The 72,089-nt window shown below is 39.7% G+C and overlaps 1 protein-coding gene and 1 long non-coding RNA gene across 2 annotated transcripts; both read right to left on the reverse strand.

Moving 5' to 3' along the window:
• Positions 1 to 4,412: 4,412 nt before the first annotated feature.
• emilin3b (elastin microfibril interfacer 3b) lies at positions 4,413 to 31,565 on the reverse strand. Its single transcript, XM_082145080.1, has 5 exons — positions 31,006 to 31,565; positions 17,509 to 17,631; positions 15,825 to 16,084; positions 8,729 to 9,261; positions 4,413 to 6,336 (listed from the first exon to the last, which is right to left on the reverse strand). Exons 1-5 carry the CDS (start codon positions 31,164 to 31,166, stop codon positions 5,053 to 5,055), a joined length of 2,361 nt encoding a protein of 786 aa, XP_082001206.1. The 5' UTR covers positions 31,167 to 31,565; the 3' UTR covers positions 4,413 to 5,052.
• A 32,720-nt stretch (positions 31,566 to 64,285) lies between these two features.
• Positions 64,286 to 66,954, reverse strand: LOC309481058. The gene is made up of 4 exons (XR_014199886.1): positions 66,526 to 66,954; positions 65,985 to 66,041; positions 65,420 to 65,492; positions 64,286 to 65,341 (listed from the first exon to the last, which is right to left on the reverse strand). It is a non-coding gene; the product is annotated as an uncharacterized lncRNA (long non-coding RNA).
• Between the last annotated feature and the right edge of the window lie 5,135 nt (positions 66,955 to 72,089).

Consider the following 72,089-nt stretch of genomic DNA (forward strand, 5'->3'; position numbering starts at 1 on the left):
TCTATCTATACAATCCCACACGAAATCTGAGGTCTGGTGATAAGAGACTTCTCTCTGTCTTCAGATCATGATTAAAGCACAGAGGAGATCGAGCCTTTGCCATTACTGGCCCTACATTGTGGAACAGCCTTCCGGCGTATATCAGATTGGCACAGTCCTAAACTGTTTTAAATCGTCTCTTACAGTTTTTTTGGATTGCTTACACACTAAAATTAAAAGTAGTACACTATTAGCAAAACCTTACACTCAAGAAGCAAAACATCAGCCCATATTTGCACAACTATAAGCACATTGTCAACCTCACACTTGTTGCAAAACTCTACACACAGTGATTTGCAAAACACTAAACACACTTAACATACATTACACACAAAAATCTATCATGAAGTCACTTCCTTGCAATACCAAAGCACTGACTGTCAAATTACCGCACCGTCCAACCAATTGGTTCAACACAGTCATCAGGTGTGCAAACACTTGTTTGCTTAATTGTAGACACACCAATCAGGTGTATAAGCACTATAAAAAAGCAGCAGGTGAGTTCATCTGTCTTCAAGCACAATGGAAAGAGTCAGAGAAAGAGTAAGACGAGGAGGAGAATGAGGAGGAGGAGGAGGAGGAGGAGGAGGAGGAGGAGGAGGAGGAGGAGGAGGAGGAGGAGGAGGACGGGGAGGAAGGGGAGGAAGGGGAGGAAGGGGAGGAAGAGGAATCAACAGAGGAGGAATCAACAGAGGAAGAGGAAGAGATGGAGGCCATGCTGGAGGTAGAGGAAGAGGAAGAAGAAGACAAGAAGGTGCTCAAAGAGGACCGAATCTGACAAATGAGATCTGCGCAACACTGGTTGACCACGTTGTCAACCACGGCCTGACGCTGAGGGAGGCTGGACTGCGAGTACAGCCAAATCTAAGCCGATACACAGTGGCAACTGGCAAGTATGATCAGAACATTTCGACTGGAAAATAGGTATTGTAAAAATATCATCATATCAAAAACATCTGCACGGTTTCAGTAACTGCTTACAGTACTGTATTCTATGCACTATCAGCACTTCTGTTACCTTTTCCTGTGAAATTACTGTACTATTGTATACTGGGTTTTTTTTCTACATAGGATTGAGGGTCAGGAACGACAAGGGGGAAGGCCTCCTATGTTCACAGAACAGCAAGAGAGGGAGATAGTAAACATGGTTTTGGCCAACAATGCTATAACACTCAATCAGCTCCAAGCTAACATTGTCAATAACCACGCCAGTTTCAACGATATCCATCAGGTCTCAACATCAACACTGGCACGCATCCTAAAAAAAAAACATATTCAAATGAAGCAAATTTATCGAGTGCCTTTCAAGCGCAATTCTGAAAGGGTGAAACGACTGCGGCATGATTATGCAGAGGTATGTATTCACTTTAGCAGTGTGATCTTGCATACTGTCTCATAATCTTTTACTGTACTGTAATATGTATACTAGATCTACACTGAACTACACAATTTTGCCTGACACTGTTCTTCAGAGAGTTTTACGAATGGATGGAGAAGAGATCCAGCATGAGTTCATTTACGTAGATGAGGCTGGGTTCCACCTGACGAGAACACGAAGGAGGGGAAGAAACATCATTGGCCACAGGGCTATAGTCAATGTCCCAGGGCAACGTCAAGTCAAGTTTATTTGTATATCGCTTTTCACAATACAGATTGTATCAAAGCAGCTTCACAGTATTAAATTAAAATAATACAACAAAGTTTGTTTCAAGAGGAATTTATTGATTGATAAAATTAAATTAAATATCCCCAAAATATCCCCAACGTGGGGGTAATATAACACTCTGTGCAGCCATTACACAGAATGGGGTCCTCCACCGCCATGCCCATATGGGCCCTTACAACACAGCACTCATACTTACATTCTTGGACCAATTGCACAACATAACAGCAGCAAATCAAATCGATCATATGCAATACATTGTTGTCTGGGACAATGTGTCTTTCCACCGCTCTGCTCTGGTTCAGAACTGGTTTCACCATCCTATATCTTCCACCATACTCTCCATTCCTCAACCCTATAGAAGAGTTTTTCTCTGCATGGCGGTGGAAGGTATATGATCTCCGTCTCCAGGCTGAGGTACCCCTCATCCAAGCCATGGAGGAGGCCTGTGACCAGATGGAGGTAGCAGCAATGCAAGGATGGATTCGTCATTCAAGACGTTTCTTTCCAAGGTGTCTTGCTAATGACAACATTGCCTGCGATGTTGATGAAATTCTCTGGCGAGATCCAGCTAGGCAAAGAGACAATGTCTAGTTTTATTTTATTTTATTTTACAGTAAACGTACAGTACAATGCGTAAAGTGACATTTTGTTACAGTATTATGAATCTCCATGTCAACATTTTGGGCGTGTTGAGAAATAAATTAGTTTCTTCAGTCTGCAACATTGGTCTTGTGTAGTGTTTGGTGAATTTACATTATATTTGTACTTTGTTGATGGTAGCCTACTCTAATCATAGGGAAGTAGAAGTGCTAAAAGTCTTTTAGGTTTATCACAGCAGAGTGTAACTCGTGCAAACAGAGTATAGTAATGTGAAACGTGTGTGTTTCATATGGTAACAAAGTGTGGTTTTTAACAGAAGTGTATAGTTTTTACAAGAGTGTTTAATTATGCAAAGGATCTGTAGTGTTTTGCTAATTGGGTGTGTGGCTGTGCTAATTGTGTGTAGTGTTTTGAAAACACGGGCCCTATTTTGAAAATTGTGCTTAAGCAATCCAAAAAAACTGTAAAACCTTTTTTTTTTTTTTTGGCTTTCAATTCACTGTGAGCTTCTGTCATGAATGTGTGGTTTGCCCTGTGTTTCTTCGTTGTTTGTGTTATTCTGTTTTCTGTTTTTAAATGTGCTATATAAAGAAAACAAACTTGAAACTTGAACTTGAGGCTCAAAAAGGAGCCTACAACCCAGTCCACTGCCTCCACGGAGAGCTCCCAGAGCGAAGGCTTCAGCATAACGACCCTAACTACACTCGACACTAAGGACTGCTTACCACGGAGGCTCACAAAAGAGCCTGACAACTCGATACTGCTATCCAAGCACTGCTCTTGGGAGCAGAGGCCTTAGCAGGATGACTCTCTAGAGCGAGAGGAGGCCTAACAACAACGGGAGCTACCAGCTAAGTCAAGCTACAACCATTGTAAACCTGTAATATGATCTGAGACTCCAGCGACAAACCTGCGACCACTCAGAAACATATGTCTTTGTAGGATCTCAAATCTTCAGAGACTCCCGAAGGTGCCTTACTACAAATAAGGGTTCGCAAACTGGGGTGAAAAACTCTCTTTCTTTCAGGTTCTCGAGATTGAAGGAGCTCATCCCAGGGACTGGAAGACCCTGCTTCAAGACCCGACTCAGGGGGAGGGTTCAGCTCTTCAGTCGAACCACAGGAACAACGTCCTCTCTAGACTTCAACACTCACGAAGGTGCCTACAACTAGGAAGGGTTTGCAAACTAAGGGGCGAATAAACGCTTCTTGTCGGGTTCCAGAGATTGCCACCACGAGCACTGCTATTGTTGGTGTGTACTACAGGAGCCCATTTATTCTCTGGTCGCACCGGTACTGTCATCACGTTATTGTCGCGTTTAGACACGTGCTTCAGACACCGGTCACGCTGGAGGCGTTTCCCAAAACATCGTAGGACGCAGTGCAAGTTCCCATTCAAAACTCACATTCATCCAGGCCAGGGTTAGGTGCTCAATAAAAGTAGAGCTTTTAATGTCAGAAAAGTCCACTTATTTGTTTTTTTTTGTGTCCTTTTATCCAACACACACACACACACACACACTGCTATGACCTTGTTATAATAGTGGGTGTTTTTACAGAGCAGCTCAGGGACAGATTGTATCTGTCTCTGAGGCCAAAACACTACAATGCCCTCATGAAAAATATAAAAAGTGTGTTTGTCTGCATTCATGTTATCAGTCTTCCTCACAATGCAATGAGTATGAATGTTTAAACCTGAAGATATTATCGCATGGTTATCATGAAATGTAGAAAAAAAAAACAATAGTATGAGTCAAACAGATGCTTGTGTCTGTATTAGCATATACATAATGTTCACCCAGTATAAAAGAAAATGGGTTGGAAAATGGATCATATATGGATTCGAATATGAAATATTTGTGTATAGCATAACATTTGATCATTAATAGGATAAACATAAAATATTTCTCTGGAATAGATACTTCAGTCTGATGACTGTTGAACAGTATTGACCACTTTCCATACATGCAAACAATTTAACCTACATAACCGGTGCTAGTTTCATGTCTCGCACAACACTGTGTTCTTATATAATAAAATCATTTAATAATTTAAATAACTAAACAACAATATTTTGTGTCCAGTTATTTGGTAATCCACCACGTATTCAGCATATGAATGTCCATTCAGCTTGTCATGATGTCAAACTGGGTTTATTTTGTAAAAGTGAAAGTTTGATTAGTTTGTTCTTGATGACACTGGGTGGTCATTACTGGAACTTCCACAAATGATCCATCAAAATCAGAATAATCAGAATAAAAAGGAAATAGTTGAAAAAATGTTTTTCTTCAGTTCACACAACTCGTTTTTATTAATGAAAAATTATAATCTCTTAGAAAACATTTCAATAATGCGAAATATATTTTTTAAACAACCTATTTCACACTCATCAAACTTTTATATATATAAAAAAATGTGTAGCTTCGTAGTGTTATGATACAGTAATTAAATCAGGAGATGACTTGGATGCTGAGATGAGAAGGTAGTGAACAGTACTTGCCATTAGAAACCCGTAGCAGCTTAGTAGTGTCATAACATTCGCTTTCATGAGTTTTGCATGTTTGTTACTTCATTTAACAAATCGTCAAATATGTTTAATAATGCAGTCACACTTTCCTCATATAAGTTAACAAAACTCGGTATAAAGGCTTAAAACAAATAATAGGAGACAACATGCCCTGTTGAGGGAACACAAATATTGCAAGTTTGTACAACCTCAGGCCTTGTGGTTTCTCTGTAGAGGAAGGATTACTGACCGTCACCCCTTGCGGGGTCCGTTTTGCTCACGCAGTCTTTAAGACCGTCCTTCAGTTGGACCAGCTGCTCAGAATGGCTTTCTAGTGTCCCACTGACCTGCTCCAGGAAGCTGTCCGAATGTCTTTCCAGCTCACTGCGGATTCTCTCAAGGTCATCGGCCAACTCACTTAGGCTGCCACACTGTCCTTCAACCTGGGTGATTCGGCTGTCCACCCCCATCACCTCCCGTTGCATTCCCAGCGTTGTGGAGCGACAACCCTGCAGTTCCCCGGCTAACCTCCGTCGCAAGCTCTGGAGTTCCCCCTTCAACTGGATCAGCCTCCGCTCCCCGGACCCAAGCATGGACGCCTGCCGCTCCACCAGATCCGAGATGCCCTGCACCTGAGTGACCAAACGGCTTTCTCGTTCCTCCCATGTGGAGTTCACCTTGCCGACTTCTCGAGCAAACAGACTGACTGAATCCCGTAGACCCTTCAAGGTACGATTGACGGAGTTGACATTGATCTTCAGGAGTGTGATTTCCCCTTGAATAGAGCCCTCTTTGTCCTCCTGGGACAGCTGTGTTAGGAGACCCAGTAGGGTGCTGTTGAGATGGTCCAGTTTGCTTGAATGCACATCCAGGCGGTCCATGATCTTGTTTTCTATTTCCTTGCAGTCTTCTACCTCCGTCTGGATGAGGGCCGTGTCCGGGCTAGAGGCAGGGGAGCACGCAGAAGTGCAGAGGAGCTCGAGGACGGACATCTGCTTCTGCATCCCATCCAGGTCAGCCTCCAGCCTCCTCCGGACACTGTCGATCTCCGTCTCCAGTGCGGGCACCACTTGCCCCTCTAGCAGCGCCGGTGCCGTGGCGTTGCTCAACTCCTCCACCGCTACGAACAGACGTCGCTCCAATGTCTTCAGCTTATCGTCTAACAAAGTCTTAAACCCATCCAGGGAGCTGAACCCATCTTGGTGTCCATGTTCAGAGGCATTAATCCTGCCCTCCAGGTCCACCATCCGGCTCTCCAGTAGAGCCTCGATGTGGAGTGTCTGGTCAGCCATGTCCACTTGTAGCTGCCTTTGGGACTCGGTCAGGCCCGTAACTGAGTCCTCCAACTGGAACATCCTCTGGGTCAGGCTGTTCACCTCGCCGCAGCAGCTCTCGGTCACCGTCAGACCCAGGATCTGTGCCTGCAGCTCACCCAGCTCTTTCCTCAAGCCCGTCTCTCGGCCATCCAGGGAGACTTGGATCTGTTCTTGACCTGTTAAGTGCTCGTCATGACACTGCTGCTTAACCTAAGGACAGGACACAGGAAAACGTACTTTTAAACAGAATACATTTAGTGTCATAGCTGATTATGATTATATTCAGTTTAATTTGAATGCTAAAAAAGTTCTTTATACTCGTACCGCCAGTTTCACAGACAAAGCTGAAGACTAGTCCCAGACTAAAATGCATGTTTGAGCTGTTTTAACTGAAAGAAACTTGCACTGATGTATCTTAAAATATATCAGTGCCATTGTTTTGTCTCAAGATGCACAACAGTGTTTTTTTTTTCTAAGACACGTTTATAAAAGCTACTTAAATGCACTTAAAAAGGCCTAATCCTGAATTAATCTAAGCCCTGTCTGTGAAACCAGGCCTTAGATTAATGAATCCTAGTCTGTATTTATATATTAATACCAAGGATATATATATCGGGCTCGATACTGCGCTTGTGTACTCGTACTCATACTCGTACTCATTAAAATGCTCCAATACCAACAACCACACAGCGTGTACAGTACAGTGCTTGTGACAAAGAAACACTGACAACGGAGCAAACAGAGAGCAGAATGGATAAATCAGAGAAGGCTATATTAAGTAAATGTATCAAATTACAGTTTTTCTCAATTGCTGAAACACAATTTCTGAAACCTTGCTCCATTTTCTGAAAACATTAAACACAAAACCTCATCTTCAATAACTATTTACAAAACCTCTGACTCCTCTTGCAAAATGAAACTTTCACCTCAAAACAGTTTTACCTGTGTTCAAAAGCAAACACTGCTCTCAAATCATAGACAAAGTGATCAAAATGAAATACACTATCAAGCAGTCAGTAAACAATACACCAAAAAATAGAAAACACATTGTTCAAAACATATAGTTCTCGAAAGATATGGACTGCTATTCTGTTTGTAGACTTACCCGTGACACCTTACTGTACCATCACAAAGTTCATTTGTGACATACTGTATGACTGCACTTGATAAAAGGAATTAAATAAAAAAATTATAAAAAAAAAAAAAACATATAGTTATCAGGCAGAAGTAAATTTTTTATCTCAAAACAAATTTCATATTTTTCCGTCATTGTCTTTTGGCCGTTTTCGTTTATACTTCTGCATCGTGCAATTACACATGCAGACCACTAGTAGGCAGTGTCCACAGGCATGTTGATGGTGTAACACACGGTCTCTAGGCAAAAGCCGAAGAAGAATAAGCTTGTTGTGTACGTTGTCGTAGAAGCAGCAGGAGTGATGGAGGCAAATGAACAGCGACTTTTGTTGTGTTGTACAGGTGGACATATCTTCGGACTTCCTCCGCGCTCCTCAACTTGGTCCATCTTTGTTTTCACTGTAGTTATGTCGCAAGCAGAAATGCTTATGAGGCGTATGATGTGACGCTATCGCTGATTTTTTTTTTACCTGAGCGGGAGGGGTTCTAGCAGACTCCAAATTTTTGGAGAGGTGCATGTCAGGGTACGCTGAAGGGTATAGTGTGCTACACACAGCCTACGACATGGCTACCCCGTAGGTCTGACACAGAAGTATAAATCAGCCTTTCCTGCACTGAATTCTCTTTCACGCCTGAACTGACGAATTCACACAAAATTAAGTAAAAACGCCAGTCTTGGCGAGTATCCTAGTAAACATAGCTGGTAATGTCTTAAAGTCCCCTTGTAGTCAATAATTTTAGCCCTTAAAACTCATTTTGATCACCATCAAAATCACCATCATAAAATTATCACCAAAATGACATATTTAAATGTTGTTGTTTTTCTTGAAAAAAATGTATTCATGCCTTAAATTAGCTTGAATGTAACTCGACACCCTTGCCTCATTTAGTATACCTGGTTCTATGAATATGCAAATGAGCCCCGCCTCCACTCACTCAGCTCAGAGATCCACTCGTTGACGATCACACGTTGATCTGATTGGTTACAATGTGTGTGACGTCAGAAACACCAGCGATTTCAAACCGACTTATGAATTTACACATGGTTTGTCTTAAAACATATTAAAAACACCACATAGACATATAAACAACATTAAAAGCTTGATTTTCACCACAGGGGGACTCGTGTGAATGTAACAGCTGAGAAATTACCCTGTTTAAACAGTACTGCATGAGTCATACTGAGAGAGTGTGAGTTTGCTACTGCGTAATAGATGCATGATTCAATGCATGATTGAATATTGCTTGGATTTGATCATATAGTGTCTCTAAAGAGTAGTAATTCTTAATTTAGTTTTCAGTACCTGCTTGCAATGCTGCACTTTGACACAGAATTTATGTATGAAACATTAGTTGCAAAAATTAAACTAGTGGCAATTTCTGGTTCATGCCGACTTGAATTAGAACCAACAAAACAAATGTCAGCAGTCCAACTTATTCTTGGTGAAAAATTGAGTGATCAACTCACCTGACCAATTCTCTCATCACAGTGACTCTCCAGACCCGTCAGTCTCCTCTCAAGGCCATCGAGGACATCGGCCCTCACTCCGGCCAGTCTGGAGTCCAGGAGCTCCTCTAGACGCCGCTGATCCCCAGGGATGGGTCTCCCAGTGGCAGTGTCTATCAGCCGCTTTAACTGGCCATCGTGTCCCATCACCATTCCACGGATCTCGTCCAGCATCTCGCTCTTGACCTTCAGCTCATCTCTGACCTCCATCACATTTCCCACCAACTCTCCAAAACCAGGGAGGTTCGCCTCGCCATCTAAACCGTTTGGCGTGCCCTCGGGGATCAGCCCGAAGCCCACAGAGGTGTCCAGCAGCCGGGGGGCGCCACCGAGCAAAGAGCTCAGCATCTTCCTGGTGTCCTCGCGCAGAGAGACGCGCAGACGCTCCTCCATGCCAGACACCAGGCCGTTCAACGTGTCCAGATCTTGAGAGAGTTTGCGAAGGTTTTCTTCAATGCGGTCCAAGCGTTCACCAGAGACTCCCGCTTTTGGACCTTGGAAGAAGTGAGAAACTTTTACACCTTTACAATCTACATTTACGAAATTAGAAAAGCGTAGATCAGGGTTTCCGGTTAGTGGAACAACTTTAAGAAATCCATTGGATTACATTGAAAATGCTAAAAATATATATTATGCTATGCACAAACATAGCTAAACCTAACTCAGAGATTAGGCTCTAAATGAGTTCAGTGATTCAGGTCAAAAATGATTGTTAAAACACAACCAACACTATCAGATCACTTCTTCTCTTTGTTCATCTGGCTGTTATAACTGAATTACAGCAGCCAAACTAAATCTAAAGTAAAAATGTAAGGTTCAAGAGCCCAACTAAAGCAAACACTAATCACCATAATGGTGACTTAAAATGTGTGCTTTTCTGCTTGTTAAAGGTAGGGTAGGTAATCCTGTTCAGAAACACTTTTTTTAATACTGGGTGAAATGGTCCTTCCATCCTGATAGTAGTCAATACATTATGTGTTTAGAAAAAGGAATGAAAAAAATCAGACCTCTGTAGCAGCTGCAGGACAGTAAAAACTCTGACCAATCACTGCCATTCGGTGCGAATGTAAAGAACCAATCAGATGCCTTCATGTCTCGTGCCCGCCCCGAGCCCCACTGCGCGCGCTGCCCGGCGTGCACTCATCACATGTCACCGTTCCCGGAAATATTCAGCTCAAAGCACCTGCATTATGAGGCGCCGGACTGGACAAAAGAGAAGCGAACTGCGCGAGCGAGCGACAATGCTCGAGAGAGACCGAAAGTGCGCGAGAGAGACCGAGTGTGTCTGCGCGCGCGAGCGAAAGTGCGCGAGAGAGACCGAGTGTGTCTGCGCGCGCGAGCGAAAGTGCGCGAGAGAGACCGAGTATTGTCTGCGCGCGAGAGAGACCGAGTAGTGTCTGCGCGCGAGAGAGACCGAGTGTGTCCGAGCATTAGTTTAGTAGGCTAATTGGTACAAAGTAATATATAATTATTATATAAGAGGCATGGACGTTAGATTAATGGACAGCAATAATCAGTAGGCTGCCTACTACACACGTCTTGCTTTGAACTATTTAATAAATATAAATTATTCGAGCAAAAACTTTCATATACGATTTAATAAGATTGAATTCAGGCAGTAATAGTAAGATTTCATAACCTATATAGTTAATGAACACTGTACCACAACCAGGTTTTACGTTTCTTAAGCGTCAAATAACAATGACTGAATGTTATTCACCGAGATCGAGATCAGTACCACGAGAGCTGTGGAGAGGATAATGGCATCTAGCTGTGGCGGTTCTAGGGGGGCCAGTGCTCCCTGTCACCAAGCTTGGCCCCCCCTCTGGCCCCCCTATATTTGGAATCGTAAAATCACACCAAACAACTGCGCATTTATTCAGTTGCGGCGCCTTCATCTACACTGCAGCACGGCGTATATTCACATCAAATGTTAACGCAGAGGAACGGGACACTGCAGTTCACAAAAGTTCATTATTTGCATGTGCTTTAAAGCCTTGCCGGTTAAACATGTCATTCGCTGCTGATGCGCTGTTCAAACATGCGCTTTACTGAGCGCGTACACTCGACGCGCACATGCACTAAAAGCCTGTTACTGGACTAAGTTATCTTTTGAGTCTTATATTGCGCTAATACTGTCCAATACAGACAATGTTTACATAAACAAAGTTGGTTATGTCTAAAGTGAAAGCAAACAGAGAAAATTAATTAAAATCTGCTTGTCATATGCGTGTATATTAGACGCGTCGCGTGCAGTTCTTAAAGAGACAGTAGCCCTAATAATAAACATGCTGCCGCTTGTCCTTAAAGAGATAGTTCACCCAAAACCAAACAGTTGCTGGTCCCCATTGACTTCCATACATAGTAGGAAAAAAAAATACTATGTAAGTCACAGGGGTACATCAACTGTTGTGGTTACTCACATTCTTTCAAATAACGTTTATTTTCAACAGAAGAAAGAAACTTATTCAGGTTTAAAACAACTTAAGAGAGTAAATATGACTTTTGGGGGGGGAGAACTATCCCTTTAATGTTAATAAAACAACAAAACACACAGAGGAAATCATTCACTGCTCTTGACTGAGAACTTTAAGTCTGTTGTGTTTTATTTTCATATTTGTTCATTTAATTACTTTCTCATACTGTTAAATACACCTATAGCTGAAAAAATAAAGCAGTTTATTTCATTTGTAGGCCTATATTAAGTTGTGTATGTGTAATATGTATCTCTGTTCTTAATTTTTAATAACAAAGAAAATAATGACAAAGATTTTTATCTTCGCCTTTGGCCTAAATGTCTGCCATTCTTTTTTATTTTATATTTTGCTACCTATAAGGCTTTGTTTTTAAAATAGGGAAATTAGTTTGGCTGTAATGCTCAGTCACTTGCAAAATAGTAAAACCAACATGAAAAAAGAATTGTGATAAAATCGTGATTTTCCTGAAAAAAAAAAAATTTGTGATATGATATTATTGCCATATCGCCCACCCCAGGTGTAAAAAAGTGCCTAGATGTGCTTAGATGCTAAAAATGTGTTATTATTGATCATTATATCACACTACAATTAAACATAATGAAACATTCATTTGAATTGAAATTGTTTTATTAGCTTAGCTAATATAATTTATTAGCTTTTTCTAGAGATTTTCATGGTGAAAAATGACTTGAAATAATACTGAAAATAGGTTAAGATGAATGTTAAAGGTGTGCCCCCTAAAAGCACAAGTGGCCCCTGCCTAGCCCCCCCAGTTACTGTGGTCTAGAACCGCCACTGGCATCTAGATGGTATATCTGCAAAGACTCCCTTTGATAAGAATGCAGCAAAACATCTAATTGGTCTGATATGTAGCTACAGGAAATAAAGTGTTTTTTTCTTTCTTTTTCTGAGATGTTATCATCTTTAACAAAATGTTTGACATTATTTGACAAGCATACACACATGCACACAAAATACACCAGTGTACATAAACACTATGATTATGATCAGTTAAGTTTGAATTGTATTTTTTAAACATATGTATTTAAGCACGAAAAAGTAAATTATGAGTTAGAATATCAACAGGTGATACAGTACGTGAGCAAAGGCACTAAGTTTCAGGTAAAATGGGCCAAATATAAAAAAATAGAACAACACAGGTAATTTCGGCTGAAATCATTTTATTTTTAACAGTAAATTAACACTGCTATCTTAAGTCTGATAAAGCAAATGTATTTCATTACGCTAAATAGAAAGTTTAACGAATATTTTATTAAAAAATACAATCAAACTTAACTGATCATAATCATAGTGTTTATGTACACTGGTGTATTTTGTGTGCATGTGTGTATGCTTGTCAAATAATGTCAAACATTTTGTTAAAGATGATAACATCTCAGAAAAAGAAAGAAAAAAACACTTTATTTCCTGTAGCTACATATCAGACCAATTAGATGTTTTGCTGCATTCTTATCAAAGGGAGTCTTTGCAGATATACCATCTAGATGCCATTATCCTCTCCACAGCTCTCGTGGTACTGATCTCGATCTCGGTGAATAACATTCAGTCATTGTTATTTGACGCTTAAGAAACGTAAAACCTGGTTGTGGTACAGTGTTCATTAACTATATAGGTTATGAAATCTTACCATTACTGCCTGAATTCAATCTTATTAAGTCGTATATGAAAGTTTTTGCTCGAATAATTTATATTTATTAAATAGTTCAAAGCAAGACGTGTGTAGTAGGCAGCCTACTGATTATTGCTGTCCATTAATCTAACGTCCATGCCTCTTATATAATAATTATATATTACTTTGTACCAATTAGCCTACTAAACTAATGCTCGGACACACTCGGTCTCTCTCGCGCGCAGACACTACTCGGTCTCTCTCGCGCACTTTCGCTCGCGCGCGCAGACATACTCGGTCTCTCTCGCGCACTTTCGCTCGCGCGCGCAGACACACTCGAGCCGTTTCTCAATGTCAAGGAAGGATCCTCGGAAGCCAGAATTTCGAGGATGCTACGTCATCGACATCCGTCGAAGGACTGTTCCAATGTCGAGGATCCTCGGAATTTCAACCAAGGACTGAGTCCTTCGTTCGAAAAATACCCATATACAGGAAAGGATGCATATGTGTAGCCTTCGCGCTCTCAAATCACCCACAATCCTATGCGCGCAGCTTTGATATCTTTTTCAAAAAAATTCTAAATGTCGGACGTTAACGGAGTCGGAGCGTTAACGGCGCAATATGCTTTCAAATGTAAGTATATTTATGTTACCAAACATTTGTTTTAAAAAAAAATGCATCCATTATGTTATGGGTCAAATTGATCCGCACTGTTTAAACACACTTGACAGTCAAATAATCAATTTGATTAAAAAGGAGTTTATTGATTTAAAAACGATTATATTGCCTGAGTGAACAGAACTGCGTCCATAGCAACGCTCTGTTTTTCATTTTCACTGACGCACTGACGTGCACTTGCTAGCCTGTTCCAGAGCCGTTGAAAAACGTGTTCTCTCCGAATGCTAAAGAGGAGCCTCGCCTCTGAAGGAAGTGACTTGGAAGGACCAGTCCTGCCAAGGAAGTATCCTTGACATTGAGAAACACCTTTGGTCTCTCTCGCGCACTTTCGGTCTCTCTCGAGCATTGTCGCTCGCTCGCGCAGTTCGCTTCTCTTTTGTCCAGTCCGGCGCCTCATACTGCATATGCAGTCAGCGAAGGCAAACAAGGCAAAAACTACTTCCTCGGACCCTGCCCGCGCTCTTGAACGACCTCCTCTGCTTCGCCCTCAACCCCGGACCTGTCCTCGAACCGATGATGCGGTACTTGTCTCCGGACTCGGAGTGTACGTTAGTCTTCATTAGAGTCAACAATGTTTTCATCATGGAAACTCTTACATGCAAAACACCGTATATGTTATGAATCTTACACGAAATTCATCTTCATCACAGTGTAACTGATGGTAATGGAAAAACGTGTATCAGTGCAACCTGTTTTTAGTTTTGCCTTAGGCCGGTGACACACTGGATGCGTGGCGTAAGCGTCTCAGCTGCGTGGCGTGTCCGTTTTTATTTCGGCTCCCATGTTAACAGGTTAGAGCTTGCACACTGCGTGCGTGACACGGCGTCTCAGGGCGGCTCGAGCCGCTCGGAAAACGCGTGCATGCTAGAAATAGAACCGACGCCTATTTTTCATGCGACACGCAAGCGTCTTGGAAGCGTTTCCAAGCAAAATTGAATAGGAAAAGATGTTTATATGACATTTTGACACGAATACATATTAATAAATGTCATTTTGATGTTTGAAAGTGTCTAGGGTTTGACATAAATGCAAATTTAAATGCAATTTTAAAAAATATTATCGATTTTCAAATACTGCACCTGTCAATACAGAACGAAATATTCTATAGTCTATATTGCCGTCAACACTGCCGACGTTGTCTCTGCTGCTATATATTTATGTTTAACATGAAGTATAGGCCTTCCACAACTCTCTCCCCATGTGTCAAATATATCACCAATATGTCACCTAGCAGCAGCAGCGCCGCGTCAGACACGCTTCTGGTGTGCAAAGACATGGAAAACGCGACGCAGCCGCCACGCAGCTGACACGCAACAGAAACGCCACGCTCACGCCACGCTCACGCCACGCATCCAGTGTGTCACCGGCCTTATAAATATAGCTCGTTACCGAATCAAACTTTACCATTATCGATATGCTAGCTTGATAGTGAGTACTAAAAGAAATCTTATTTGTTTATATTCATAGTGATAAAGTTAGGTATTTTATTACATGTGATTCTGACATGATGTCACTGTATGTACTGCGCTCCTTCCTCTCCACTCGTCTCAGGTAATAAATGCGTCTTGTTCCAGCCTGAGCGTTTGGCGTCGCGCGTTCATGTGTTTTGGGGGCGTGGCTTTGGAAGGAGCTCAGAAGGGAGGGGGTGGAGTGAATGGAAATAATCGGCTGTGTTTATTGCATATTAAAAGGTCTACAGTCACTCGATTTTTATATTTTCTTTTTCAGAGTACTTACATTTTAATTATGTATTGGTATATAAAGACAGTTTAAACAAATTTGGAATGTTTTTTTTTTTAGAAAAATGATTACCTACCCTACCTTTAACATCAGGTGTCTTCAATAATGCTCAATCAACACTCAATCACTTAATTATCTCATTAACTTTAACACTGCTTCAGTGTTACTTATAACACTTTGAGTGTGGATTATATAAACACTGAGCAGTGTTAATTTAACACTGAGGATTTTGCTGTGTACTTGCATGTCATGTGACGATTAACGGACGTCAGAGAGCCATTAAAAATGCGAGAGTGTTGTCAAATTATTGAAACATTAACTTCAAATCTACTCCAAATAAATATAAAAAAATTTAAATAAAAAAAAAGGGAAACCCTTGCTTGTTTGGCTTTAAAACAATAATGTACAGTACCATTGTAAACATAATAACTTTGTAATGATCTATTTATTACCATTACTTTCCCCAAATATTAACGCAAGTGTCACATTAATAATCAAACTGCTAATGGTGAGATGTGTAACTTGCATTTACCATAGCTTGGTATGAACCCACTAGGGATGGGTTTGTTGTCGGGGTGTCCTCCAGGAAAGGGGGTCTTAGGATGACCCCTGGGGTAACCCTTGACCCCGGGCCGAGGGAATGAGCCCTTGAAGGGTGGCATCATGGCATCCGGGTCAGAGGTCGACCCGTCAAAGCAGCTCTCTCCAGAGAAACCGGGGCAACAACGCCACTCCAGTTCAGTGATGGTTTTATGACCGATTTTGTACTGTGGTTTGAAGAGTGTCCGATACCTGTGCGGAAAAACACACTGAGTGTCACAAACAGGATGAGCTTCACACCGTTTGCCTTGTGTAAAACGAGATCAGCTTCAGGGCTTTTATTCACTGACATTCAGGCATGACATAATGATGCACTGAAAATATATATATATTTATTTTGGACCAAATTAAAACCAACTCGAATTTGTTACTGTCCCATTTTGAGTTTGGTCATGCTTAGAGTTTGCTTTTGATATCATTTTCTGTTCTGTTCATCTCTGTTAGGTTGGTCTTCTTGTTCTGTTTATTAGTCCCGTCATCCTCTGTTCCCCTAGCCTCCGAGGTTACAAATGGTTTGATTAAGTTTTCAAAGGTGTTTCACTTTCTTTGATTGGTTTGTTCTGTCTATTTAAGCCCTGTGTGTCTCTATACGTCGTGTTCATTTGGTTGTTCTGTTCCTGTTCTTGAGTGTTACGTGAAGATTTGAGTTTGTTTCTGAATAAAAACTGCATCTCTGCTGTAACCAAGCTGTGACAGTCACAGCCAAACTGATTGGGAAAATAAAGATGTTTTATTAATATTTAATCAAAATTTAATATTTGTTTGAGTAAAAGACATAAATATAATTTTGAGAAAAAACACTAAAGACAAAAAGATTAATAGAAAGTAAAAAGATTATTTATTGTTAAAGACCATACCATACAGTACTTAATATATTGTTCATATAATCTTATATATTTTATGTTACTTAAATGTAGGTCAAAATGTTACTTAATGTGGGTCAATATCATTATCTTTTGGCTTTTTACAACTTAATGTCACCATAAACAAAAGCTAAATGAATATGAAAGTAAAATATTCACATGGGATAAAACTAAAAACATTTTGTTAGTTAATGTTTAATTTAGTTTACCTACAATAAATTAAGACAACTTCAAAAGACCTTAATGTTTATTGTGATTTAAAAAAAAAATAGGAATCATATTTTCTGTTATGTACTAACAAAAGCAAGAAAGGAAAAAAATGTATACAACTCAGTAAATCAGCACTATTAAAAAAATAATAATAATCCTCTTAACTGTTTCTATGTTGTTTCTGTGGCAAGCTGAACAAAATAGGTTTAAACTGAAAAACATGATTTTCACTTAAAGTAATATAGAAAAGCACTTTTCACTTTTTTTCAGTGTATTCCAGTTTAAAAACACGCAACATGACACAGTTTCACTAGACTTTGAACAGTATTCTGAGTGGCCACTAGAGGGCAACTCAAGGACACAATGAAAAGTGTTCAACATCTTCAAACACCACCAAAACATTTAACATTCAAATAAACATGTTTGAGACCATCTTTCTCCTGCTGTTTTGACAAATAAACACCCATTTGAAACTATATTTTGGTCTAACACTAAAATCCCTCTACATTTTATTCCATTCAAGATTCTTAGTGCAAGACTTACATGAGCACAGGACATTTCTGTCCCCATATGCACTTGGTAGTGTACTCTGGCTTGACATATGTGGCCACTCCATCCTGCATCACACAGGTGACGTTCTTCTGGACCACGTAAGCACAGAAATTCCTGTCGAGAGGAAAGAGACATTTACAATGAAGAAGTCTGAAAAGCAAGGCTTTTTATATTATTAGCAGGGCTAAGCTTCATGATGGAAACTCATTTATTTGTTCAAGTATAAGTAGTTGTGTGCCCTGAGTGTGAACATGATGGTTATTACATTTACATTAATGCATTTGGCAGACACTTTTATCCAAAGCGACTTACATTGCATTTCAAAGTACACATTTTACATTCTTATCAGTTCTTACATTCTTCATTATCACACATCATACTGATGCATTATCAGTTCTTACATTCTTATCAGTTATTGAAGATCTAGTCTTGTGAAACATTGTTGATGTAGGCTGAATTGCTGGAATCATATGTTTTTGAGTCATTTATATCAATAAAAAAAAATAATAATAAAAAAAAAAGTTATTGAAGATCTAGACTAAATGTGGGCATGCATTTACTCATCTCACTTGAACAACAACAACAACAACAAAAAGATTCAGAATTCCTCAAAATGCAAAAAACAATGAAATGCAAACACACAATATTATGTAAAGCTGCAATAATTAAATATACTAAATTATTCTTTATGTATTTAATCTCGCTTTATTAAGCACTGTCTTTGCTGCTGACCTTCAATGATCCAATTCAACAATAATTATAAGCAAAAAATATATATATATATTAAAAATGTTCTGCTTTTATCGCTGAAGTAATAATGTTGAACTTTCTCCTCCAGAATGGCAGCAGACTATGGAAGCTTGTTTCCGCCACAGAATAAAACATTTTAAAAGATAATTGCGACTTTTTATCTCACAATTGCGAGTTTACATCTCACAATTCTGACTTTATTTCTCAGAATTGCGAGATATAAAGTCAGAATTGCATGAAATAAAGTCGCAATTACGTGTTATAAAGTCAGAATTGCGAGATATAAAGTCAGAATTGCATGAAATAAAGTCGCAATTGCGTGTTATAAAGTCAGAATTGCGAGATATATAAAGTCAGAATTGCGTGTTATAAAGTCAGAATTCTGACATTTTTTTTCGCAATTGCGACTTTATATCACGCAATTCTGACTTTATAACACGCAATTGCGAGTTTATATCTCGCAATTCTGACTTTATATCTCGCAATTCTGACTTTATATCTCACAATTCTGACTTTTTTCCTCAGAATTCTGACTTTATATGTCGCAATTGCGACTTTATTTCTCAGAATTGCGACTTTATATCCCACAATTCTGTCTTTATATCTCGCAATTGCGACTTTATTTCTCAGATTTGCGACTTTATTTCTCACAATTCTGACTTCATATCTCGCAATTCTGAGAAAAAATGTCACAATTCTGACTTGATATATCGCAATTGTGAGAAAAAAAGTCAGAATTGTGAGATAAAAAGATATCGCAATTATTATTATTTATTTATTATTCAGTGGCGGAAACAAGCTTCCATAGCAGACCTATCTTTCACCCAGCGCAATTGACTTTGTACACCGACGCATGTATCATTCTTATTTTGCACCCGACACACAGCAGACTTTTCCCTCCACAGACGCACGTCGGTAAATTAGGAAATGAACTTGCGCTCCCGGGGGCGGTTCAGCGCAAAGACGAGGCGTGTTCTGGCGCAAACGTTCCCTGGTACTATTTTGCAGTTTCAGAAAACAATTCCGCCACTGACCAGGAAAAACCTAGTCTAAAGTCAGTGGCGTGTTATTCAGATGATATTTTAAGGGCGCATGCTTGGCCATAATGCAGCGTGTGCACAATGTGCATAGCCTACACTTTGTTTCTCTCATCTACACAGATGCAGCAGTTGCCATTTTTTCAAATCATACATTATTACAAGGAAAAATATTCCACACGAGGGAAATCATTGTGGTGTCCATGAAGATGTGAACAAATTTATGTTACGGCCCTGACGAGAACGTCGGTCTCCTCGGCTGTGAAGCTCTCCTGGCGTGCGCCTGGCAAATCCGCCGTTATAATAGCAAGCCGCCATGGAACAAGCGCGCCTGCTCTTAAAGGGAATGTGAGATGTCGCTCTGATTGGTTTATTTCACGTTACGCCCAAACCACACCTATGAATAATGAAGCTACTTCAGACCAACCCATTTTAGATTTGCGCCGAGATCCGCCCACAAAGTTACTTCCGTTTCAGATCGTTAAAATAGGGCCCTTGGTGTGAAAGGGCCTTTACATTTGCCAAAAATATAACTTTTTTGTTGTTATTATTGTTAAAAAACAAACAAACAAGCCCAGCCCTGGTCAGAAAAAGTAACGCAAAAGTAACTCAAGCCATTGCTTTCCATGCTAAGTAACAATTACAAGGCAATTGGTTACGTGTTTAGGCAATATTGTAATGCATTACTTTTAAAGGGAACTTTCCCCAACACTGGTGCTTCTCAATTTTGGTAGGTTATTGGGTATTACATGCATGCATAACAAAATTGCATATTGTGAAAATTGTAAATACTCCATACTGCAAAAATAACAGTAATATACTGATCAGGTCAATATATTACAAAATTCTGAGATTTATTTTGTATATCATTAAATGTCATCATATATGTATTCCAAAATATGTAAATTATTTATATTACATCAGTCTGATTTTATAGTGCCCGGCGTTTAACTTGCTCTCAGCTTACTAAAACATAGTATGAATAGTATAGAAATATGCTATTTTGTCAAACCCAAAGTCATGTTTACTAACCGCATTAGGAGCCACATTATACAGTAATAACACAGTTCAACAGCTGATGAAATCTGATTTATGACTGTCTAGTGCTATCAGCTATTGAACAAACAGTTTTGATGAAGTGATACACAAGGCACACAAGGAAACCCACATTTGGCCATTCATTTGCACGGCCAACATGTGTCTTCACACACATATTGCTCACAGAAACGAGAGTGTCTGACTGGAGAGCAGTCATGCATTGCTGTACTAGGGCTGGCGTCTTCCAGTGAGCCTGGAGCAAACCTCTGAGTCCTGCTGTTCAACAGCGGTTCTGCTTGAGAGATCTGACCTGGGATAGAGCTTCAGTCATTCACAGTGTGTAAGAGAGTTCAGGTGTAGAGAGATCCCTGACATTAATGACTCTAATTACAACAGTCAACTGACCTGAGAACTGGGTAGAAGTCTGGTGTGTCTTCACATTTCTGTCTTAAAACAGCTTGGAGATTATTAAACAATAGTGTGTAAATACATACATCATTGAAACCCATCACTGCATTGCACAATTGCATTTAACTGAAAACAGCATTTTTTTAGGTAAACAAATTGTTAATGTTAATATCTGATTGTTCGCAAAGATCCGCCCCCTTTAGTTACTGTTGCTATGTCTGACAAGCCACGGCGCTCTCACGCCACACATGTTCTCACGCAGTGAACAGTACATCGCGGAGGAGAGAGGACACTGACAACACGCCGACAGACAGACCAGACCAGGTTACTTTTGATATGAAACAAAGTCTCAACTTTCAAATTTGGTCATTTTTTAAAGAAATTTAAACAATAAATACCATTTTGTGGCTCTTTAATGTGTCGTGACAGATCTCTGTAGAGCCTCAGTTAAAGCTGCTCATGAACCGATCATTTCTTCCTTCTAGTTCATTTATAGCATCAAATAAACATGAATGAACATCAGAAGGAATGTTGTTTTAACCGTGGAAAGACGTCAGTACACTCCATTTTTCAAGTTCAAATCCTCCAACGTTAATCTACTAACTCTCCTGACTGCTTTGTCGGACAAAAATGGCGGATTATAATTGGTCAGATCGCCTGTCAATCAAACTCCCTGCGAAGGGTCAATTGTATAATTCATGTAACAGCCACTTCTGCTAAACCCTTTAATCTGTAACATTTACTTAATTTTATGGATTCATCATCAACATATTCAAGTCTAATTTTATTAAATTACGAAGTGACTAAAATGACTAAGTCATATTAAAGTAATTTGGCCTTAATAAGATGCAGCATTTTGACTAAGCGAGCCAGACATGAAAAGTTAATGCAAGAAATTACTCACTATGCCAAACATGCGTGTCTGAAGTTGTGTTGTGTGAGTTATAGTGAGAGCATTTCTCACTTACAGCGACAACTGGATGACCCCTGTGACTTGTCTCTTTCATTTAGGAGGCATTAAACAGATCTGTGCAAACACATGCAAATGAAGGGAATGGGAATAACTGCATCAACATTTTCTGACTGTGGGTAACGAAAAACAGACTTCAGTATTCAGCATTTGCTTGTCAGGTGAGTGCACACTTGGAAGAAAAATAACAACCTCTGTAGTCAAGCAAAATGAGTCCAGGTGTTCAAATGCTCCACATGTATACACATAACTCAGTCCAACCATATCTACATGAGCTGATTCAATCAATATCAAATTATGTCGACAGGAAGAACAGGAGAGACATGACACAGATACAGTATGCATGCAAGTTGCAAGCATTGCTTAAGTTTCTGTCAACTGAAGGAAAAAAGGCTCTTTACATTATTTACATTATCGTATTCCATGCATTTGCATTTGTTCATATGGAACAAAGTATCTAGTGAAGCTGCTTGAATTACAGTACTGTGACTTGTGAAAGGACAAATTAACACATTGTCAGACATGTAAAGTGATCTAAGAGCCTCCTGTGATGTATTAAACAGAGCCTATGATCTGTGTGTTGCATATGAAAGATGAATATTAGCTCTGCAGGCTGATCTCCCAAACCACAAAGACCACACAGCACGAGGAAAACGTGTGTTCATCTGTCAGAGGAATGGAGTAAAGAGGCTATCGGAGAGATGTCTCAGCTGGTGTGTCTTCTGTGTGTGCTGGATTCATCTCAGGGTAAAATGCAGTGATGAATCGATAACAGTGTGAAGGGGCCTAGTACATACACCTGAGGTACACCCCATGAAGAAAGAGGTGCAAAACTTGTTTTAGCCTCAGACAGACGATCTTTTCTGACCATCTGATGCAAATAGCAAAGAAAGCTGGAGAGCACACCAAACTGACCGACTTCAATACAATATTGACACAACAATCAGTTTCCAATAAAGCTCAGGATGGACACGTTCGACTCCTTGCTGATAGGCGAATTTTGCTTCCATGAGAAATCATGATTTACGGTTATTAAAAACGATATGTTGCTGTTACCTACAGATCCACTGCCAATATTTATTTCAGTGTACTATTGGAAGTCTATAAATGTTTATGCAATTTCTTCTGAACAATCATTCCCAAAGCCCAATGTGTTTTTTTTTTTTATTGTTTTTTTTACCCACCAGCCTATTCTTTATTATTCATTTGATTTCATATTTCCCACCCATAAACAGCACCGAATACTAAATAGTAATAAAAAAGAACTATTGGTAACTGTACATGCCAGTCATTTGTCTCTTCCTGTCTAAATGGGAAGTTCTTGGCCTGACATTATGGACCAGACTTCATGCAGCTGGGCTACATGTGACTAAAACAGCAGAGCCACACAAATTATTTTAGACCATCATCTAGCTCAGGAGTTAGCTGTGGATTTTCATAATCTAAATATAAATGGCCAGCATTGTTTAAAATGACCCCTAGTCACCCTTGAGTAATACACAGGCATGTCAAAAGCTTTTAATGGCACTTAAAGCTTAGTTGTGAGATGGAGTTGTGCCAGAATTTTCCTCTTGTTCTCCATATAAATATCTCCCTCCATTTTTTCATTGTTCTCTCTATCTCATCCACTCTCTCACTCACACTAATGGAAGCAGTCTTTCATCGGTCGCTGGGTTCAGTCATTGGTCATGCCTTAAAGAGTCGCTGTGGAAGGGATGGGGCCACTGACAGTATAAATATGCAGATACGGTGCATGCAAGCTTTTTAGGATCCATTAACTCAAGAAAAGAGTTGCTGCGACACGCTGAACAATGGGATACATTTAGTATGGAGATTCTGTATCCAGCCTCCAGAATAGCTTGAGTTCTGAGAAGTAATAAAAATGGCCCTTTAGTCTTGCTAATTTGACCTGCTCTCATGCACAGCATTCAAAGACACATGCAGAAATAGATGTCAAACTAAGCTGAGTTATTTTCAACTTAATCACTATGGACCGCATCTGTGGCAAGGTGTCAATTACCATGCATAACTGAACAAGAAATTTGTTCAGTTGTATTCATTTATGTATGTGAACACCTTTGTCTATGGCACCTAAAAATCTGTCCTTCCAAAACATTTATTTTTGGGATGTCCACTTCAATGTTAAGGTTCCTTTATAATGATATTACTATAACATGTTTCTCATTCAATTAAACAGTTTTTATATGTGTACACGTTCACAATGAAAATTATTGTTCATGTTAACAGATGTGCCACAAATGTAGTCCATAGACATTAGATAGAAAATAAAGCAGAATCACACCGCCTCATTTCATCAATATTGTGGAAACAGAAATGTATAATTCAGTTAATACTGAAACATATCGATTAATTAATTATTTGATCATTAAATACTTAATAATGTGTGTATTTAAGTGTCACATAAATAACATGCTAACACTGTATGACACTGGGTTGCTGTCTATGTAGTGTTCAAGATCACTTATGAGGCTTTATTTCAAGTTTGAATGTTGTCTTAGAATCTCACATTTTGTTTTGAAATGGAACGACAGTCCCTGACTTCTTGAGAAGTGCATTTATATACAGATACTGTTCTTCATGTGTGTTCCTCAGGAGGTAACAGACCTTTACCGAAGGGGGCGATATAGTTACACTCAAATGCCTCTGCCATTAAACCAGATGTTTATTAGCTATAGCTAGCTAGCTATAAATGTGTCGAGGACTTTTTTAGTATGCCTCAAAAATATATCAAAAGATATCTGTAACGTGTATGCTCTGTTTTGTTCTAGTTTCATTGTGTTTTGGTTCTGTTTTCTGTTTCCTGTTTGCCCAACATGACATCATGACTTTGCGTAAACATACACGCCACTTTCAAGTCAAGTGGCGTGTTATTTATACGCATTTTGAGCTATCCGCGTGTATGTCCACGCCGAAACGAACCGTCATCTTCCGCGTGTATGTCTACGCCGTTAAACGTCAGAGTGATTCCGCGTGTATGTGTACACCGTTAAATGTCCGAGCGAAACTGAGCAAAATGTATATCTACATCTGGGGAGCAATATTTTTTTTCCTAGGATGGTAGGGGAACACTCATAAATGGTATTAACCCCAGTGACGGGTAGGTTTAGGGACGCGGTTGGGGTAGGTCATATATATTTATATATACAGTAATGTAACGTTAAGTCACCGGCGTTGATAAACACGCTGAAAATCGATTATGCGTGTTGATAACACGCCAAAAATGGAAATACGAATTGGCGTGTCATACATACGCCATTTCATGAGATCAGTCTGGTTTGCCTGTGTTCCTGTCATTGTAGTTGACCTGTGTGCCACCAGAGCCCGTCTACGGAGAGCCTGTCCACTCCCTATTAAGCCCTATTGTACCGAATTTTGGTTTTAGTACCACCAGAGTTCCACTGGGGGCGCTCGCCATGAGTGCAAAATGAATGGGAGTCAATGGGGCTAGACGGCTAAATTTGTCTCTTTCACCCGATTGCCGTTGAGAAATCTCAGATGTGATTGTAGATTTTGCAAGTTCAACATGGGTTTTAGGTCGAAAGTTGAATGAACGAGTACTTATGTCGTTTTGATTTCTTACAGGTTGAGTTGTTGTTGCCCATAACACGCTAGCATTCTGCTAATGACGTCAGCATTCTGACGTCATTGACATTTTGAAAGACTTTTTTAAATCAAATAAGTGACTCTAAAAAATCTAACACCCAGCAATGTGTAATTTCTTTGCATCTCCTTTCGAATACAACATTCAAATTACTAGACAAAAAATTATATCCTGAGAAAAGTGGATTTTGAGGGGTATACCGCCATTGACCTCCATTCATTCTGCTCTCGTCCTGTGAGCGCCCTCATATGGAATCAGAGTGGAACTGCAACCAGTTCAGAAGCCGGAAGTGTAGTGAGAGTGAAACTTCTCGCCATATTAGACATTCTCTGGTGCCACTTTGTTCCATTAGTTATTGATTACATGCACCTGTAGTTCATTTAGCTTCCTCATTACCACTCCGTGTGTATGTAAGCTCTTATGCCGTGCACATTAGCTGCGTTTCCACTGTCGGGCCAGTGTGAGCCGGGGCTTTAAACGGGCCGGGCGGGACTAATAGCCCCGGACCTGGAGCACCGAGCCCAAAACACACTGCGTTTCCACTGTCGGGCCAGAAGCTCTACAGCGCTTCACTAAAACACACCCGTAACACGCCTCTCTGGAACAACGTCACACAAACTAATCATTTCACCAACAAATGGAAGTTAAAAAAATTATTTAAAAAAATAGAAGTTTTATCAGAAAACTAATCAGAAAGAAATCACTGGAAACTAGCGTGATCGCAAAACAAACATGATAAAAGCAACCGTTTGCTGGCATTTTTGTTGTTTACTTGAATATTTAAAGTATTAATAATCAATAGTTAATAAACCAATAATCGATGTTTTACCACAGGTTTACAATAAAAAGTGATACACTGATCATAATGAATTAACTGAATCATTTCTACAAATATGCCACCAAAAATACGACCTGAGGAGCTTTAGCAGTCTCTCCCGGTAGGCTATATAGTTAGCCTATATTTTCAGTCAGAGAAACAGAGGAAGCTCCCGCAAAAAAAAGTTGCTTTATTTTATGATGGTCCGGTATAAAGAGACGAGACGTAGGCTAAAACGCTCTCCGTCCACACTACCATTTTCAGGCGTTTTCTAAATGTTTCTCATCCACACTGAAACGTTGGAAAACGCTAAATTCACCTAACAGCGCATGTGTAAACCCTCGTACCCTCATCAAAGCTCACTGGGATGATTCAGACAGAACAAGACATAATCAAGTTCTCACGCAATTCTTCTGACAGGATCATTTTATTTAGCAAAATATCTCAGCATTCACTGATGCGTCCAGGTTGCATTTTGCTGGACTGATATGAAAGAGTGCAAAGTAACATATTATAGCAACTGTGTGAAAGTGAATAGCACATAACAGGCACAATACTGGTATAAACATGAATTACTATTGGTACAATATACGTCACATGACTAAACATACGTCATCGTTTTCAAATACCTCTGTTTTCACAGTTCACACTGCAACGTGAAAACAGCATTTTCAGATGTATCCACTTTGGAGACCGTTTTCAAAAAGCTTCATTTCCGTTATTAAAAACGCAGTGTCAGTGTGGACGGAAGACCAAAAAGGAGAGAAAAAGATGCGTTTTCAAACAAAAACGTATTAGTGTGGACAAGGCCAAATTGCAAAATTGGCATGCCAAGTTGGCCTCTTTTCCCTAGCCATGACCGCGTCCATATTCTTTTACACAAGGGTTGTCAAAGCAAAGAGCATTCCCCTTTTTTGTCCAATACTGTATGGAATATCTTCACTGGGCTCATCACAATGCATTCTGGGATTGCCTTGTCTGTGAAGAATACATGAGATGCTGCCTTAGGCCCCGATCACACATAACACATTTTTCAGGTTCGAAAACAGAACGAGCAGTGCGCTGCGTTTTTTATGTTGCTAGGCAACCACTGAAACAGCTATCCTGTCAGTCAAGTACACGTCAAATCAGCCTTTTATTAACTTTATTTACTTTCTGTTAACATTGTGGTAGTTACGGTTCGTGAAGTCGTTAAGCTCCTGGTAACCCGCGAGAGCACCACAAGTTTATCCTCCATCATCGCACTCTCCGGGCGTTCAAGCAACTGTAGCTTTCATCACTAAAACGGAAGGCCCGCCTCTCCATTCATTCGACTGGACAGTGGAAAAAAACGCCATGACGTCGGGCGATTTTTCCGCTTGGAGTTTCTTTTTTTTACCTGCAAAAACGCAAGGCGCAGCAGGCGCATAACCAGCGCGCAGAACGCTGACTGCCATAGGAAACCAATTGAAAAAAGGCGCCTCTCACTGCAAAAAACGCGTCAGGTGTGATCAAGGCCTTAGAAAAAAGAAGCTATCTTAGAAGGCAGTATCATCGTGCTGTCATTAATTGTCAGATTTTGAATCGGGAGCATGGCAAGGAAGCCTTAAAATGCTGTCTACATGGGCATCTCTCTGGAAACAGAGATAGACAGGAGATATACAGGCTGTTGTGATTTACCCGAGGGACCAAGATGAACATGTTCAGATACACATATGGTTTGTATGGTATTAGATAGTGCTCAGAACATGGGTCATTGAGGACAGATACAACATCACTGCCAGCATTTGCGATCTGCATTTGATACCACTGGCATTTCAGAATTCCTAGATGCCAACAGGTCTTTGATGGGAATTTTCTCAACATGCCAACTGCTTATCTTTCGGTCGGATTCAGATAGCTCCAGAGCTGCTTTTGGAACAAAACGTCATTGATTTTAAGACATTTATAATAACTTCAGACCAGTGCTTAATTTGAGCCGGATCCTGTTGTCCCGGATCCAAAATGTCAGATTTTGGATTTAAACGATCCGGCATTAACAAGTGCATCACATGGTGACAGTGTGTGTGTGTTGCAATATGTTTTGGCCCTCAACATATATATTTTAACCAATGTGTATATATCTGACAAATTATTATATAAAAAAAGTTAATATCGCCAAAATGTCAAAAAGATAGTCAAGCATATTTTAATTTTCAAAGTAGCTATATATGTGACAGAATAATACACTAGGCAGTAGTTAGCGCCGTAAAGAAACTCTTAAAAATATTGAAATATGCTCTTATTTAGTTGTGCTATCACTTTTTCGTGACGTCACTGAAAGTTCTGGGAAAACTGAAGTCGAATGGTCAGTATCAGTCACAGCGCTTTTTATTTGCTGTTTTTGATCGGGCAACTATTAATTTACAAATTAAGTATTGCGACAGTATACATCAATGCCTGGTTTCACAAACAGGGTTTAGATTAAGTCAGGATTAGGTCTTAGTTCAATTAGGACATTTAAGTAGCTTTTATAAACATTCCTTGGAAGAAAACATGGTGTGTCTTGACACCAAACAATGGCATTGATATATTTCAAGGTACGTCAGTGCAAGCTGCTTTCAGTTAAAACAGCTCAGGCATGCTTTTTAATCTGGGACTAGGCTTAAACCAGGTCTGTGAAACCAGAGGTATGTGTGCTATATCTTTAGGGATCCTTCCAAATATCTGGTGACACAAAACAATTTCAGAAGCTATGACTGAAACATTAAAGACCCACTCCGATGAAAATCATGTTTTTCTATGTGTTAACATGTTCTTGTGGTATTTTTCTGATGTTAGAGGACATATCTTGAGAAAAATAAGCTCAAAGTTGTATTTCTGAGTATTTCTGCATTCAAATGGCTGTGAATCAGTAGCAGACGCTAAAATGCCGGCTAAAATAGACTGGAGTTGTGACGTAGTAACTCCACTGGGCGGGGCCACAAGCTCATACTCCCCTCCGCCCCGCCCGCTCAGGTTCTGAGGAGTAGAGAAGACGATGGCGGATCAATACCTATGTGCGGTAGCGGGTTGCAATGCTAAGAGGAGAGATATTGGTATTAGCTTTCATGCTTTACCAAAACATGTTGCTGTGAGAGATGAATGGATTACGTTCCAGGGTTCCAGACTGCGACCATTTTTTGAGAATGTGCGAGTTAAAATTTTATGTGGTCGCATTTGTGCGAGTGCATGTCATGTACTACTCAGTTAAATTCACGCATGAATTTTCCTGCATTGAACTTGTTTTAGCGCCCGCCAAAGTGAATTTTTGTCCCGCCAAAGTCTTATTTGATCGGTGAGTAATGTAGATGAACTGCTGCGCTTGTTTAAATGAAAGAACGAGCAGAGAGAGAGACCCGGACGCGCGCGCGCTTACTCTCTGTCTTCGGAGCCAGGCGAAAATGTAAACAAGACCTCACTGTCTCCAAACTAAGCGCTGTCTTGCTCTCTCTCCCTCGCACATATTAATCAAAATAAATCGACACGGCGGTAAAAGGTCGGAAGACCAAAGTTTCATGTGGAGCATTCTGAGATTTTTTTTTTCTTTTTCTGAATTGCCGCTGGGTGTGAATTGTGCTAAATAAGTTGCCTTATCTTCTCTGAAAAGCGTTCCGGACATTCAGCTGACATAAAACAACACTTTAATTAAACGAAAAATACTATCCAGTGATGAAATGTTTTCTGTGTTGACAGAAAGAAGGAAAGACAGAAAGAGGCTGTTGCTGCCTATGTATCTCGCTTCAGCCAACGGCTCCGCCCACAACGCAGAGGCGAATTGCTAATGAGCTACTGCCGCTCTGCTGAAGCGAAGTCCCAGAAAACGGCACAGGTTTTGTGATTTTTGCTAAAAACGGCATAATCATCATTTAAAGACCACTGAGAATGTTTAAAAATAGCTCAAAATATGATCGGAGTGGGACTTTAAGAAAACCTTGACATTGGATTCATCATTAATGTTGGCAGATGCTGATGAGATATATAGTCATCCATTGTCGAGATATAACATTTTGGTCAAACTATATATTAGATGGCCTTAACTATAGTACTTAACCATTTGATACAATTAACTTATGCACATACTGTACATGTTAGTGCATTGCAATACATTTAAAGGACTTTAATTACATTTAATTGCACCATTAACTTTACTCCTAACTGTAATAACCCTCACACTAAAACTAATCATACATTTACTCCAAAACCTAACCAAAACTCGAACTCATTGGCAATAATGTGGGAATTTTCCAGAACAATGCATAGTATTGTATGTATCCATTGTCATGTATGTATTTATTGTTAGTACACAGTGAGGCCACACTACATTAGGCCACCTATTATAAAGTGTGACCACTTTTTGTTGTTGTTGATGTTGTTAAAATTGATACGATCATAAAAAGCAAATGTTCATTGTAAGTCCTGTCCTGTGTCATTTTAGAAAAGTTTGCATCCTATTTTAATCACTTTTTTCAGTTCACTAATAGTCCTGAGGTGAGACAAATGATTTTCTCTAACTACAAACATTACATGTAGTCTCTCAATGAATTTGAGCTCCTAAAACTACATGTGCAATTAAAAGAATCAGAAAAATGTTGCAGATGAAGCATATGAAACTGCAGGACGCTGCTGTCACTGCTTGACGTTTTATTACTTGTGCACATACACATCCATTACACACTCACCGCCTATGGTCTAATGCTTGATACATTGGGCTTCTGTTCTGTACACACACACACACACACACACACACACACACACACACACACACACACACACACACACACACACACACACACACACACACACACACATACTCATACACAAACATCTAACTTTACTGTTTACTTACTTATGGTGACCCATTGGTTTTCCAGGGTTGTGTTGCGGTACGCTCCCAGACTTGTGTAGATTGTATCTGTATGGACTTCCATAGAGATTTCCTTTGGCATCCACTGAAGTCAGTAGCAACGTGACCAACAGAAGACCCCCATACATGAATATCCCCCTCATCTTCAAGCAGCAGAGCAAAGGCTGACAAAAACACTTGCAGAAAAAGCCATAAAGTGGAGGAAGACGGAGAAAGTGTGTCGAAAGCAGAAGCTGGGGAGGGCTGCAGAGTCCGGAGGTTGTGAAGTGTTGCTTGTTTTCCTTGCTGAGTCCCACAAGGTTTCTCTGGAGCACTGACTTCAGTTACTGGCGGGCAAGCAGTGCTGCAATTGAAACATCTGCTGTTCTGGCACCATCCTGCCCACTTCAGTGCTCACACACACCAGAGAGAGAGAGAGAGAGAGAGAAGAGCAGTAGCAGAATCCTAAAGCAGGAGTCGCTACGAGCGCTCGGATGCCTCAGCCAACAGTGGGCCGGTGAGCTCGACCCTGCAGCTGCAGCTCTGATGGGGCATTTGCATATCCCTCCCCAAACTCCTGCCTGAAATGAGACCCAGCAGGCGACAGCAGGGGTGAACCCGTTCACTTTATGTTTCTCTCAAAACAGAAACCCATCGGACCGCTCAAAAACAAGAGGCAGTCTCGCTGGTCGTTTATGTCAGTGCAGCTTTAATCTTTGGCTCACGTGTAAAAGCACACTGGGATTAGGAATATTTTTGTTGGGTTCCTCTGTGTCAAATCTACCCCCCCCCCCCCCCTCCCCCCCCCCCTCCCCCTTCATTGACCTCAGCCCATAACCTTCTCACGTGCCTGCAGCTATAAATCTCCAACATTTCTTTTGCTCTGTGATTTTCCTCAATTTCTGCAGAAAAATGTGAGCAGGCTCCTTGTGGGATAAGAGAATAGGGACGACACTTTTAGACCATGCGCCGGGAGCACCGACCATTTTTCCCGTCGTTAAACTAGCGAAAGTGGATTTCAGCATAAACATGCATGTGTATGCCAGTTATAAATCATACACCATTAGACCAGGATCAGTTATTAAGAGAGGAAATAGAGATGATTTGATTTCTTGTTGTTTTAAAACAGAAAAAAGACCAAACTAAAAAGCCAGAACTGGTTTGGTGAGTATAACTGTGTGACAGATTCAAGAGGACAGGATTTGGACCTGATCTCCTCCGATCAATCAGCGACCAATCGACTGCTGATGCAGTTTTAGGTCATTGTAGGGCATGACAGATAATTTAAGACAGTGTGTGACCGGATCAGGAGCAATTCCTCACCCAATAACAGCTGCTCAGTGTCTACTAAACCCAGAGGAAAAGCACTTCTCTCGTAGGTGTCAAGAGATCACATTTACAATGTCATGTTTGCTTTTCATTCACACATAATTATCTAAAGCAAAGAGCGCCAAGCAGTCTTATTTGCAGAAAGCTTCTTGCAAGAATGCACCAATGCAAAGAGACCAAATGCATTCACACATACTGATGACAAACTTGATGTGAAAAGTTGAGTTCATAATCAATCAGAAAACAACAAAACTAATTGTATTCAGAAAGTTGAAGGAAGATAGGGACTTGAGATGATATACACTGCCCGAAAAAATAAATAAATGCTGTTTGGATTTAAATAGGCAAATGCTTAAGAGTCTATGACTGGATCATTATTGCAGTGGTTATTATGTTTCTATCATGTTATATGTTTGGCAACGGTTCTTCTTATCCTAACTGATGGAGTGTGTAGCTTTTCAATTCTTAAACAACCATATATGAAGACACATCAGGGCCATATTCTACACTGTAAAAACATGTTACTGCTATTTACTTTAAAAAAAGTACAAACCTGTACACATAATATTTTTTAGTAGATAAGTCTTGATTTCTTTCATGGAATACCTAAATAAATCATGTAAAACCCCCTAAATTACTAAATGACAATGAACTCAATATTTTTAATGAACTATGGTTTTTTAGTTTAAGTTGACACTCAAAAATATGTAAAGAGTAATAACCCGTTTATATTTGACTTTGAGTTATACTGCATAGTTAAAAGACTGATGCTGCTATCACAGCACAGAATCAAACGTGTCACTGCTCTGGCATTATAGCAATGTATTTGCTCAATGAACAACGCAACATGCTTCAGATTATCATTACATGCAGATATTCACTACCTAACCAAGCCCTACTCTTCTGCACAATGGTAACCATCAAAACTTCAACAAAATAGAAACTCTTTCACATGTCAAACATAACTGAACATTTAAACATTAACAGATGTTTCCCTTTACTCAAAAACACATAAAATAACACTTAATTTCAATATTTCCTCTCCATTTCCAGCCATGTGCAAAACATGCTGGGAACTAACAACGGTTTCTCTAAATAAAATCGCATAACTGAACTAATTCTCTTAAAATAAATAGGTAGCCTTTTTTTCTTCCTTAATTTTATTAGCTTAATCGGTTCCTCAATTCAAGCATCAAAATTGTTTGTTTTCTTTAAAAAAAAAAAGTAGGAAAATGTATGTCTTGATTTTAATAGTGAAATGTTCTCAATATTTTCTATACAACACTGAACCACAATTTTTTTTTTTTATGAAATATACACAATATTTTATTATTTATCACCTTTTTTTTATTTTTATGAAAATTACAAGACCCATGAATAATTTTTTTACAGTGCAGGATGACAATACAAAATCTTTATTAAGATTTTAATATAATTGTAAACTATTCTACATTTTCATTTAATTTAAATGCAATTAATGCGCAGTTAAGTGTCCATAAACATCACATTGAGTTTGTAAAGTATATTGTTTCTGTAATATAAGTATTCTTTTTAAAAGTATTCTAAAGTGTAGGCATTAAAAAGTGAATCCCTGAGTCTACCTATTAAGATTAACCTAGGCTTTATATAGTGGCAATTCACAGTGACTACACCTGTCATGTTCACAAAGGGACCATAATGTGCATTATTCGTAATCTTCTGAAGTCCTTCTTTGTGTGATGAGAATGAAGCTGTTTGCTGATGATCTTTGCCTCCAGAGAGAGACTAACTAGAGATCTGGAATATAGCACACAAACTGAATTTACTTTTTAAATGATATTTATGGGGCTTTTGATGTGTTTGAGGAACTTGATAGACATGGTCATCATGAACTGTGGTTAAGACATTCGTACATTTCTAGATTGATCCAACTGATCATTTTAAACCACAATTTCTTTATTTTTCTCTTCCTGGGTCATTTCTAAAGTTTGGTGGATTTTGGACAGAGCAGGTTTGTTGAAAACAATGTTAAAATTCAGTAATGTTTTAGTCTTATCAGAGGGAGAATCTGTCAGTCGATAAGAAAGCACACTGGTCGAGCTCAGACAAGCTCTAGAGTATAACCTAATAATTCTCATCAAATATAAATATATATGTAACAGGACATGTTATGTTTTACACTAGATAAACCTTCGAAAAATGAGGAAAAGAGTGAAAAGTGTATGATAATATTTTGTTCTTGGAGTTGCTTTTCCTCTAAGGAAATCACGTTCCTTCTAGCAAGTGATGTGATTCTGAACAAATGCTTAAGATTTTTTAATGGTAATTGGCACCAATGTAAAAGAGTGGACAAACTTATTTAACAGTTTTACACATAAAAAAATAAATTGTCAAAATAAATTGTATGTTATGTCAAAGATAATATACTAATTCTACCAGAAAGACTCAGAGGGCAGTAGAACGTATACAATGATTTGTGTTTAGTGTATAGAAAAGTTGGTAACACTTTATTTTGATGGTCCTTTTTGAACATTCTGTTGACTATAACTAACTTTGCAATATCAACTCTCATTAGAGCATTAGTCTGCTTAATATCAACTAACTCTTTATTGTGATGATCCTCCAGCAAACATTCTTCTGACTATAAGTCGTGCAACTATATGTCAATTTGTTCTACCCCTAACCCTACCAGTCTACTAATACTCTAACACTAATGAGAGTTAGTAGACATGTTGGTGCAACATTACTTATAGTCAACAGAATGTGTTAAAGGGTACAGTAGGGGATGAGCCTGTCGAGTCTTCATGAACATACGCTAAAAGCTTCATTTCTCAGAATTGCTCATTTAGAAATATACTTTATTTAAAAGTTAAGTTGAGAAAACAGGATGGGGTTCAAACTTATATTTCTATATTAGGTATTAATCATTAATGCTTTGTAAATGGGGTATCTATACATTGAAAATTGATAAACATTGCATGGCAAAATCACTTTGTGATACACAATGATGAGAAATAGCAAACATTCAATATGTACATTTAAATCAGTCCATTTAATTGTGTTCAGTAATTTTATTATGTATTTCTCTGGACCCCTCACCACCCATGAACCATGAAACATCTGTGAACAGTTTCAGATAAGCACACTTATCTCTACTACCAAATCGCTTCCATGCATAGGAGAGAAATGTACTTTCATTAACATATTTGCACTGTATTGTTCACCACATGAAAATGTTAATACATTGCAGATTTGTAGAAAACTCACATGGTCGCTGTTTTCTGACTGCGGCGAGGGATTTAATTTAATGCAATAACCTCCAAACTGCAGTGTAATTTATAAACCGAGTGTCTCTGCGGATTCTTGAAATGTGTCCCGAACTGACAAGTTGTTAAATGTACCCCAGATTTATAGAGAATGTGTAAAACACGAGCTAGAAACACAATGCACACACACACACACACACACACACACACACACACACATGAGCACACCACTGTAGTGAGAAACTGAAGAGTGATATATTATATTAAAAATGATACTGATACCTTTCTCTACAGAAAATGAGGCCCATTTCTCCCCCAATAGACCTTCTTTCACTCTCCTTTCTTTCCAGCGGTTGTTCTCTACCTTTGGAAGAACACCAGAGAAATGACAGAAGCTATTTAACAAAATAGTTGCTGGCCAAATTGTTCTAATGGTGACCTGCTCCCCATCAAATGAAATAAAAGCTGAGAAGACATGACAGCTCTATTGGTTTAATAATGTGGGCATGTTGACAGACCTAGTCATAACATGTTAAATCATGAAAAAAGTTAAATGTCCTAGTGTACACATAACGATATGCGATAGCTGCAGAGAGCTAGCCGTTGGTATTTCATTGATGCGTGATCCTTCAGAAATGTGTGACCTGCATGCATGAACCGATAAAACGTGTATAACGTACTTTGAATGCACTGTCATTCCCTGATTAAAGTGTCCTACGAATGTACAAAATGGGTATAAGGTGTGGAATGTAAAATAGGCGTTCGGGGAAATTTGCACTGCTAGTTGGCATGCATTTGCAAAGTTGCTTATAGTCAATCAAGTACCTTCATATAGAGCTTTTTCCAATACAGATTGTTTTAAAGCAGCTTTACAGGACAATTATCCAATAAAGTGTGTTTCGGCTGTACAGCAGCTCTAGTCTAACCTATAGTCAGTATAATGTCTAAAGTGGACCATCAAACCTTACCTTAAAGCTGCAGTAAGAATGACAGCTAGTGGTGGAAATAGGTACTGCAGTCCAAATTCAAAATATCGGAGATCATTGTTTCCTCGACCCGCCTCCTCAGACTCGACACTCACGGGGTCGCCAGTTTGAGGACACACGACAGGAACGATCGCAATTGACAATGAAAACTGAGGAGACTTACTGTAAGTTGATTTATCCGCGTATAAATAATATGCTCGCGTATAGATTTTTTTAAGATGGATACCGAGGCTGGATAGAATCTGCAATCTCTGTCCCAGTTTGGGCACACGTAACGCACATTTCAAAGTAAAATAACTGGCTGTAGAAGTGTTTTTCAGAGAAACGAGCATGTGAACTCGGCATATAAATATCTGCAAACATATTATGGTATTTTTATGCTTTAAGTGAAAAAGTTTCATACAGCTCCTTTATAATTTTACATTTAATTTAATATTCAACAATGATATTGATCTGTGATTTTGCCAAGTAAGACATGTTCCTGGATCAACATATTTTGTTGATCCTGGATTAACATTCCTGCCCCAAAATTTAGTCCTAACCCTATCCCTACCCCTAAACCTAACCCTACCCATAACTTTTCCCTAAAAGCAGAGGGAAATGACAGGTGGATAACACTGATGGTGAAGCACCTCACCCTGGTTTTAAGCCTAAACTTGACATAAACTGTAAACTTGTTCCTCAAATCTGATTGGTTGATTGGAAAGTTGTTCCAGGATCAACAAAGATGTTGATCCAGTAACATGTGGTACTTGGTGAAATCACGTTCACCCTGCACTGACCGTTATATGAGAACTGAACTGAGCTGGACGATGCCATCACCGTTTTCTCCAGAGCGACTATATAAATATATACATATATATAATGAACTAAATTAATAACTTTTTACAACTAAAATGAAACATCACTGAACTTACTTAAGCTGGACTGTGACACTATTCCCTTCTAGAAACAAACTTTGTTGCATTATTTTCCTGTTATCTCAGTAAAGCTGCTTTGAAACAATCTGTATGGTAAAAAGTGCTATATAAATAAATGTGACTTGACTTGACTTTAAGCTTTACAATACAATTGTTCTGGATTTAAATATTTAATGTAAAAATTCTGTTTTCACTGGTGGAAAATAACTTTAGTGTGACGAGGGGTGAACGTAGTGACAAATCACAGTGGATGGGAAACTTAATGCTCCTGCATTACATTATGTAAACTGCATTTATGACAAAGAAGAACTGTCATAAAACTGTCACTGTTTGAACCCATAAATACCTCAGCTCAAAGTCTATGTGTGTACAAAACTTCTTGACAATACAGCTAAGGACCGAATGTTTGTGACTTCCTCACACAGATAAGGAATGTTTAGAAGGCTGGGAAAGAATAGCTTTTCTCACGCCTGGACTCGATGGCTGCATTTCTCTGTGGATGGATACCTGGACAGCTTTACCACTGTTAATCTGACATTTTGATCTTCAGCAGACACTGGCCTAAACCTGACCTAAACCTGCAAATATTCTAGATATTCAAGAGTTGTGTGTTTCTTTTACCTGTCCAACTCTAGGAAAGAAAGATCTCTAAAGGGATTAACTCCCTTGTGAAAAATAAGTGTGCTTAGTTGTACTTAATTGTACTGAAGCGCACTTGTATTATACTTTGAATCTTAAAAGAATATTTGTTTAAAAAAAAATGAATTTGCAGATATTATAAAATTAATTAAATAACAGTTTTGTATTAAATAAATAGTTTTGTATTAAATATAATTTATTAAATAATAGATTATATTCACAAACAGATTTTTTTTTGCAACAGATCAGACATTCTGAATTTAGATTTTTAAATACATTATTTGAATTATTTTTTTAGACACAAACAGACATCAAGTATCACTATATGAATCTCAGTGACATGCTTCGGCACAACAAAAGATAAACAAACTTAACTTAAATAGTCCTTAGAACAGGCACAAGAATATCAGTATAAAACGAATGGCTCCCAGCATGCATTGCGGCATGCAATGCATGCTGGGAGCCATTCGTTTTATACTGATATTCTTGTGCCTGTTCTAAGGACTATTTAAGTTAAGTTTGTTTATCTTTTGTTGTTTAAGTGCTTCATGGAAGCCGTTTTGTTCCTCTTTATAAATGCCTCAGTCATTCATTATTGAGAGATGATGATGCACTTGAAGTTATTCTCTCATGAATACTTACCTGAATGTGTTTGTGTTGAATAAAACTCCCGCGCACTTGAGCCCATATCATCTCTCTCTTGTTTTTATGTCTGTGTAGGACATTTATGTCTTTTTTAGTTAAATTTTTTGTTTAATTTAGACATTGATTTTATGTCTCAGAAGGACAGAATATTAATCATGGCCTCAGCTGGAGCCGCAGCTTCAAGTGCAGAAACAACATTTGCTGACATGGTACAGAAATGACACGTCACTCTTCTCAGCCTTCAATCACAATCCATTTCATCGAGTGGTTCACACACTGAACATCACGACCTTCCACCAGCCAGTCCCATGATCAATCCGTCTCCATTCTCTGGGTGAACGGAGGAGTGAAGCGGATTTATTTTGTAGTGCCAGCTCGTGTTGGAGATGCGGGCTCACCAGTTCCCGACCAAACATCCCAAGACTGCATATGTAATTTCCCTGCTGAAGGGTTGAGCTCTACAGTGGGCTCATGCGATCTGGGATCAGGGCGGGTCACTGACACTGACATCCTCGTTTAAATACGGAGGTGGGATGAATGGAAAACAGCCTTTGTTTCTCCTAACGGCACTGCGAGTACCTGGTGATGCCGTATGGACTGGTAAACACCCCCTCTGTGTTACAGGGCTTTATGAACGGGGTGTTCTGGGAGTACCTTGTGATGGATTTTTTAATTAATCATAACTAACATTTATTTTTCTTGCAGGAACAACATTCATATGCTTTTGAATCTTAAATGTTTCGTGACTTTGAGTGTGTGAGTGTATAAATAACAAATAGGGGAAATGAAACTAGACAGATGTCTAGGTTTGAAAACTTGTAACTAACAATGAAGTAATTCAAGAAAACAGAGTATGCTTCTACCTAGTAACAGAAGGGTTTCCATATGAAGAACCAATCAAATTGTAGGGAAATGATGTAATTTATCGTGTCATTTTCGCCATGCTCCTATTCTATAAAAAACTGTTGTATTCCTTTTTCGGATGAGATTTTTTTGAGTATTGCTCGCAACCTCTCCCGGCCGTGATTAAAGCATTTGAAGGACATTGTCAGAAGTCTGTCGGTTATTATGTCGGTAAGTTAGTTAGGGGACTCAGCCGACGTCAATTGTAGACAAGACCCATAGAAACTAACATCGACTGTAGACGTTTGGGGACGTCGATTGTGGATGAGACCCAGGTAGACTTAGGTCAGGTGCAAAATAGAGAAAAATCTACCACAACCTCCACCGCTTTGTCATCATTTACATTGATGACATCTTAATCTGCGCCTGGAAAGTGGAAGAATACTCGTTCCATCAACACAGTGTTCAGTTCCTCAATTACAATATTTACAAACAAGGCATACAGATGGGCGAGGGGAAGGTAGAAGCGGTTAGTTCTTGGCCCATTCCAAGGACCATCAAGGACCTCCAACTCTTAGTTTTGCAAATTTTTATTGAAGATATATCCGAGACTACAGCACCATCGCAGCCCCCCTCATCTCACTTGTGAAGAAGGGACTGAAGACGCTAAGTTGGAACGACAAACCCTCGTCTGCATTAACCAAACTGAAATAAGTTTTCACCTCGGCTCCTTGTGGTCCTCCCAAATCCATAACTCCCCTTCGTCGTGGAGGAGGACGCATCTACTTCAGGAGTTGGTGCTGTACTGTCTCAGTGGCAGGGGACTCCGAAAAAGCTCCATTCATGCACCTTCTCCTCCCGTAAACTCTCACAGGCAGAACTGATCTGTGACATTGGTAACCGTGAGCTACTGGCAGTTAAGCTGACATCTACCTCCCATCTACCACTTCTAGTTTCTTCTTTGTCCAGAAGAAAGACGGAGGACTACGGCCATGTATGGATTGCCGTGCCTTGAATAACGCTGCCATTAGGTTTTGAAACCCCCTTCCCCTTGTCCCGTCAGCCTGAGAGATGCTCAGGGGAGCAACCGTGTTCACAAAGCTCAACCTCCGCAGCGCCAATATCCTTGTTCGAATACAAAGGTGGGATGAATAGAAAACGGCCTTTGATTCTCCAAACAAGCACTATGTGTAACTGGTGATGCCTTATGGACTGGTAAATGGGCCCTCCATATTACAGGGCTTGTCGCCACAATGGTTCGAGGGTTCAAAATATCCATTCAAAGTTATAACTGATCACCAGAACCTAGAATACCTTCAATCCGCGAAGAGGCTTAATCCATGCCAAGCATGCTGGGCTTTGTTTTTCACTAGGTTTCAGTTCATGATCTCATAGCGTTCTGGTTCTCAGAGAATATAAAAGCCGACGCCTTATCCTGCCTTCATGCTCCAGGACAACAGTCCAGCACTCTTGAACCCCTCCTACCCCCATTAGTGTTTGTGTCTCCTATCCAGCGGGACATCAATACACTGATCACTCAAGCCATGGAAACCGAACCCGCTCTGCCTGACTGCCCTCGAGGAAGAACAATTTGTAGCCTCTGCCCCCTTCTCAAATCTGTGCATGAAGTTACTTGGTGTAACAGTTAGTCTGTCCTCAGGGTATCATCCACAGTCGAACGGACAGTTTTAGAGAAAGATACAGGAGATTGGTCACTTCCTGAGGACATTCTGCCATTCAAACCAACACAGCTGGAGTCTTTTCTTCCATGAGCTGAGTATACACATACTCGGCTATCAACCTCCCCTGTTTACCTGACCAGGGGAACCATCGCACGTTCTAGCTGTGGACCGCTGGCTCAAGGAAAGCGAGAGGGTTTGGATTGCAGCACACATCCAGCTTTACAGGGAAGTTCGACACCAGAAGAGCCAGGCCGACACACGGAGATCCACTCCTCCCCAATACCAACCTGTGCAGAAGGTCTGGCTCTCCACCAGGGACATCAGGCTTTCCCCATAACCAAACAAATAAATCCCATCACCAATTACAATTACCCCTTGACTATAGATTTATCCCAGTTTTTATGTCCTTTTAAAAGGCAGTGCTCTTGAATGGTTTAAAACATATATCTGTCCAATAGTTTTAAGGTTAACATTGGTGAACATTAATCTGAGGCAGCTCCTCTATCATGTGGTGTTCCCCATGGATCCATTTTAGCTCCAATTCTTTTTTCTTTTTTTTTAAATATATGCTCCCATTGGGAGGAAGCATGGGCTGGTGTTCCATTGGTATGCAGATAATTCTAAAAAGTTTTGACGGTTTGGAAGGACTTATGACTTGTTTGTCTGATGTGAAGGCCTGGCTGATAATTTAATGAGAGTAAAACTGAGATAAGTATGATGCAGGGCTGTTCGGTGCCAGAAGCGCCAGCTTGCAGTTATGATTAAGAAATAGTTTTTAAAACACAAAATCCATTAACAAAAAGACACCAAAGACATTAATTAAAGGATGTTAAATGCATTTTATTTAAAGTCGATGAGACTAACAGCTGAATTTGGGTCATGTTTACAGTTTTTTGGGACACACCTAGTGGAACTGGGACTTTTAAGGATAAACTTGGACATCTTGACACCCTATTCTGAAGAGCACTGAATGTCAAAACAGTAGCCCCGTTTACAATGTAGCATTGTATTCCGATTATAACCAGTTTAAAAGTCCAATCAGAATGAAAATGCTCCATGTCAACACCTCAATCAGAATGAAAATGCTCCATGTCAACACCTCAATCGGAATAAAAATGCTCAAACCGATTGAAATTTCAGTCGGATTGAAGGGGGTGGAATAAACCTTTTCATGAACCGATCAAACGAAAGATTACACCATGTAAACGAGCTGATCCGATTACTTTGATTGTACGTCTTTCTGTACATGCCTGGTTTTGCGCCAGATAATTCTGTCAGCTAACATAATGCTTTGTTTGTGATCCTATGTGGATTCTGATCACCGTATAAGGTAGGAATATTTATACCCGTTGCAAAAAACTATGCACGCTAACCATTACCATAGTAAACATGGTAAATATGAACGCTTGAAGAAATCAGACAAATCATAGGTTATCATAATCCTGTTTTTATTTTATCTGTCAGTAGCGTACGCCTCGTCTCTTTATACCGGACTATCCTCTTTTTCTCTGACTGAAAATATAACTGTATCCTTCTGGGAGAGAGTGCTAAAGCTCCTCAGGTCATATTTTTGGTGGCATATTTGTAGAAATGATCATTCTTTCTAAATGTTATGTAGGCTAAATATGTCCTGTAACTATACCAAACAGAAACAGACGCGACTGAATAAGTAAGTGTCCTCTTTCATTTGTGAAATAGACGTTCACAAACGCCATAAACGGTAAACCACTTTTATTTCTGTGTGACTAATGTGCAATTTTGACACAAATGAATTCATTATGATCAATGGATCGCTTTTTATTGTAAACCTGTGGTAAAACATAGATTCTTGGGTTTTAAATATTTAATTAAACAACAGAAATGCCAGCAAACGGTCGCTCTTATCATGTTTTTGTTTTGCGATCACGCTGTTTCCAGTGATTTCTTTCTGATTAGTTTTCTGATAAAACTTCCATTTTGTTGGTGAAATGATGTCAAGATGGTGCATCACTTAATCGTGTGACGTTGTTCCAGAGAGGCGTGTTACGGGCGTGTTTTAGTGAAGCGCTGTGGAGCTTCTGGCCCGACAGTGGAAACGCAGCAGATTTTGGGCACGGTGCTATACTGGCCCGAGGCTATTAGCCTGGCACGGCCCGTTTAAAGCCATGGCTCGCACTGGCCTGACAGTGGAAACGCGGCCAATGCCTACAACTAACGCAACGATTAAGTGATGCACCATCTTGACAGGATTGAAAACGTGGGAAATAATGAGCTTCCAGATGCGGCAGACAAGCTGTGTGCGTATGTCACAAAATTATTCCGACTGAAAGCGTCAGCACATGTAAACACCAGATCGGTTTAGATAACATCCCATGTAAACAGTCAACCGGAATCCGTCAATCAGAACAATCTCAATCAGAATAGCAAAAAAAGTGTGCATGTAAACGGGGCTAATGTCTCGAACCGTGCTCACATTTGTCAAAATTCCAAATCTTCAGTCAAAAGTCAGAAAACTTGATAGTAACTTAAACATTTTTCATACAAATTTTCCACCACATTATCTGAGCTGGTATCCAGAAACATGTTTTAACTCTGTGCTTTTAATATATGTTAACAATTTACTCCTTTGTCACTTTTATCCCTCTTAGGGAGTTTCAAAAGCGAAAAGAAAAAAATTAATATTAAGCTGAACTGAAAACTAAATTAAATCCTCTGGGCAAAGAAGGAGCAACTATTTAAGAGATTTCCTCTGGGAATGCATTTTCTAATCAGCTAGAGGAGGGATTTAGTGTTTTATGGTTTTATTTTAGAGGTAGAATATGTTGTAGAACAGCCAGACAAACCAAGAGAGGCAACCAGAGATCATGTGCCGAAATCTCAGTCACACAAACGAGAAGCATTTAGCATTTGAGGAGATCTCATATCACTGTAATGCAGAAGGAGAGACTAAACCTCAAAAGATTGAATTAAACATGAATGCTCTCATTATAATCAGACTGTTCAGCCTGTATGTATGCATGTATGATGTTTTTCTTACTGTATATCGGAGCTTGTAGTCAGAAATTATCCTTTGAGATTCATAAGAAGGCTGAGATAATGTTTATTGACATGACAATGTATCATGTAAGCCATTGTGGTTTAGATGAAATTATATTGGACTGTTAATCAGTTGTCTGCTTTGTTTCACACACACACAGTATAGTACCCTGAGTAAACTAAGCATATGGACTTAATTACCTTCCTAACCTCACACACACATCTCACCGCTACTGAAACTTCAGCGGTGACGTCCATGTGAGCTCAACACAATGTCGCTCTTTATTGAACACAGGCCTTTCTTACTGTATAAACTCATTTATGTCTCCTGTTCATAGAGCATCTCTGTGTGTGTGTGTGTGTGTGTGTGTGTGTGTGTGTGTGTGTGTGTGTGTGTGTGTGTGTGTGTGTGTGTGTGTGTGTGTGTGTGTGTGTGTGTGTGTGTGTGTGTGTGTGTGTGTGTGTGTGTGTGTGTGTACATCCTTGCTTCAGCATGTGTACCAACACAATGTGCTGGTCAATACAAATTTTGGGGAAGCCTCATGGACAGCTGAGGTCTTGAGCTCTGTGATTGGGAGGGTGGAGTGAGTAATGCTATCAAGACATTTCTTACATCTCAAAATCTGATGATTGCTGATACAATCCAACAGGCATCCTATAGCACAAACAGTAGAGTAAAATAAAGGGATTGATGTATCTATCATGTTTAGTGTTGTGGAATTCATCATACAGCAACAACCCAGCAACACCCTTGCACCGTGGCATTTGCACAGGTAAGTATTAACACACATTTAGCTCTGCTCTGTGAAATTCTGTGGGTGAAAAGGGCAGGAGCGGATGTGAAGCGTTTGTGAAACACACCTTCCAAACAATGAATGTATTCTTCTTCATAACAGTGCCGTTGTAAAGAAGTGATTGAGTAGACAACACCTCTTTCATTGTGGATGTTTAGTGTAGGTTTGATAAAGCACTGTCAAATCAAGCAACTTATACTGGTGTCAAAGGGTAAAAGTTCACCAAACTTCAACTTACAGTTTTTACCAATTGCTTACACACGTTTTCAAAACTAAGTCTCCTTTTTTCAAAACTCTACACACAATTCTCAAAACTGCACACACAAAATGCAAAATGCCTCACATCTCCTTCAAAATGTAACACTGCATTCAAAATGCCATAAAATGCAATGTCCCGGGGAGTCCCAGGAATCCATTGTTCAAAACAGATCATCTGACCTTTGACCTATTTAGGCCTATACTACAGTAAAGCAGTGATTGGTTAGTGATCAGTTAAGCAATTAGTGTTTGCACATGTGAGGAGTGTGTCTGTGTGACCTGGTGAATAAGTGTAGCATTTTGATTGGTTGTGTTTGGAAAAGGAAAGCAAGTCACTTCCTGATAGATTTTTGTGTTTTAGGTAGAGAATTGTGTGTAGTGTTTTGAAAAAAGTGTTTAATGCAATTGAAAACTGAGTCAAAGGCTGAGAAATAGCTTATGGTTTTGGAGATTTGGTATGTAGTTTTGCACTTTGAGTGAGAGGTTTAAAAAATCGTGTGACATGAAAAGATTTTGTGTGTAAGCAGTTGGAAAAAACTGTAATGAGAAATTCAGGTAGGGGCATTTCACCAAAATTCCTCATTTCATGAATTCCCATTGAGATTATGATGATTTTGACTGTACGATTTCACCAAACGCACAGTTGTACATTAAACATTGCAATCCACACAACATAATGGGAGAAATGTCACATATCACAGTTCAAAAGAGTTTGTTGGTGTGCGTCTCTCTGGCTTATCTGTGACCAGGACAGCAAGCCTTTGTGGTGTATCGAGAGCTATGGTGCCCGGGGTAATGTTGGCATGCCTATGGCCCTATGAAATTGTTTCATTATTTCCCAAATTCAGTTTTTTTGGCGCCTGCGCCATTCATTCACACAGAAATACAAAGAATTTAAACAGTCTTTTTGCGGCTTAATATTCACAGACATTACTCCATATCACCATTTGATTTAACTGTACTGACCTATATTTGACAAATTCTGTGACATTCCAAGTTAGACAGAACATTCTATTTTGTCCGCATTTTCCTAAATGATAGAGCCCTACCACCAAGTAGATGAACCACATCCAACATGAGTAACTGTCGACACAAGAGGAAGCTGTCTGAAAGGGATATCCAAGTACTAACCCGGATTGTATCCAAAAAAAACATAACTCACTGCAGAATTAAGTGCGCACCTCGACCAAAACTGTTCGTCAGGATCTACACCAAGTCAATATTCATGGTCAGGCTGCTATAGCCAAACCTTTGGTCACTCGTGTCAATGTCAAATGTTGGTTTCATTGGTGCCAACAGTGCAAATCTTGGGCTGTGGACAATGTGAAACATGTATTGTTGTCTGATGAGTCCATCTTCACTGTCTTTCCCACATCCGTGTGAGTTACCGTGTGGAGAAGAACCAAAGAGGCTGAACACCCAGACTGTTTCGGTCCAGCGTGAAGCACGGGCGGATCAGTGATGGTTCGAGATGTAATATCATGGCATTCCCGACTGAGCTTGATGGACACGTCACACCAAGGACTACCGAACCGTTCTGGAGGACCATGTGCACCTAATGGGTCAATCGTTGTGCCCTGAAGGGGGAGTCATGTATCAGCATGATAATTCACCAATACACACAGCAAGACTGGTGACAGAATGTTTTGATGAACATGAAAGTGAAGTTGAGCATCTCCCATAGACCGCACAGTCACCAGATCTATATATTATCAGCCACTTTGGGGTATTTTGGAGGAGCGAGTCAGTAAATGTTTTCCTCCACCAGCATCACATAGTGATTTCACCACTGTTCTGGAAGAGGAACGGCTAAAATCCCTCTGACCGCTGTGAAGGACTTATATCTGTCATTCCCAAGATGAACTGATGCTGCATGGGCTTTAAAAGGAGGCCCTACATCATACTGATACATTATTGTGGTCTAAAACCAGGTGTTTCAGTTTCATCATCCAACCCCTCCGCATATATTGAAGGTTTAATACTCCTGCTTTAATTGAAATTGGTTTAACAATCGAATAATAAAAAATTATAAAAGTTAGAGTCTGTCTTGGTTTATTATTGAACTTAAAATTAGTTGATCCAATGATGACTTATAAAGGATTAAAACCCCATTGCAAGTATAACTTCAGTTGAGAGTTCTGTTGTCAATTTTACAGTCAGTGGACTAACCTGGATACCCATCACCCAAACCACCCATACCACCTCCAGTATACCAGTCCCTAAGGCCTCACAGGACAAGCCTATAGCACAATGCTCAGGTGCCTGAGAAACAGAAAAGCTCAGACTGAAATCCCATACTCCCTCGAGCACTGGGATCACAGACGGTCTCTGGAGCTCTGCACGGATTTAGACTGCTTTAAAAGCTCTTTCATTGTTCCAGCCCAAGATAATGAACTTAAATGACCCTACTCCACATTAGCAGAAGCTCACTGGCTGTTTAGTGAGTTCAGATAAAACTCAATTACAACCAATAAACAGATAAGATTATGTGGGATCACGACACACATAATATGGCTAATATGATTTTTCATTGATTTCATCATTATGCCACATGACTGTTCGTTAACTGCAAATGTTGGTCTTCTGTACCAACATTTCTAGAAAACAAGACTTATAGTACATCTAAAATGAAACATACTCTCCTAAAAGGCATCATGGGACTGGGATTCTCTTTTCAGATTCTCTTGTCAAGAAAAGCACATGTGCATGTACAGTAAATCCATTCCAGCAAAATGTCAATGCGCATTCCACCATAAGACATTCTTTAATAAATCACATTAATATCGACAGTAGGCTTTGATAGTCTTCCAGATTAAGGTCTTCCTTTGTTTTCTCTTCTTTTCTGGCCTCTATGAATAGGGCATTGTCTCACTGTTCTGGCAAAGACAAACGCATCTGTCAACACCTTGTCATCTTTTTTCCTTAAGCCCTGTTTAGCTTCTTTCTGTCTACTTGAAAAGCCGCAAGATGCTCAGATAAGCATCAGGGAAATTTATGAGGGCAGATTGGAAAAACGGAGCATTCAGGAAAAGAGAGTTAAGCTTTAAACGCTTCCCCAAATCCTCAGACTGCAACTCCCATGATGCACCTGTGTGGAGGTGTCAGGGAAGCAGATCAAATTCTCAAACGGCCGGTTCTGTATTTTAATACGTGATGTGTTTGTTCTACCAGGATCAGTAGTAATTACATTACATTAAAACTTTCATACTACATATTTTGATACATCTCCAAATTTGTCATATATTGTTACTATAGAATGGTGCCATGAACTTTGCAGAGACAATCCCCCGGGAGTAACCTGCAGTTACGTGTTTTGCTCAGTTCCTCTCTGGAACCAAACCAGCAACCTTCTGGTTACAAGTCCCGAGCTTTAGTAACCCTGTTAAATAACATTACTGGTTATAACTAAGAAAATAAAGTGCTTATAAGCTAGGCAATTGTACATTTATTGAGATTACAATAATGTTGAAGTTACGTAAACCAGTACCAAGACAAGATTTTGGAGCTTGGCCATGAGATCTGGAGCTTTGCTTGAAAGGCAATCAAAGATTGTTTCTGTATCATAGTAATGTTATGTACAGTAGAAAGTCATCAGCATAACAGTGGTCAGAGAAGCCGCCAGTCTGGAGATCAGCTTGGTTTGGTTTGGCAGTGTTGAAAACAGCAGACGGTTCCATAAGAATTAGTGTGTAAAACTCTTTCATAATTTACTCGTCCTCGTCTCGTTCCAAACTCCTGAATATTTGAGGAATTGCACAGGTCGTTCTGAACTTGTCCATGTAATTACATTGAATGGAGAGAATTAAGGCTTTCAACAACCAGGAAGCAAAAACATTATAAATCTATCATAAAAGCAGTTAATACGACTTGTGCTCTTTATTCCAAGTCATGTGATACTTCTGTGTGACCCATATTTAAGCTATTTACCAAAAGATCTTTCCTTCCAATGAGCCCCATATGAAACAAGAATATATATCAATATACCGCAAAATATAATGTAATAGATTACATAATAGATTACCATAAATCGGAAGCAATATATGCATTGACCGTGTATGGCTATGTTAATACATATAAAATACAGTATATTACATGTAATATTCATAAAGTTTCATCCTTTATTGTGTACATATATTACATATACTTTCCACATAACTGCCTATGTATTGTACACACATGCACACATTCACAGAATTAGTGACAACAGATTTCTAGTTCCCAGCATGCTTTGCTTCTGACTGTAAATGAGATCAAATGTTATTTAATGTGTTATTTAATGGGGAGATCTGTTAGTGTTTAATGTTCTATTATTTGGGAATTTAAAAGTTGTTCTGGTATGTGTGAGTTTCTGGGGTCATTGTGCTGAAGAGTAGAGCCTGTGGTTCGATGACTGGCTGAAGACCGTTAAGCACAGTGATAGTCTCTTGGCTAAATACTTTAGTACAAGCAGGTTTGTTTGACTTGTACTATTGTTAACTATCTACTGTATATATAGTATGTATTATATAAAATGTAAATAATTGTAAAATGTAATACATATATCATATTATGTATACTGCATGAGTACATATGTGTTCAATATATTTATACACATGTACATCTTTATGTTATGAAGTGTATTCCTGAATATAAAAATGCATACATTATGATATGTGATATGCATGTAAATATAGTAAATATATTGTCACATATTTTTCAATATATGAAAAGTGGCATTTCCTTATGTAGCCTATTATTCAATATACAGACCCTTTCCAAAAAATTGGAATATCATTACTTACTTACTTACGCCTACCGCCCAACTTTGGGCATAGGCCACGAACAAGGGCTCTCCAGTCGTCCCGGTCCTGGGCGAACTTCTCTAACTGTCCCCATGTGTGGCCAGACCTCTTCACATCTGCATCCAGGTCGCGGCGCCAGCTGTTCCTTGGCCTGCCTCTCTTCCTTTTTCCTTGTGGGTTCCAAAAGAGGGCGTGTCTTACTGTGCTTGATGCAGGCTTGTGAAGGGTGTGGCCAACCCATCTCCAGCGTCTCTGGAGGATCTCTTCCTCAATAGGCTGCTGTCCTGTTCGCTACCACAGCTCCAGGTAACTGATGGTGTTCGGCCAGTGTACCCTTAGGATTCGTCTGAGACAGGTGTTAATAAAGGACTGGATTTTCTTCATGGTAGTGACTGTTGTTCTCCAGGTCTCTGCACCGTACAGTAGAACGGAAAGCTGGTGGAAAGCTGCCCTTGCCTTTCCAATCCGCACCTTCACATCCGCCTCTGTCCCTCCCAACTTGTCGACTACGCTGCCAAGATAGGTGAAGCTTTCCACTTCCTCTAGTGCTTCTCCTTCTAGCCTGATGGGAGCCGTGTTGTTGTTGTTGACTTTGAGGATATTGCTCTTCCCTTTGTGTATAATGAGTCCAAGGCTTGCTGAATGAGTTGCGATGATATTGGTCTTGCTGATGATATTGCTGGGTGTGGGAAAGAAGTGCCAGGTCATCAGCAAAGTCGAGGTCATCCAATTGTGTCCAAGGTGTCCATTGGATGCCGTTCCTCTTCTGGGCAGTTGATGTCTTCATTACCCAATCTATTGCCAACAGGAAAAGGAAGGGTGACAATAGGCATCCTTGTCTCACCCCTGTTCGCACTTGGAAGGCATCGGTAAGCTGCTGGCCATGTACCACTTTGCAGGTTATTCCCTCATATGAGTTCCTGATGATGTTAGTGATCTTTGCTGGTACCCCATAGTGTCTCAACAGACTCCAGGTGGTCTGCCTATCCACGCTGTCAAATGCCTTCTCATAGTCAATAAAATTGACATAGAGAGGTGAGTTCCACTCCAAGGACTGTTCCAGGATAATCCGCAGAGTTGTTATCTGGTCAGTGCAGGATCTACTCTTCCTGAAGCCAGCTTGTTGGTCTCTGAGATGTGGGTCGACCGTATCTTTTATCCTGTTTAGGAGGACTCTATTGAATATCTTGCCTGGGGTTGAGAACAATGTTATCCCCCTGTAGTTGGAGCAGGAACTAAGATCACCCTTCTTTGGGAGCTTGATGAGATAGCCCTCCTTCCACTCTGTTGAAATGTCTTCCTTCTCCCAGATATTTTGGAATAGAGGATAGAGCATTTCCACAGTGGTTACTTCGTCCACTTTTAAAACTTCTGCAGGAATGGTGTCTGGCCCGGCTGACTTCCCGTTTCTCAATTGCTTGATGGCCTTATACATTTCTTCCTTCGATGGAACGCCACAAACGATAGGGAGGTCACAGCTAGCTGGCTGGATATTTACTGGGTTTAATGGAGAAGGTCTGTTCAAGAGATCCTCGAAATGCTCTGCCCATCTATGCTTTTGCTGTTCTATTCCTGGAATAGCTTTTCCTTCTCTGTCTCTAACTGGCCTCTCTGGTTGGCTGAATTTACCTGAGAGCTTTTTGATGTTTGTATACAGCTCTCTCATGTTACCATTTTGAGCCGCATCTTCTGCCTCTGCTGCCAGTGCCTCCATGTAATTTCTCTTGTCTGCCCTTATACTCCGCTTTACTATTCTGTTTGCTTCTGTATACTGCTCTTGGGCCTTAGCTTTTCTAGCATGTGTGCGACTGCTGTTTATTTCTGCCTTCTTTTCCTCTCCTGGATCTTTTCTAAGGTCCCCACTGAGATCCATTCTTTTTGCCCCTGCTTCTTGTTACCTAGCACTTCCTTGCATGTTGATGTTATTACCTCTTTAATGCTCTGCCATTTTTCATCCATGGTCTTTCTGTCGATCCGCTGCTGTAGGATCTGGGCCTTTTTAGAGAGTGTGCTTCGAAACACTTCTAGCCTGGCTGTTTCTTTCAGAGCACTGATGTTATACCTCTGGCGTTGACTGGATTGCCCTGTCCAGTTCCGCCTCAGCTTGAGCTTCATGCGCAGCCCAGGAGATGGTGGTCGGATGCAACATCCACTCCCCTTCTGACCCGTACATCTTCAAGAGATCTTCTGAACTTTTTCCCGATGCATACATGATCGATCTGGTTTTCCGTCATCAGGTCTGGTGACACCCAGGTAGCCTTATGTATTCGTTTGTGTTGGAAGAAGCTCCCGCCTATGACTAGGTTGGTAGTGGCACATAGGTTGGCAAATCTCTCCCCATTCTCATTCATCTCCCCAAGCCTTGTTTTCCCATTATTTCCTCATACCCCTGGTTGTTACTGCCGATCTTGGCATTGAAGTCACCCATGGTGACGATGATGTTTCGTCTTGGGCATGCCTGGATGATGGTCAGCAGCCTGTTATAGAAATCCTCTTTGACGTCTTCTTCGCTGTCATTGGTTGAGGCATAGCATTGGATGATATCCATGTTGATCCTCCTGTTCGTTGTGCGGAAGCAGGCAGTGAGGATCTGTGGGCCATGTGCCTCCCATCCAATGAGAGCTCTCTGCGCCATCTTTGTCAACATCAGGGCCACTCCCTGGCTGTGGGGTGCGTTTGCTTCCTCGTGGCCTGAGAACAGCAGCAGCTCCCCTGTGGCTAGCTTCTTCTGCCCAGCGCCTGTCCACCTAGACTCACTGATTCCCAGAAGATCTAGATTGTAGCGTCTCATCTCGGCTGCCACTTGAGCTGTTTTGCCGGTTTCAAACATGGTTCTGACATGGCTTTCCCTACTAGGCGTCATACTTTCTCCAGCTATGGGTCTATCCTCTCAGAGGGCCTTAGTTACTTTTGAATTTCTTGTTCGCGAATCTGTAACATTATTCTTTTTCCGGGGTGGGGTTGTTGGCCCCACGCCCAACCCCCAACCTGGAGGACCAGGTGTTGTTCTTCGTCTGTCCTCTACCCTGAGTCCTGTCCGGCTTGGTTGAACCTGCCAGGGGCCTTGCCCCCGCCGGATTAGCCCACATGGTCACGGAGGCACGCAAGCCTCCCACCACGGCAAGGTAGCAACACATTGGGGAGGTAGAATATCATGGAAAACTTTATTTATTTCCATAATTCCATTCAAAACGTTAAACTTCCATAGATTATAGATTCAGGGCCCACAACTTAAACGATTTCAAGTATTTAGTTGTTTATTTGTACATAATTTGGGCTTCCAGCTCATAAAACCCACGAAAACAGGATTTAAAAAAATTAGAATATTACATGAAATCACACAGTAATTACACAGTAATACGATGGTCATTGAACCAGGTTTTGGTTATTTTGGCAGTGTGGGCAGGTGCAAATCTTGCTGGAAAATGAAGGAAGCATGAAGTGCTCTGAGAGTGAGTTGAACTCAGATCAGTCAGATTCATTAAAAAAAATTATTTCATCAACCTATTACTTAAAGGGATACTTCACCTCTGGAAAGATGAATGTGTATTTAAAATGGGTCATTAATGTAGAAGAAATGTGAAATTATTTTTGAATTTGGAGCTTTCTAGACTGAGAAAAGCCAGAAAATGTATGTTTGGCTTATGTGGATGAAAGACAACAACTCCCAGAATGCACTTGCTTCGCTGCCCTAGGAGACCACTCCCAAGCCACGCCTCCCGGTAAGAGAGCTCAGCAGTTAAACAACAAGGATTAGCTACTAGTGAGTCTCCCCGGGATTTCGAGATCGCCCAAAATGTCCGGGATTCGGCTTTTGCGTTCGACAGTCGCCATTCATTATGTTTACTGTGGCGAGCAGGACGAGGCTGAGGGGCGCTGGAGGATGGCGCGAGGCCGGTGGCGTGATTACCGATGAGCAGGTCGCGCTGCAGTCAAAGATGCACTGGTCTCGTATCTCTCACGGAGGAGCGGGAATTTTCTTAGCAATGTTAAAACGCACATCAACCGATCACTTGTTTAGCGTTCATGTAAACACTATATTCAGATTCACCAATCGGAATGAATTCAGTTAGACTGAAACAAAGGTGTGCATGTAAACAATGAATGGCGACCGCAGAAAGCAAAAGCTGAATTCCGGACATTCTCGACGGTCGGACATGTCCGGGAAAAAGAGGATGGTAACCCCTACTACTCAGCTTTCTCCACAGAACAAGAGCCTGCTAGCTTAGCTTCCGACTGTCACTGTGTATATTCTGTGAGTGAGATCCCACCCTCTATGGGCGGGTTGAAAACATGCGGAACGAGCTCCTCCTACTGGCTGTAGTCTTTAGTCTCTGGCCAAAAAATCCTCAGATGACGCAAAATGACGATTTTTGCGTCATCTGAGGATTTTTTCCAGACAAAAAATACATAAATCTCTCGTCACAGGGGGATATGAGGGAGGAAAGCACGGTAATTCGAAAATACTACAGGTTTTCTACTAATACAAAGCTTAATGCTAAATCCTGAAGTATCCCTTTAAAAACATCAGATGGTTTACCGATTGGACTTTGCTAGCAAGAAGTGTACCAAGGAGACCTTACTAAGCTACAATATGTATGGCTTCAGAAAACTTCTAGAACAACATGAGTCATGTGACTCACTTTTATGGTGCTTTTGATTCTTTCTGAAGTTAAAGGACCGGGTCAGTCATGTGTTTGGAACAAGATTAATTTGAGAAAATAATAATAGACTTCTGGCTGAAATACTTATACATATATAAAGATGATGCTCTGTCTGACATAATAAATGCTTGTTTATAAGCGTGACGGAGTTTGAAGACGGACTGATCTGCTGTAGTTTTGCTGATGTGTGATGATGGGTCTTCAGAGCTTTGAGACTGCAGGACAGTGTTTATGAGGAGTGAGTCTCCTGAAATGTATGAAACCAGTCAGGCCAGAGCTGGGTTTGCCTCAATTTCCCCTCAACGAAAGGGTTTCAGAGGGAGCTCATATGGCTCACACACAAGCACGAGCTCCTCCTGTAGTGCCAGGGCAGCGGAGAAAGGAACTCAGAGACTGTGAATGCAGAAAGCAGCAGCTGCAGTTGGCAGACATAAGCCTGAGCTCCAGTAAAATGGGCTGGCAATCAAATCCACCAAAACACAAATATAGATCATCACAGTAAATATGGTTCACCCCAAAATTCTGTCATCATTTGCGCACCCTGATGTCATCCCAAACCTGCATGGTTTTCTTTCTTCCATGTTACACGTATGTTTAGCAGAATATTCATGCTAGTCTTTTACATACAATGAAAGCTAATGTTTGCCAGTTTGCCAATCTTATAACATCCTATTCTTAAAATTCAAATTTTACTTTATATTCTGACATAAAGGGTTCAGTGTATGAAAATATACTGTATAGAGAATTTATTGAATCTAAGCTGTAAAATGCACAAAAATTAAATCCTTGAATTTACACATCAATAGCCCCTATTCAGCGTTCAGCAGCTTTGCTTGTGAGTTCATGATTAAATGATGGCCCTTGGGTGGACCGCTCCTGTTTGCCAGATCTGGGCCACAAGCAGGCCATAGCAATGCCACATGTCAGCCAAGAGCAAAGAAATAAACCACAACTGGACCTTATCTGAGCCACAAAATCTGTGTATATTAAATATGGAGTTATCTCAGCCTTAATAAGCCTGTTAACAAGCAGAATCATGAAGGAAAAAAGAGAACAGCAAAAGAGACGAGCAGAAACACAAGATTATAAAACCATCAACAGGAAACCATCATCACCTGATCTCTTTTCACTTTAGCTTTCTGTGCTGCTGCAAATGTGTTTAACAAACACACTGTCACAGCGCCCAATAATGACAAATGATATAATAAGAGTTAAGAGCCCAACTAATGGAAAGACTAATCACCATTAGGGTGACTTCACATGAAACACATCAGAGTTAAACCTCTGTTAATTCTCAATACAAACTTCTGTAAACATCTGACAGAAATAAAGTCAGTCTGGTTAGTCATAAGTGAAGCTGGTAATGCTGTTTGTGATTCTGCTTGTTAACAGGCTTATTAATGCTGACATGACTCAATATTTAATATACACAGATTTTGTGGCTCAGATCAGGTCCAGTTGTGGTTTATTTCTTTGCTCTTGGCTGACATGTGGCATTGCTATGGCCTGCTTGCGGCCCAGATCTGGCAAACAGGAGTGGGCCGCCCAAGGGCCGTCATTCCACACTGCATGTGGACCAGATCATCTTTCCACATGTGCCAGATGTGGACCGGATCTGGGACGTCAAAATGTTGCTATGTGGGATATAACAGATGACCTTATTGTAAAGTATTACCAGAGCATTTGATGCAATAATGCATTTGTTTCCTAAACATATACAGTACTATATAGTAATGGTTCCCAACCCTGGTCCTGGAGGACCCCCAACACTGCACACTTCTGACGGCTCTCTTGTTTTACACACACATCTGAGATCTTGGAGCTGATCGGCTGAATCAGGTGTGTTTGATCAAGGAGACATCTAAACTGTGCTGGGGCTCCTCAGAGTCGGGACCAGGACCAGGGTTGGGAACCACTGCTATAAACTATAGCGAAATCAAAGAAGGAACTGGTGTGACATAATTTCAAACAAAATCAGACCAAAATGCAGTTCATTTAGATTTAATTTCGTGAGTTTGAAACTACAGATCCCCACACATAACATGCAGGCTAAAATATATATATCGACTTATTCGTTCCCTCGTTTTGATATAACTAAAAGAAGGGAACAAATTATTGCAACATGGCCAAGATTCAATAAAACGAGTGAACAAATGATTATATCATGTGCACGATTTAATTAAAATGAGGGAACGAATTAGTAAAATGTGCTGATGTATTACTAATTTGCAGGACATTTTTTAATTTGTGGCCATGATATACAATACATATTTTCTCACATGTCAAGCCGTACGAAACGGCTTGCAGAAGTGAACTTTCCGGAAAAGTTCGCTCCATTTGGTAAACACCTTTAAACTTCCATTGGTCCATGGCGATTATGAAGGATGTGGCTCTTCTTTGACAGGGAAATCTTCTCCGGTTCATTTCTGCTGTTCAGTCTGTCAAAGTCAGATGCGAGAAAAAACTAGGGCTTCTTTATTAAACTGAAGTTGTACAATTCTCATTAAAATAGACAATGTTTTATACACTGTCGACTTGCAGAGCTCATGCAAACACATCCACATCGCTATGATTTTTGTTGTCAGTTTATTTTGCCGCACATATTTACATATTCATCTAAATGCAGCTCCCAGTGTGAGCAGTGTCAGAGTATTCACTAATATTATACCACTGCAAAGGTATTTTAAACGTCGTTTTACCCCTCAGTGAGGAACCAAAGAGAAGCCCAGAGGTGTACAGTATATATCACCAGCCAAACTGGCACAGGGTTTATTTTCCACACCATTACGTTTTTTTTTATATTTTTTTTAATTTTTTACTAAATATATAAAAATGTACAGCCACTGAAATAGTCACTAATTGTAGACTCACATATTTTTATATAAAGTAGCTGTCAAACTACATTAATCACATCTCAACAACAAAATCAAAGGCATGTGCTATTATTCCTCACACAATAGTAAAACAGCATGCTTTCCTTTTACCAGTCTCCAATCCCTGACTTCCACACTACAGTCCAAACCAACACACACTGGTCGCTTTACCTGATTCTGGGACTGCTTCCAGTAACCTGCTGACATAAATAAGGTGCCACTATTTTGTTAAGGCTTGTAAATTTTTTGTGCCTGGTTTTTCTCTTTCCTCACTGCATGAAGTACCATTTTTCATTACTGTGGTTAGAAATGAGCATGATCCATGCCTGTAACTATCAGAACGCTAACCGTTACCACAACCGCAATGAGACCCCCCAAATTACTGAAATTAAGACTTCTATCAAAATTAAAAAAGCTTGCAAAGTTATAGTAAACACAAGGTTTTTGCCACTCTTATCATTCATCAAAGCAAAAGCAAACAAACTATCTTTCAAGGTTTGCTTACCAACAGTGCTAGTGATCGCTTAGTTTCCATCAAAGTTGGAAATGTATTTTGCACAGAGTTGAAATAACACAAAAACTATCAGCGAACACAGCAGCGGGTTAGAGTAAGTTTTCAGTTGTTGTCGTGATTGCCACAGGTTATGGTTGTCTTATGTAGATTACTGCACACTCTTTTATACCGGTTTCATTTGAACAGTCAGTGCTCATTTCACACCAGTTCAAGCCCTCATAACATCCTACATCCCACAGTCTAATAACCCCATCAAATCCCCCCCGCTGCCAACAGCAATGGCCAATTAGCCTCTCTCTCAATAGGTGACAGAACCAATACCATCAAAGAGTGTTTCCACATCTGCACTGGGGTTTAAGAGATGCACCTGTGTACACACACACACACAGATCCAAAGCAAATCATCTGCTTACAATACCTGAAAACTTCTGCATGAGATGTTTCCCTCCAAAATTTCAGTTTGCATTTTCTTGTACTGTATGTCTATTTTAAAGACTTAACGGTGGTCAAATACTGTAGAATGTTGTGTTGATATGTTTTTACTTTTAAAAGCTGACATTTACTCAAAACAGGAACCAAAAACAAGATATCTTCTCTAAAATCACCAATTTTACTAGCTTTACAATAAATCTATAAACTACACTGTAAATGATTTATGTTGTTTTCACAGTAATATTACTGTATTCTCAACAATTCCCTACTGTACAATATGAGTACAGTATGTTACTGTAGATTTAGTCATTTCACAGCACTGTTACTGTATTATTAACAGTTTCCAGCTGTATAAGTGGTGTACAGTATGTTACTGTAGATTTTTAATAGTACTAAATGACAGTGAAAAACAACCACACACCTCCTCATGCAACGGCTCTGTGACAGACTCATCATGAAGATGAAGGTCCACAAAAGTGGGCTTTTTAAAACGCTGTATGTGTTTCATTCTAAGGTTATTTGCAAGATATAAAGCTACGTTTTAGTTAATACTTTTTTGTAAGAATATCTGAGCAAGCGTTCATTTTCTGGCCTTTTCCGAGGGAAGAGTCGCCGTAATAAAGGAGACCTTTTTCTTTACAGCTTGTGGTTTTAAGCGTTTTAAGTCGATATGTATTCGCTGGTTATTGTTGTGTACTACTACTAATTAAGAACTTTAACTCTTTAAACTTCAATTTTTATATTTCCAACATTTATTTTCCACTGGCACAATGCATTACTGATATTTTACTGGTATGGCTATAATTGTTTTTTGTTCATTGATGAAGTGGTTAATATGCTGCTAATTCTCTATATTTTATTGAAGTTCACTTATGAAATGTAAAAGATGAAATCTGAATAAATCTGTTTATGTGAAGCAATAACTGGTGTAATTGAATATATAACTGTAAAATTAATAAAATAAAAATAATAAAAAATAACAGCATAATGCTGTACTTTATTTTACAGTAGGCCTATGCTTAAAACTACTGTATAGTTACAGAAATTTTACTGTGGTATAATAAAGCAATAAGCCCTGCGAAGCCGTGTTTTACAGTGAATTAAGAACAGCTTAAGGGCTTTTAGGCATTATTATTAAAGGGGCTTATTGCTTTTATAAAATAGTTAAAAACCATGAAAACAAACGAAGAGTGGGAAACTGGAACAAAGGAAAACGGGTAACTGAGAGAAACAAAGGGCACGTTTACACAACAACGATCTGCTTAAAACGGAGACGTTTTTCCTATGAGTTTCCGTGTACAGACGACACCATTTTCAAAACGATCCCCATTCACACGGATCCACGAAAACGAGCAAAAACGCTGTATTCTTCAGCCAGGCCATTAGATGGCGATGAAACACTATAGACTGAACATGTAATACACATGTGCGTGACGTCATCGTCATCAGAGACTTGCGTTTTTGTTGTTTACACGGAAACCGTTTTCAAAAACGTGCATTTTAAAACCCGTTTTCAAATCTTTGCGTTTTCAGGCGTTCAAAACACTGTTGTCGTGTAAATGAACGGCCAAAACGCATACAAAGTTTTACGCTTTTAGTTGAAAACGTTGTTGTGTAAACAGCCCCAAACTAATGCCTAGTCCACATGTACACGTGTATTTTTAAAAACGGAGTTTTTCCTCCATTAAAAAAAAGATCTAGTCCACACAAGCACGATTTGTACAAAAAAATCTCCGGCCACATAAAAAAAAAGAAAAAAAAGACACGCTATGAAGCGCTGTGGAGAGCATGCCAAACCAACAGCTGTCAATATAACCCTAACCCTAAAGCCATGTTGGCCAATCAGAAGCCTGAGAAAAAGGTTATTACCAGTTCTGGTAGGCTAACAACATGTTGTCATAAGCAGTGACCTGCGTATTATTGCATTCTGTTACGCAATACAATGGGAGAACTCTGCATGTATCTGTATACATGTTATAGCACAGTTATTAGCAGCAATATTTTGGCTACGTCCACCATTGCACAGACTCGCCTCATGTACACAAAGGAGATAGCGGCGCACAATCTGACGTCACAAGCCAAAATCTCACGACAACACTGCAACCAGAGTTTCTGATAATCTTCAGAATAAAAAAAATAAAAAAAAGGCTGGATTTCAGTGACTGGATGCTGTGGACATCAAAAAACCTGTGTCCGTGTGGACAGGGCCTAAAAGTACATGAAAACCATTATTTCCAGTAATATAGGCTTGCTTGGTGCAACTGATTTGTGAACGCGCACTGAGCAATACGTCAGGCTATGAGCACACCCTGAACCAGAGAGCCAGAAATGAGCCCAATGCAAGGCAGAAATACAACACAACACAATACAGCTCCTGTTGTTAAAGACCCCCCTCCCTCCCCCCAGCATCTGCAGAATCATTAACAGATGTCTGAACACACACACACAGAAACCACTTGCACTATTCTGAAGGGCACACACACAGTTTGGCACAAGTTATGGCAATAAATTTCAATCTGTAATTATCTGAAGTCTCACTGTTGTTTGTTGCCTCCTTGCATCAGTGATGTTTGTGTATGAGATTTTGCACTGCTAAAATATACTGACATTGTTAAGCATATCAGTAAATACAAGTTATTATGATGATGTTGAAACAACACGTCAACAACCAAAGGCAAGTGCAAATCCAACTCAAAAGAAGACAAAGCGGCTGGGTAAACATTCACCACGAAAATAAACTCTCTCCCGCCTGATGTCATGAGGACGGTAACTGCATGTTCAAATTGGAAATGATGCGGTAGGAAAAATGCCTCCTAAAGCGCAAAAAATACAGTGCAATGTTTGATTTGGGTTTAAATGAGTGGACTGGGTTTCACATCTCGGCACAAAATAAATATAAATGCAGAAAGACTGCAGAGATGAAGGTGGAAGCGATGCCAGCTCTGTGAAACGGGACTCAGAGTTTGGAGATAAAGGCATGTTTTCCTCATGAGTGGTTTTGGACATAAACTAATATGTCGGAAGCTTTGCCAAGCATCAGGGGTTCATACTTGAGAGACTTAATGAATTGAAAAGTCAACTTTAATGTGATTTTACTCCTTTTTATGTGTGATATTAAAAGAAAAGGGGGAGAACATGTTTATCTATTTAATCAGATATTTGTACAATCTTTTGGCCGCAGCAATTGATAACAACCGTAGGTCAGAGCATGTGTGTAAAGTCCTCAGTAAAAGTATGATTTTTATTCTCCGTTTCAATAGTTTCATTCATTGACAGTCATAGTGCTGAATGAATGAATCTTAAAACCAGGAAGCAAGTTTGCATTTTTGCACTTCCCGTTTCATCGTCCTGAATCCAATGGGAATTTTGAACGGGCTTCTGGTTAAATGTCTGAAATAAGGTCTGTGGTGAACACAAGCTCGATATATTTTCACCTTTCATTCTCCAACATAAAAAACATCAGTATTAACCCACTAGTCTTGAATAAGGCAATTGCGAACATTGGCAGTATACGGTATACAGAGGTCATCAGGGACATTAAAGGTCATCATGCTGAACAGGTAACTGTCCTTCTCTGTAAATCACCTCGACAGAAGACATGTTTTCCTTTGTTCACACAGCACAGGACCAGATACACACAAGTTTCATTCATGGTGTCTTAGAGTCACTAAACAAACAGAGTTGCGATTCTTGCCTTCCTTCGCAAACACTACCTTTGTGAAAAAAATGTGCTTGATTTATTGAATGAGCACTTGAAGAGGATTTCCAATCTTAAAAGTATAGGCCTGTTTTTTTTTAACGACTTGCAGATAATATAATATAAATTAAAATGTCACTTAAGTGTACTTAGGGAGTACACTCTTAAATACATTTTTAAAAAGTGAGCTTTGTAAAATCAAATTAAGTTTTATTTTAAAGTACATTTTAAATTACGATTTAAAAATCCTTTGTCAAACAGTACTTTATCAAAGTATCTTATGTGTTGACCAGCATACTAAAGTACATGTAAAGTGTGTGATTATAGTTTAACTATAGAATGTTATTTGATATTACATTTAAAGGTAATGTATTTTAAATATAACTAGATAGTTTATAGACACACTTTAAGTTGTTGGCTTTGGCAGTAAATGACAAAAAAAAAAAAAAAAAATTGATGCTGCTGCTGTCACACTGTAGACTCCGATTATACATACAAACTCAAACTTTAATAATCTAGAACAAGGGACTGACAAGGGACAATTTAGGACTGACAGATAGTTCCAGGCAGACAGATAAAACATGGAGGAAGACAGGGTATATCGGTGTCGAACTCCATTAAATCCACTTCCTCTGGACAAGGACAGGGACAAGGGACGAGACACTGCGACGGCGGCCATGACGGGACGAGACACTGGGACGACGGCCATGATGGGACGAGACACTGGGACGGCGGCCATGACGGGATGAGACACTGGAACGGCGGCCATGACGGGATGAGACACTGGGACGGCGGCCATGACGGGATGAGACACTGGAACGGCGGCCATGACGGGATGAGACACTGGGACGGCGGCCATGACGGGATGAGACACTGGAACGGCGGCCATGACGGGATGAGACACTGGGACGGCGGCCATGACGGGATGAGACACTGGAACCGCGGCCATGACGGGATGAGACACTGGAACGGCGGCCATGACGGGATGAGACTCGGGAATGGCGGCCATGACGGGACGAGACACAAGAACGGCGGCCATGACGGGACGAGACACAAGAACGGCGGCCATGACGGGATGAGACTCGGGAACGGCGGCCATGACGGGACGAGACTCGGGAACGGCGGCCATGACGGGATGAGATTCTGGAATGGATTCTAAGATGGGCTTGGTTCCAAACCGGGACCCAACGCTCTCCAGACACCGAATCAAGGTTTCCCTCCAGTCCAGCCCTGTGGTGTCTGGGAGGTTAATGGGGTGGTGGAAAGTTGTCCCAATCTGGAACAGGGTCCTCAGAGTGTTATCTAAGGAGCTGCTGATGGCAAGCCAGAGGAACTCCCTCGGAAACTCTAAAAGGTTGTGGCTCTCTGCCACGGAGATGAACATTACCCGTTCATCCATTTGGGTTGGTCCGATCTTCTGTCACACTGTGGTTTCCTCAGGAACAGACCGAAGATTCCGATTATACATACAAACTCAAACTCAAATAACAGTAATCTGGAACAAGCTGACAGACATGGAAAACACACATAAACACAACGGAGATCAGACAAGGGCTGATAGAAAGGGTGCATCTCAGCAAACAGAAACAAGATAATTAATCATAAACAGCTGAGACAAATTAACTTAATGATAGTAACCATAGAAACGAAGGCGTGGCAGGAAAAGAACAAAGGAAACCACACTGTAAAAATAAAAGGTGCCTGGAGGAACCTTTTGGGGTTCTTCACTTTGCCCCACCGGCGGAACCGTCTGTAGATCCTCTAGGCACCCTTTAAAAAGGGGTGGTTCTCTGAGGAACCACACAGGTTTCCTGAGGAACTCTTATATAAGGCACTGTGTGGAACCACTGTGGGTGCCTCCAGGAACCAAATTTCAATTTTATTTTATTTGTATTAAATTAATTTAATGTTGTTACTATGGTTACCACCATTAACTTCTATTATAATAAACAAACTGAACCAAATACAAAATAAGAATTGTTTATTACATATTTTAGATCCATTTTAATACATACACTTCCATGCACTTGAAAAAAAAAGCTAGTAATAGATTAATATCAATGAATACACACACAAAAAAAAAAATAGTATAATACATAAGTAACATGAATAATCAACCATGTGTATACAATAGGCTACACAAGAAAAGACATCTCATCAAAATGCATGGAAAACACATGTTCCATGTAATAAATCAATGTAAAAAATTACAATTTTGACTAATTAAAAATGTCCATCTTCACTTAATTTTAAAACATGTGTTTCAGTCCGCTTGTTAAGTCTGACGTCACTGTTTCCAAGTCCAAAAGCTCTATCAGATGCCAAAAACAAACAACAAACAGTGCTAATATACACTCATTGTGCTGTAATATTCCTGAAAATTAGGGTCCTAACCTTTATCTCTATTCCGAAATCTCAGATGGTTTAGTTAATCAGCTATTTTGAATCATAAAATGTTTAAGTCTGGGATGCCGTGAGACTGGAGACTTATGTACACTATGCCTTTTGAAAAGCTTAAATGTGTGACTTGAATCAACAGTTCCCATAAATGGTTGTTGAGTATTCTCAATATCTAGAAACAAGATAGAGAAAGTAGAAGTAGAGGCTTCGACCCGGAAACAGTATTCCTTATGTCACAACAAGCAGAAAACATTTTCCATTTTAACAGAGTTAAGGTGCAGTAAAATGATCTGTTGTTCTGTGAATGTTCACTGGTGAATTCAGTCATTTCAATAAGAATCCACACGATCAGCAATTTTGTCTTTTTGCCTGTGTAATTTCACGAAATTCACAAATGTGATGCACCTTTACTCGCTGCAACATAAAATGCAATCAATTATAAAATCTTCACAAGGGACACGTGAGGTACTTAACGAGTTAAAAAAGTGAAAAGGTGCATCAGCTTCATTTTCTGTTTGCTTTTCCTCTTTTCTGGTGGATGGTCCAGGCACTTCAGTGATTTTCAGGTCTACAGGAGGATTTTTATTCTTGATCAAACTTGTATTTCAGCTTACCGAGATCCCTGCAAAGTACAAAATTTACTGTTAGTAAGGTTATTAAAGTTATTAAATAATTTCCTCAGCCTTGTGACGTTCCAAACCTGTTTGACTTTCTGTCTGTGGAACCCGAAAGCAGATCTCAGGCATAATGCAACCCGTCACCATTCAATATCACTGCATGAAACACAAGCATACATTTTTTTTGTAATTCATTCAAACTATTCTTATGTACACTTGTCTAGTTCAATTCAATGCAACAATTTATGTAAAAATGTTTAAGCTCCAAAAATGTCCCAGAAAAGATCCTAAAAATAGTCAATGAGTTCACAACTCATGTGTTATGGGTTGTGTTGTAAGTCTTCTGAAGTCATATAATAGCTTTTTCCTTTTTTTTGTCGAAAAAGACTAAACTTTAAGTTATAATTCAGGGTTCAAATGTCGTATATTCAAATGCATATGATTAAGGTATAGCCTATAAAAAATGCATAGCATTATTAGCTCCAAACCTGTGATATTATTTTTCTGAGTAACATGAATGAGATTTGAGAGCATGAGGGAAGATTTTCAGAGAATAACTGATTAAAAAAGTACACAGTCAAACAATACAATTTCACACAGAGAAAGTTCATAGTAATAAAGTACTTGCATGTGGTGTAGGTAACTTACTGTAATTCAATGTTGCCTCTGAAATGTTCAGATTATTTTAGAAATGTACTGGTTGTTCTGGGGAAACAAAAGAACAAAGCTGATTATTCACAACATAATATTTATTGACCAGTAAATGGCTTTAAAATGGTATTTGAGAGAATGAGGGCACCTGTAGTAAGTAAAGTTAGGCTAAACAAAAACAGACCAAACTATATTAACCTGCTTTTGTTATTCATAACAAACGCCAATGAGACAGCAGGAATCAGCTACATTAGTTAGGCTATCTCAGCAATTTGAAGACACAGTTTTACAGAATATGTTGAATTGAATGACTAAATCAATCTAAGACAATAAGTCAATAATTTCCATTTGTTCATTAACTTACGTTAGACGTAGTTAGCATCGCGGCTAAAACCTTCATACCAGATACTGTGCAATAAACGAGTGGTAAACACTGTAAAAAAGTAGTAATGTATAATCAATTTAGTTTATATATATGTGTGTTTGAATATATAGTGAGTAGACTCTGTATTTATATTTATTTGGCGAGTTTACAAACCTTGTAACGGAGAGCCGATCAAACGGCGGAAGCTTTGATGAGAGGACGGAGCCGTTACCCGATGATGACGTCGATCAGCTGAGCTTTGTTGCGCGCGAGCAGCGCGAGGAACTGAAGCGACGACAGCAGAGGAATAGCAGCAGTTTCGTGACAGAATAAAACTTTTCTCCTCCTAGTTCTTCTTCTTCAAATAGTAATTTATGAAGAAGTAGGTAAAAATGATTATTTTATTACTATTATTTATTCAATAATAATTAATGAATTCTTATTAATATTATTATAATTTAGTGTTGTTGTTTAAGGTTTAAATTAATCAACAAAATAGGCCTATAGATACTAAATAAATGTAAGCTACCCAGGTGAAAAAGACGTAGGCTACTGTTAAATGTATTAAAAATGCATTAAAGTATATTTGTATTGTAGGCATACTAAAAACACACTCAAGTGCATTTTTAATAGTACGTCTTTTTTCACCTGGGTATGTAGGCTATACTGAATCAAACTTAAGTAGCCTATAATAATAATAATAGGATAATAATATTCTCATTCTGGCCTCACAGAACCATTGGGTTCCTCCAGATGCTGGCTTTAACATAAGAGATCTTCCAGGAACCACTTAAATGTTAAAAGATCTTCCAATAACCCTTTTATCGCATTCAAGTTCCTCTATTTTCCCCCAAAGCACTTCGAGGTCTCATGGTAATGAAAAGGTGACTCCAGAACCTCTGAACTAAATACAAAGTGCTTAAAGGATCCCATAAGTTCCAGCAAGAACCTCAAAGAATGTTCATGCTCCTCCAGTAACCCTACTATAGGAGAAAGAGCTTTGAGGCACTTAAATTACATTTTGAAGTTCCTTGAGTATCCGACAGGATATTTGAGGCTCCTTTAGTTTTTACAGTGCAGTGTGATGGATTTTTTAATTAATCAACTAGCATTTGTTTTTCTTGCAGGAACGACATTCATATGCTTTTAAATGTTTCCAAACTCTTTGGGGAAAACTTGTGATTTTGAGTGTGTGTGTGTGTGTGTGTATAAATAACAAATAGGGGAAGTGAAACTAGACAGATGACTAGTTCTCAAACCATGTGATAAGTAATCACAAAAACAGAGTTTGCTTGTGCCAGTGACAGAGGGAAAAGATTGGGGCTTTTGAACCAATTGAACCAATCATATTGAAGGTGACATGTTAGTCTTATTTGTTTTCTCGATTCTATAAAAACTGTTGTATCCGTGTTTTACGGTGGGATTCTCAATGGAATTTGTCTGAGATCCTCCGGCCTTGCTTCTTGGGAGAGATTCCCTGAGAGCTGCTCGAGAAACTCTCCCGGCCGTGATTAAAGCATTTATAGGACATTTGCTTGAGTCTGTTTGTCGATTATTCCTGCGAAGGAAGCTAGTTTAGGAAGGAACCTAGTTTAGGGGAACAAGTTAGTTAGGTGACTATTATTGAATGGGGACGTCGATTTGTAGACGAGACCCAGATCCTAACTATCTGGGTCTCGTCTACAAATCGACGTCCCCATTCAATAATAGTCACCTAACTAACGTGTTCGGGTGGTGGTGGTGGTGGCGCTATGGTCACCTAACTAACGGGTGGTGGTGGCGCAATGGATAAGACACATGCCTTTGGTGTGAGAGACCCGGGTTCGAATCCACTGTGAGACACCAATGTGTCCCTGAGCAAGACACTTAACCCCTAGTTGCTCCAGAGGCGTGCAACCTCTGACATATATAGCAATTGTAAGTCGCTTTGTATAAAAGCGTCAGCTAAATGAATAAATGTAAATGTAAATGTAAATGTTCCCCTAAACTAGCTTCCTTTAGGGAAAAATCTACCACACCAGGAACCAATCAAAACACAAACTGAAAGTCCAAACATGCACTGACACGTGACAGCTGCGAGAGTGATTCTAAATGTAATGGGTGTTTCAAACTAATTTGACATCTTTCTCTCTTCTTACCAACTTAAAATCTCTCAATATTTTTCCCCTATTTTAGAAGGTTGTGGAAACGCTATTGCATTTTTTTTTTTTTTTTTTTTGCTATATAGATTATATATTATTTGTTTGCTGTCGTCTCCTGTTCACCACTATGGAAGTTAACCCAACAATGACAACTTCTTCCGTTTCTGAGAACCCCGGAAATGTGAAAAGGGTCCATTAGTTAATGCAGCCTGTACACTATACCAAGAGATTTATAAGGTTAATGAATAAAGACATTTTCATTACATTTTAAGCCTCTGTGGCTCAGATAAACAGGAAAGTGTTGTCAGAATACCAGACTGTGGATTTTTACTTATAAATCTGTTGTAATACAGGATAAATGGTTAATGCATCATGACTAAAGCTCATCTTCAGGGAGAAGTTGAGTGAAACTGTGCCAAAACATGCTGTTTAAACATACTCCCTTTATCCCAGAATCATAAAAGAAGATCCCTCTGTGACTTTTCAAGGGTGATTGTGGTTTCCAGGAACCTGAATCCAACCGGACTGATGTGTGATCCTACTAATCTGCCCAGGACTAATCCGCTGTGGAAAAATGGTATTTAGACAGATCACATTTCACTCTGGTTGGCATCAGACAGGTCCAAATGGCAGCAAAACCCTGTGTTTGCCAAAAAGTCAACAGCTGGGCTTTATGTAAACAAAATACTGGAATTAATATACCATGAGATTCTGAATAAATAGGGTGTTGTGGCATACAAATGCTCTAGGATGTCAAGCCATGGTGCTCATGTGAACAGTTTATTTTTTTTCTGTGTTGACATATTTCTTTTTGAAGCAGGACATCTCACTAGCCAATACACTGTAAAACCCAACAAGTTAAAGGGATAGTTCGGCCAAAAATTATATTAAACCCATTATTTACTCACCCTCAAGCTGCATATGTCAATCATTTTTCAGACGAACACATTTTCAGTTATTTTAGAAAATGTCTTAGATCTTTCAGTGGTTATAATGTCAAGTTATGGGGTCCACCTCCTTCAAGTCCCAAAAATGTGCATGCATCCTTCACAAAAGTAATCCATCCGGCTCCAGGGGGATAAACGAAGGCCTTCTGAGGGTATTCCGTGCGGTTTTGTCGTAAAAATATACATATTTAAAACTTTATAAATGAAAATAACTGGCCTCCGGCAACGGTCGACGCGTGTTCACGGGAGATGGATGCCGGCGTATGACGTAGGACGTAGCGTAGGAACCGTCGTGACGTAGAACGAAGTATAGCTAAATCAAATGCTACGTCCTACGTCATACGCAGGCATCCATCTCCCGTGAACGCGCGTCGACCGTTGCCGGAAGCCAGTTATTGGCTAGTATAGTGGCATAGTGTTATAGTATTATATATATTGGCATAGTGTTGCTTCAGGGTAACATACCCATTTTCCCTCATATTCTCAGGCTTACAAAATCATACACCAAAAAAAACCTGCTTATTTTAATCTGGAGGAAGTATGAAAAGCCAATAGAATGCTTGTATTTGATTACATGACTTGTAAAAAACCCTTTTCAATGTCTTTTCCTCACCTGCACTCACATGCGGCAGCCATGTTTTTTCATTTCCACAGTGGTGGACAGTAACGAAGTAAATGTAATTCGTTACTGTACTTAAGTAGTTTTTTTGCGTATCTGTACTTTACTTAAGTAATTAAATTTTGGAAGACTTTTACTTTAACTCCACTACATTTCAAAGTCAAATATCTTACTTTTTACTCTACTACATTTTCAAAATCAGTCGTTCCTTTTTATTTATGAGTGGATAAAAACTTAACTGGTCAAACGAGCCACCAATCACTAGCCTAACGTGCGTGCTTTGTTTTGAACTTGCCTTGGCGCTATCTGCGTGAACCAGAGCCGTTAAATATGAGAGTTGCGACCATAGACAGTATAGGCTATGAGGTTGCGACACACTAGGCTTGTTCGACTTGAACCGGAGCTGCACAGACCGATCAGTTTATGACATCGCGAGAGTGATTGAAAAGCATACAGAGCCGTCTACACTAGTACACTCTAATCGATCTCGCAGTATTTTAATATCATTCAACGAATGGTCTGTGCAGTGTGCAGCCGCTGTGATCTCGCCTCCGCGCGGTCACGTGATTCGTGTAGCTCTCAATAGTTCCAAACAAATCGCGTTGCCAATGATTTTAAGCGGGGCAGAGAGCAGCAGCAATTATCGGTAAATATTGGGGCATAATGAACATTGCTTATTACGTTGACACTAAAATTACATGCATATAATAGCATTTTTTTTTTCTGGGGAGTAGCAGAAACACTGCATTACGTTTTGGTGTTTAATTTTGGAGGGAAATTGGCTACTCCCATAACGTAGAATTTTTTTTATATATATATATATATATATATACAAATATATATATTATATATATATATATATATATATATATATATATATATATATATATATATATAGTCTTCCAAAATATATACAGTAAATACTGTAAATGTATTGGGAACAGTGCCCTTCCGTCCAAAATTAAACAAACAAAAAATGTATTCAATTCAAATATATATATATATAGACTAATTAATGTCATTTTATTAATAGATTGATGTGCCAAGAGTGACATTGGAGTCTTCACGTAGACTGAGTTAAGCAAGAGTCTTGTGACAAAAATTATAATAGGACATTATAGTCATAAAAAAAAATCATAGTACTTGGATACTTAAGTACATTTGAAGGCAAATACTTTTGTACTTTTACTCAAGTGAATGTTTAAAGGCAGCACTTCTACTTTTACTTGAGTAATATTTTACCTTGAGTATCTTTACTTTTACTCAAGTACATGGTATGTGTACTTCGTCCACCACTGCATTTCCACAAAACTTCGAAAAAGTGACATTTTCCTTAGGATTTCCATGAAATAAAAAATATTTTCACAATTTTGGGTAAGTTCTGATTTAATTTCACTCTGTTGATTATGTTTTCATTGAATGTTTCTTTTGTAAATGGGTAAAATAGCTATGTTGCCTCAAAGCAACAATATGCAACAGTGGAATGAGAATTCCCTGTTTTCATGCTAGTTAGCAATACAATATTATCAGCAATAACCAAACATTGTGTCTATCTACAACAAAAGCATGGGTGGAGTAGACCTCCTTGATTCCCTTATCGCACAGTATCGCACCAAAGTGCGATCCAAGAAATGGTATCTGCGCCTCTTCTTCCACATGATGGACGTGGCGATGGTGGAGGCTTGGCTGCTCTACAGAAGAGATTCCACCAGTTGTGGTGTGGAACAAAAGGAGCAGCTGAGATTGATGGACTTCAAATCTGAGGTGGCAAGCTGCCTCTGCAAAAAAGACACACTTTGCAGCAAGAGGGGACGTCCATCTCTGAGTGTCCAGGCAGGTTTAGACCTGAAAAAAAGACGGGGCGCAACTGCACCTCTACCCCCGGCCCCAGTCCGCTTGGACCGCATAGACCACTGGTCTGTCTACAGTGAAAACAGAGGGAGGTGTAAATATCCTGGATGCAATGGCATAATCAAGTGCATGAAATGTGACGTGTTTCTGTGTCACACTCCTGACAAAAACTGTTTCTTC

This window comes from Leuciscus leuciscus, assembly GCF_965113295.1.
Source record: "Leuciscus leuciscus genome assembly, chromosome: 18".
Classification (NCBI taxonomy): Eukaryota; Metazoa; Chordata; class Actinopteri; order Cypriniformes; family Leuciscidae; genus Leuciscus; species Leuciscus leuciscus.

Coding starts and splice junctions, on each gene's coding strand:
- emilin3b (XM_082145080.1), bottom strand. CDS start 31,166: ATGAGGGGGATATTCATGTATGGGGGTCTTCTGTTGGTCACGTTGCTA. Junction 16,085..17,508: donor CAGAAATGTCCTGTGCTCAT/GTAAGTCTTGCA, acceptor TTTTCCGCACAG/GTATCGGACACTCTTCAAAC. Junction 9,262..15,824: donor TGGGTTCATACCAAGCTATG/GTAAATGCAAGT, acceptor ACTTCTTCCAAG/GTCCAAAAGCGGGAGTCTCT.